Source organism: Neofelis nebulosa, chromosome 2 (genome assembly GCF_028018385.1).
Source record: "Neofelis nebulosa isolate mNeoNeb1 chromosome 2, mNeoNeb1.pri, whole genome shotgun sequence".
Lineage (NCBI taxonomy): Eukaryota > Metazoa > Chordata > Mammalia > Carnivora > Felidae > Neofelis > Neofelis nebulosa.
In genome coordinates, this window is record NC_080783.1 from 18,739,579 (window position 1) to 18,808,363 (window position 68,785).

The 68,785-nt window shown below is 52.8% G+C and overlaps 3 protein-coding genes and 1 long non-coding RNA gene across 12 annotated transcripts; all 4 read left to right on the forward strand.

The window, feature by feature from the left end:
- The first annotated feature begins 6,594 nt into the window (after positions 1–6,594).
- CFAP65 (cilia and flagella associated protein 65) lies at positions 6,595–42,386 on the forward strand. 9 transcript variants are annotated; one of them, XM_058704495.1, is made up of 36 exons: positions 6,611–6,711; positions 7,281–7,379; positions 7,633–7,679; positions 8,613–8,663; positions 9,021–9,192; positions 11,044–11,228; positions 14,788–14,890; positions 15,471–15,637; positions 15,814–16,013; positions 16,289–16,434; positions 17,130–17,352; positions 17,731–17,996; positions 18,467–18,667; positions 18,904–19,263; positions 20,711–20,848; positions 23,029–23,274; positions 23,853–24,077; positions 25,330–25,488; positions 25,695–25,845; positions 26,518–26,646; positions 28,177–28,390; positions 28,712–28,840; positions 32,821–32,997; positions 33,293–33,359; positions 33,509–33,619; positions 35,714–35,905; positions 36,006–36,164; positions 37,267–37,410; positions 37,719–37,832; positions 38,011–38,118; positions 39,407–39,451; positions 39,657–39,859; positions 40,146–40,274; positions 40,780–41,268; positions 41,961–42,098; positions 42,204–42,386. In XM_058704495.1, exons 5-36 carry the CDS (start codon positions 9,028–9,030, stop codon positions 42,334–42,336), a joined length of 5,616 nt encoding a protein of 1,871 aa, XP_058560478.1. In that variant the 5' UTR covers positions 6,611–6,711; positions 7,281–7,379; positions 7,633–7,679; positions 8,613–8,663; positions 9,021–9,027; the 3' UTR covers positions 42,337–42,386. The 9 variants fall into 9 exon arrangements, 8 of the variants coding, with proteins under 8 accessions (XP_058560483.1, XP_058560518.1, XP_058560478.1 ...); XM_058704509.1 differs by having other exon boundaries at positions 7,281–7,319; XM_058704500.1 differs by lacking the exon at positions 7,281–7,379 and having other exon boundaries at positions 6,595–6,711.
- A 1,251-nt stretch (positions 42,387–43,637) lies between these two features.
- On the forward strand, positions 43,638–47,514 carry LOC131497884 (uncharacterized). The gene is made up of 3 exons (XR_009255202.1): positions 43,638–44,760; positions 46,357–46,458; positions 47,251–47,514. It is a non-coding gene; the product is annotated as an uncharacterized LOC131497884 (long non-coding RNA).
- A 4,624-nt stretch (positions 47,515–52,138) lies between these two features.
- CRYBA2 (crystallin beta A2) lies at positions 52,139–55,409 on the forward strand. Its single transcript, XM_058696586.1, has 5 exons — positions 52,139–52,243; positions 52,423–52,587; positions 53,367–53,508; positions 54,659–54,801; positions 55,207–55,409. The coding sequence occupies exons 2-5, from the start codon at positions 52,427–52,429 to the stop codon at positions 55,352–55,354; spliced, it is 594 nt and encodes a 197-aa protein (XP_058552569.1). The 5' UTR covers positions 52,139–52,243; positions 52,423–52,426; the 3' UTR covers positions 55,355–55,409.
- A 5,610-nt stretch (positions 55,410–61,019) lies between these two features.
- FEV (FEV transcription factor, ETS family member) lies at positions 61,020–64,332 on the forward strand (the record flags this gene model as incomplete). The annotated part of the gene is made up of 2 exons (XM_058692472.1): positions 61,020–61,116; positions 63,151–64,332. Coding segments are annotated over 2 exons (684 nt in total), but the record flags the coding sequence as incomplete, so codon positions are not given.
- Positions 64,333–68,785: the final 4,453 nt, after the last annotated feature.

A 68,785-nucleotide genomic window follows, 5' to 3' on the forward strand; every position in this document is an offset into this window, starting at 1 on the left:
TGATTTCTTACACAACAATAGTAACCAGAACAAAGGGCAAAGAGGAACTTACGAAGGCATCTTCTGAGGCCTTAAACACACTTTTACACAAAAGTTTTTAAAAATGGAGTCACCATTGGGCTGGAAGAGGTGTGATGCCTCTTAATTATTATCTCCTCCTCCTCCTCCTCCCTCTTCTCCTCCTCCTTCTTCTTCTTCTTCTTCTTCTTCTTCTTCTTCTTCTTCTTCTTCTTCGTTCTCATTTAAGTAATCTCTACACCCAACATGGGGCTTGAACTCAAGTGTTGGGTAAATAGATCTTTCCACAGTCAATTGACTAGAAGAATGTCATGTATCTGCTTTAGGGGCAGGATCCCCCATGATAGCAAATTCTTGGAGAAGTGAAGAGCCTTCTGGAAGGAAGGAAGCTCATGGATCTGAGCTGGTGGGTAATAAGGAGTCATCCATCGCCAAATAAAAAGCATGCTATTAGAGATTTTTAAAAACCCAAAATGTTAGGTGTTGAATAAAGTGCTCAAGAGCTGAGGCCAGATCTGAGAGATAGTCTGGACATTTCTATGGGCATTTGCTGGTCACATTTTCTCTGAGTGTCCCTGCCCACAGAAACTTGCAGGGTCTCAACAAGAAGGTCCCTGAAGGGGCACCTGGGTGACTCAGTAGGTTAAGTGTCTGACTCTTGGTTTGGACTCAGATCATGATCTCATGGTTCATGAGTTCAAGTCCTGCACTGGGACCTGCACTGACAGTGCAGCCCACTTTGGATCTTCTGTCTCCCTTTCTCTCTGCCCCTCTCCTGCTCACTCTTTCTCTCAAAAATAAACATTAACAAATCTTTTTGAAAAAAAGTCCCTGAAAATGGACTGGAAGCACCCTGTTATCCTTATAAACTCTAGGTGTGTTTGCATTTGTCTACTGAGCTTGCCTCCAAATGCCCAACTTAAGAAAACGCAGAGGGGACGCCTGGGTGGCTCCGTCAGTTAAGTGTCCGACTTTGGGTCAAGTCATGATCTCACAGTTTGTGAGTTCGAGCCCCACATCAGGCTCTGTGCTGACAGCTCGGAGCCTGGAGCCTGCTTTGGACTCTGTGTCTCCCTCTCTCTCTGCCCCTCCCCTGCTCACACTATATTTCTGTCTCTCAAAAATAAATAAAATTGAAAAAAACATTTAAAAAAAAGAAAACTCAGAGGAAAGTGACCAGGCAGATGATAGGGAATGGGTGTGTTTTGGGGGTGGTTGGGAGTGTAAGGGTAGAAAGTTTACTTGAGGAGAGGCTTCTTGGTTTTTGAACTCTTAATCCTAGCGACGGACATGACCAAAATCTAATAAATAGAGAAAAATAGCAAGTTGACAGTGAACAATCCCGACACTACTTTTGTCAAGTAATCAAAGTTACCATCACCAATAATGTATATTGACACCATGTGCCCTCTGATATGATGCACTGAGAAGGGCATATCACCTCTGTATTAGGCTTCCCTATAATACATACCTTATTTGAATCACAAGAAACAAACCCAAGATTGATAAACATTCTACAAAATAATTGGCAGTACTCTTTAAGAGAGTCAAGGTCATGAAAGACAAGGAAAGACTCAGAAATGCCCCAGGTAAGATCCTGGATTGCATATTAAAATAAGAAAAGGACATTAGTGGACAAACTTATGAAATTAAATAAATAAATTCTCTACTTTCATGAATGCTGTGTGTTGTTCCAAGGCTAATTTCTTAGTTTTGGTAAGTGTTCTACAGTCATGTGAGATGTTAACCTAAGGGGAGGTTGGGTGAAGGGTTTATGAGAACTCTGTACTATTTTTGTGATGCTTCTATACATCTAAAATTAACTCAAAAATTTAAACATACAAAAAAGTCTAACAAAGTCATAACATCATGGATCAGTCAAAGATGGGCTCCCTTACCATCCTTGAAGTCCCAGGGAGGCCAGCTGTACTAAGCCAGTGATCACGTTATGGCACTTGCACTTGAGAGTGAACCCTGGTCAGAAATGGATTGGAAAAGGGTTTGAGGAATTAAATAGAATGGAAGTTACAAAATAATGTGCTTCCCTTATTTAGAACATATAACAAGGCAAGCACTGTGCTAAGTTCTTTAAATCTTCTATCACACTTAAACCTCACAACCTTTCAGGTAGCTGTTGGTTTTCCCTGTTTACAGATGAGCAGACTGGGTTTTGCAGAAGCAAAAGAACAAGATCATACAGCTGAGAGTTGGTGGAGTTGGGATTCAAAGCCAAACTTCTTTACTCCAGAGTTTGTTTTTAATCACTGCACTGTACTGTGTCCTCAGGGATGACCCACTGGGGTGGGGCAGAGAAGCGGGCATAGAAGGCAGGAGGAAGGGGATGGGCTGGTCAGCCAGAGCTGTCCATGGTGCTGGCCAGACAGGCATGTAGCTGGAGAGTAGGAGATGGTCTAGGGGAAGACAGGTGGGAAAGCTAACAGAGAAGGAACACTGCTCAGACTAGAAAGAAAGAGCAGTTAGATGTGGTGACAGATCCTTCACCAATGAGGAGGAACCAGAGGGGGAGACACTTCAAGTTTTGTCTTGAAATAAATAACTGTGTGTACAGTATCCAGTGAGGTAGGATTCTTCCTCAGGTCTCATTTGCAACCAATGCTATCCAGTATAGTTATACCGGCTGTTAAAATCTGGAAATACTTTTGTACCAGTTGGGAAATAGTCACTGACTGAGTCCTCCACTGCTGTGGCTGCTTTCCCTGTCCCCTCGCCATGTTTCCCCATGACCCAACAACTAAAGGGTTAAAGCCTGGCACAATGTGAGCCATCAGGACCTGTTCAGCTCTAAGGCCAGCTGGTATCCATTCTCATATGTCGGCATCCATACCTTTCCAATTGTTAAGAATTTTGAATACTATCCCTGTTTGCCCCCATTTGACAGATGAGGAAAGTGAGCATCTGGAATATTTAATAATTTGCCTGAAATCACTCAGCTATCAAATGGTAGAGCCCAAGCTTGAACTTGAGTCTTCTGGAATTAAGCCTCATGTCCTTTTCCCTCCATCCCCCTAATGCTGACTTTTATGTCTATCTACCATTTGGTAGGGACAACAAATAGAGGGAGGAAGTTATCTAGGGAGTTTGGGTTGGCACAAAAGAATTAGAAAACCCTATGTGGGAAGTGGGGAGGCGTCCTAGGCAAAATGGAACTCTTTCATTTGAATTCTCTTGTGATATGATAGTCTTCTCCCAAGTCCCTGCCAGTTTTGTGCTCTGGCGGCTCTTTCGGGCTGGAGGTGCCATCAACCTCTTGACACATGCTCCCCACCCCTAGCAGCTTCAGAGGACCATGGCACTCTAATACAGAGAGAGCTCCATGCCTGCTCATAGATCCAGCCCCCAAACTACCCCCAATGACCCTCTTAGTTACAGCTTTCTCTCACTCTTCACCCATCAGGCTGGGATTGGAAGACTTACCTCACTAATTTCAGAAGTCAGAAATTTCTGTGTGGGGGGGGGACTAACCTCCTCCTCTCCCTCCATAAGTTAAGTATATCTTGGATTCAGACCTTATTTCAGAACCAACACTGGAAGTGGAATCAGAGTTGCAGGAAAGGAAGGTGGAGAGGACTTTGCATGTGCTGGAGTTGGGCTGACTTGCCAGCTGGACAGGAAATCACCCTGGAACCTCCTTTTGTTTTTCTCCATCCCAGGGCACCAGGGCAGCCTCCTTCTGTAGAAAAAAATGAGGGAGATGTGGAGAGGAGAAAAACTTTCTGCCTCTCCAGTATGTAGCAGAGAGGCTGGGAGGTGGCAGGAGGGGAGGGTACACAGAGAACCAAGTGGCTTAATTATACGGGCCTTCCACTTAGTGTCAGTGATCAACCTTTGTGCATGGATGCACATTTTTTTGTTGATTGCCTACCATCTGTCAAATACTTCTTACATGCCAGATCATTCAATCACTACACCAGCCTTTTGATCATTATCGCCAGGTAACAGTTGAGGAAACAGAGGCTCAGAAAGGTTATGTGACTTGTTCAAAGTCACACAGTCACAGTCAGGATTGATCTCAGCCTGACATTTTTCGGCCCAGAATCTCCTCTATTCTATTCAGCTAGGGAAGGGGGGGTGCTTAGAAAAAATATTTTTCAGTGTGCTAAAGCCAAAATTACTGAGTTTGTACTTTATCTTTATTACCCCCAACCACAGTTTCCAAACAAAAGGATGCAAGTTTGTCTACTATCCATCCTCCTTCCTCCTTTTCACCTTCCTCCTGGTCTTCATCAATTTCCTAAATCATCACTCACCCCCTGTTCAAAGTCTTGAACCAAACAACACCCACCCTGTTGTCTTTCTTGGGTCCCTGGAAGATACAGTAACCAGGACCTAGCACCCATTTTTTCCCATGGGTTCTGAGCTCCTGAAAAGTGGGACTTCCAAAGCAAACCCAGCTTCCTCTTTCCTCCTGAGACTGAATCATTTGTCACACCCCTTTCCATGTCGTTTGCCTCTTGGAGTAAAGTCTGGCTTGGATCCCTCCCTGGGAGTCCACTATGTCAGTCAAGGTCACTCTCCAGCAGAGCTCTCAGGAGGCAGCCACAGCTCCACAGAAGAGGAACCCACAGGAGCCCTACTAAGAATATCCTTTCATTATCCCAAGCCCAGAATCTACCAAGGTTTGGGCACACCAGAGGTCTGGAGGGACACTCCTTCAGTGAAGAAGCATAAGGACACATGGCTCCTAGAGTGAGCTTTCCCACCTTCTTGAGGTTTTATTGCTGGGATTCCTGAGGTCACTACCAAGCCTTGCCCCCAGAGTCACTGCTCCCATTTCTTTTTGGCCTAAGAGTGGAAAAACAGGTCCCTTTCCCTGTCCTTAAGGTCCAGCTGAGTCAGGTTGACCATTTCAAAAAGTGTTTAGAGGAAAACAAAAAGGAAATCATTACAGAAACTACAAATAGCATAGAAGTGGTCGTGTCCAAAGTGCAGGTTTCAGATTCTGAGAATAATGTTAAAACTGTTGAAAAACTCACTGAGTTCCACATTCCTTGATCCCAAGAAAATTCCAAATCTAATGGTGCTGACATAAGTTAATGAGCCCTGTGGCCTGCCCCTTCCCTCCAGTTCAGCCAGCTTCTGGCCATGTGATCTCCCAGGCCAACTGGGGCCACATTGTCATCTTAGTCCATTGTTTACTTTCACAAGCAAATGCGAACGTTCCCAAATGAGAATTTATTTTCTGGGTTCCCCCCCCCCGCTAGACTCACTAAAGTCTCTCCCTCTAACACCGCACCCCCCATCACTGTCCTGGATAGTGAAACATCTTTAATTGTCCATGAATGAACTTTGAGGCTTTCAGCTCACACACCTAAGAAGTCTTCAGCAAATGAGTTCTGTGAAAAAGAAAACCGCAGGACCAAAATGGGTGTCACTTAGGCCAAGTTTCAACCTCCCCCTGAAATGTAGTTCTAACATGTAAGACAGGAACTTTCTGGTCAGCACCAATGAGGTAATATGTCATGCCACATGTGCCTTCCTCAACCCCCAAAGGAAGATGAAGTAATTTGCAATAAGACCCCTTGTCCTTCCCCATAAGGGAAGGTGATCTTGCCTGAAACAGTCCTTTTTTTTTTTTTTTTTTTTTTTTTGCTAATAACATCTTGTCCCACCCTCCTGTCTTTAAAAACTTTCCATTTTGCACAACTCCTCAGAGCTCCTCTCTATTTGGTCTATGGGATGCCGCCCACTTCTTGAATAGATTAAAAAAGCCAAGTGGATCTTTAAAGTTTACTCCCGGGGCACCTGGGTGGCTCAGTTGGTTACGCGGCCGACTTCGGCTCAGGTCATGATCTCACAGTTCGTGAGTTCGAGCCCCACGTCGGGCTCTATGCTGACAGCTCAGAGCCTGGAGCCTGCTTTAATTCTGTGTCTCCTTCTCTCTCTGCCCCTCTGCCTCTGGAGCTCTGTCTCTGTCTCTCTCAAAAATAAATAAACATTTTAAAAATTAAAAAAAAATAATAAAGTTTACTCCCTTGGCTTTTTGTTATTTAACAGACACTTTCCCCAAAGCAAATGCAGACAAACCAACAAATGGGCTTCCAAAAATCACTTTAGTACAACAATGCTTTCTTCATACATTAACTTCCAGACCCCTAGAAAAGAGTTAGCTTGGTGCTTGGGAGGAGGAAAAACCGGCAGGAAATGGATAGGACACATTCTCTCCCACTGGCAAGAAGAATCCAGTTGTAAAGCAATAGACAAATGAGAAATAACTACGGGGTGTTTTAAGTTAATAATCGCAATCACAGACTGAAGTTCCGGTTGAGATTCTGACCCTATGTCACCATCGCGCGTCCGGAAAGAACTGGAATTGCTCCTACTCCAGGGAGGAGCCAATGGAGTTACCTCCTATGAATTTGGTCGTCGACTAAATCAGGATTGCAGGGATGTCACGACAATTGGAGACTATACATTACATGCTGCGATTGGTAGAAGAGCGGTGACTACTATGCAGGGAAAGTCAGAGAATAAAAAATAAGGTAAACATTAAAATTGGACTGCGCTTTCGCCTTCTTTGAGCCTTGACTCATTCGGCTTGCCGTCGTTGTCCTGGGATACCAAGAAACGCTGTGCCTTGAGCGTCCTGTATCTAGGGAGACGACAACATGGAGGCGGAGTGAGTTCTGAGAGTTGGTCCCGGGACTAGGGGAACAGCGCGAGCGGCCAAAGAAGGTATCTGTCCTGGAAGGCCGCCTCCTTTGGGAAGTTGTGGCCAGGGGTCCCCTCCATGTCCCTTAGAGACCCCCTGTGGGACCGAGACTGAGGCGAGATCAGCCTGGGATCTCTTAGAGAAAGGAGGAACAGCTTTAAGTATTTTGATCACTTCATTTTACCAATTTCTTTCCCACTCCACACTACACGACGACCCACCACTTTTCCCACTGATCATATTAAGATTGTTTAGGTTGGAAATGAAGCAGATAAAGGAAGCTGAGATTATATATATATATATATATATATATATATACACATACATACATATACATATATATATACATATATATATATGTATATGTATGTATGTAGTTTATGTATATATAGTTTTTAAGTCCTCAAGTTTCAAAAATTGGATTTAAAAACAACCCCTACCTTGGCCCGTGTCTTCACAATGATTGCAGATGTGTGTCTTTTGAAAGAGTAGCTCAAGCTAGTATGGAAGTTATGATTGTTAATTACGACTGTAATTATGATTGTAACATCGGTTTGTCTAGGGCTTTTTCAAATTCCCTATTTCATTCCAGGTTCACATCAACTTTATGAAATAAGATAATCCCCATTAGGTGAGACGACTGAGACTCAAGGAGATTGAGAAACTTGCCCATCTCAACAAACCTGAGCAGGTGCTGGAACCCAGCTCTCCTTGCTTCAAGATCAGCGTTCACTTCCCTAAGCCCTAAGACCTGATCTGGACCAGATTTCTACCCCATTGTCTCTAATTTCTTCTATATGTGATGATTAGAGACTTTTTTCAGAGCCCCAAGGCAGTGACTATCTATAGAATCCCCTGAGGTCACAGACATTAATGAGTCTGTCAGGACTACAAAGCCATCCAGTAGCATAAAAGTAATGGGACTCTCCTCCCTGTCTCCCCAGCTTGCATTTCTTTGATTCCACCTGAACCGTCCTCCTTACAATTGAAGGTAAGGGTCTTGCCTGTCCATTGCCTAGCACTGGTACATAACAGGCACTCAGTAAATGTTTTGTGAGTGAATGAATGAATGAGTGAGTGAGTGAGAGAATGAGATATTCTCCTGCAGAGGTTTGGAGGTGTTGCTGGTTAGGAAAAACTGAGTCAACAGAATCTTTTGCTTTGGATGGTGGTGGGGAGAGTATGGAGAGTGTCTGATGAAATTGTATAAATGTCTAAAGGGTGACCATAACATTGTTTACTAAAGTGTAATATGTTATAATAAGGAGTTGAACCCCCACCTTGAAAAGAAGTAATTTTAGGCCAAATAAAAGACAGTTTACATTTACTCATAAATGACGTAAAGATTAAAATTCATGAGAAGGCCTTACAACACTGCTTGGCACATAAGTTCTCAGTGAATGTCAGTAGAAGTTGTTACCATTTTTGAGATTGTTATTCAAAGAAGTGGGGAAGGACACTGTGGAGTCTGAAAAAAAATATATATATGCTCAAAAAGATATTAAATTGATGCTGTCCAATATGGGAGCCACACCTGGGTGTGTATGCTGAAGGAGGTCTGCTAAAGGAAGAGGGGATTTGGAGTTTAGGCTCCATATGTGTCTCCTAGAGCAGGGTCAAACACCCTCTGAGTATTCCGTGAAAGCTGTGGATTCTCTCCCTGGAAAAGAGCACTTCTCCAGATACATGACATTTTGCATATGATTTGCATATAACACTCACATATATTTGCATATAATTTCCAGCTGCAGTCTATCCAGGGATCCCTCTGCTCTAGAGGTTGATTCACTTATCCTTGGATTGAGTGATTATTTCAGTGAATGCTTACTTTAAACTTGGACTACAGGTTGCATACTGATGGAGGAAACCCCAAAGACCAAGAACCATCCAGTCTCATTTACCTCTTCTTTGCCCCTCCTCACAGGAGGCAAGTCACGTTCAGAAGCAACAAGCAGAGAGCAAAATCCAGATAAAGGTAATGCGAATGCTTTAGTCACACTCACTGGGGACTGACTGAGAAATGCCAAGTGTGGCCATGGCAGGCAGAGCTGCACGGGCCTCATCCCCAAGTCCCTTTCCTGCATGATGAATTTCTAGGCTCCTGGGCAAAGCGCTGGATCTTGTGTTCAGGCTCATTCCTCATGGTGTCACTCATACCTTGGTTCCAAAGCCGGCAAGCCGGCCCTTCTTCATGATAATGATGGCCACGGCAAGTCTACTCCATCAGCCTCTTTTTGATGTCCCTCCTGTCTCCCCTGTGGTCTTTTCCTAACTCCAAATTGGCAAGAACTCCTGGTTTAGCCAGAGTGCTCCCCTTGGACTTGTGTTCCAGGTGTGTGATGCTCATCCAGGCAGCCCCAAGCCCCCTGACGAGGACCAGGGACAGTGGTGACTACACCCTGAACTCCGGGTCCTGCCTGAGTACCAGCACCATGGCCATCCCCACCATCACTGGCAGCAGCGCAGCCCTGAGTGCCTGCAGTAGCAGCAACACCAGTGCCCACGTGAGGACATGTTCTGGGTGGGCGGGGCAGGGGCAGCAGGGCCGGGAAGAGGTGGCAGGGCAGGGGGGTAGGAATCTGCAAGGACCTGACTCTCCTGCATAGATTGGGCACCAAGCCGACTGGAGTGGCGGCTGTGGGGAATGGGAGTGTGTGTGTGAAGAACTCTAGGGAGGTACCCATCAGAGCTGAGAGAGTAGCCAGCGGTTTTCTCTTCCCTCAGACAGTTCTTCTGGTCCTGATCCCTAGGACCAAGTGTTTGGCCAATATGTGGATGTGGCTGACTTTTTGCAGCTCTCAGGACTGTCTCTGTGTGACATGGCAGGGGTAGGGGGCAGTTGTCCCACAGGGTGCCTATGGGGTAGGAGTGTGTTTGGTGCAGCGTGTGTCTGTGTTATGTGTGGATTCTCATGCCTCCTTTGGTGAGATGGTGCTTGCATTTGCCTTCCCGAGGACTGGGAGTCACCTCACCCCTCCACCTGTGCCATTCTGGGCCTATTTGCCCCAAATTCACTCACTGCCCTTCCCCACTCTGCTCTGTGTGGGCAGGAGATTGGAAATGGGGAGGAAGGGAGAAGCCAGGGTATTTCTTTCCCTCCATCTCTACTTTTCCGACAGTATTTCCATCAGAAGCTGCACTTCCCCATGACTCCAGCCCCCACCAGACAAGCCTCAGGGCTCTGAGAAGCCCACCACCTCCCCTAACCTAGTGTGGCAGCGACTTCCTGATGCTGCCAGCTTTTGAGTGACTTCACTATGCCTTGGCTGTGCATTAAATTCCTTGTTTCAAACACCCAAAGTGGCTTCTGTTTTCCTGACCCTGACTCATGCACCAACCAATATTTATAATAAATTGCCCTTGCCCACCCATGTCACCTTTCCCCTGTGGGCGAACCAGGAAAGGAAATACTATATTGGCCATGTGACACTCTCCGTACCTACTTAAACCGAGAGTGTAAGCTCCAACAGAGAAGAGATGTATCCGTCTTGTTCGCTCTTGTCTTGGCACCTAGCATAGTGTCTGGCACATAATATGTCGTCAATAAATATTTGTCAAATGGATGAATATATCTCTACCTTAAGTAACAACATAGAAGCAATGCTTGGCCAAACATAAAATAAAATGGCCATGAGTGGAGTGTTCATAGCCATGGCTGGGGTAGGAAGAGATACTGGTTCATCTTCCCTTCTCCTTGCCTTTCCCCCTGCATCCTCCTCCACCCTCCTAGGGATCAGGTCATGAAGGATTTTCCATTATAGATGGGAAGTGTTGGCACACTGCACCTCTAGCATCATCAGGAGCTGTGCTTGAGAGTGGCCCCCACATCAGGGTGGGGGGTGAGGGCTTGTTTCAGGCAAATTTACTCATTCCCCTGCTCCATCAGCCAGTTGAGGGACAGGAAGAGGGAGTGGTGGCGTATCCTTGTGGTCTCAAAAAGTGCCTGGGATAGACCACCCCAGCTAGGAGAGGCTTCCATAGTGAAAGGGCAGGATGGGAAGGAAGGAAAGGAAAAGGCAGTACCCGAAGGGCGTGGTATCTTTGGGTGCATGGAGGAACAGAACAGACCAGCCAAGATCGCTCAGTGCTGGATGGAACGGTCCAGGGAAGGCTTCAGGGGCAGGGTCACAGAGAATCTAGTTGAAAAAGCATTGTAGTGATTTCAGAAATGGTAATACCTCACTCCAAGGCCTGCCTGCCCCTCACCTTCTGTCTCCAGACCATCCCCCAAGAGCCAGCAGTGGTGTAAGTCCTCACTTTCCAGAGATGGGAAATCTTTATCTGTTCTCTGGGTATTTGAATCTTACCTGGTTAACGCATCCTTTTTCTCCCCCTTTTCCCTGCCAACTGCACAGCCTGCCAGCTTCACGGGCACCCAAATATGCTTCCCAAAGAAGCAAGACAAAGTGAAGAAGAGGGTCATCTGGGGCATCGAGGTGGCTGAGGAGCTGCAATGGAAAGGCTGGGCACTGGGGAAGGAGGTCACCAAGAACCTGACTCTGAAAAATCTATCCTTGAAAATCCAGAAGATGAAGTACAGGTATCAGAATGAGGGATCAGAGACCCAGCCCCTGAGTCCTCAAGCCCCTCAAACAGTCGCTCTTTTGAAAAAAAAAAAAAAAAACCTTTAAAACTATCATATAAAATTAGAAAAGGGTATATAAAACATGCACAGTTTGAATAATTATTGAAAGGGGAACCCATGGGACCAAATCAATAAGAGTAATGTGTCTGAAGCTCACCTCCCATGTCGTGTCACATCCGTACTGGAACACCTTCCCTACCCATAAAGGTGACCATGCTTGGACTTAGTGATAATGATTTTCTTGCTTTTCTCAAATGGATTTACCACCTACATTTCCATCCCTAAATTATATCATTTAATTTTGCCTTCTTATGAACTTGACATAAGTGGAATAATAGGGTATATATCTGTCTTTTATATATGTCTTTTATTTTTGTTTTGTTATGTTTTTAAGACTCATGTGCATGCAACTATAGTTCATCTTTTTCACTGCAGGATAATATCCCTATATTGTAGTATATTCATCCATTCTTCTGTTTTTTTAAAAAAATTTTTTTCAAACCTTCATTTATTTTTGAGAGAGAGAGAGAGACAGAGCATGAGCAGGGGAGGGGGAGAGAGAGAGAGGGAGACAGAATCTGAAGCAGCCTCCAGGCTCTGAGCTGTTTGTTAGCATAGAGCCTGACGTGGGGGTCGAACTCATGAACCGCGAGACCATAACCTGAGCTGAAGTTGGATGCTCAACCAACTGAGCCACCCAGGTGCCCCTGGGTTGTATTTTTTTTTTAATGTTTATTTATTTATTTTTGAGAGAGAGAGCGTGTGACCAGGAAAGGGACAGAGAGAGACACACGTAGAATCTGAAGCAGGCTCCAGGCTCTGAGCTGTCAGCACAGAGCCCGATTTGGGGCTGGAACCCACAAACTGTGAGATCATGACCTGAGCCGAAGTTGGATGCTCAACTGACTGAGCCGCCCAGATGCCCTCATCCGTTCTTCTGTTGAGGGATGTTTGGGTTGTTTTTGGTTTGAGACTGTTGTCAACATTCATGTATAGATCTTCACTTGCAAGAGTTTTTTCTAGGGTAGATACACAGAAGTAGAATTGCTGTGATCTAGGACATGTACATGTTTGCTTTTATAGATAAGCCAAACTATTCTCCAAAATATATTTCTATTTATATCCATGCCAACCATGCATGAATTCCCATTCCTCCACTTTTCTTACCAACAATTGTTATTGCCAGAGTTTAAAAGTTTTGCTAAAAACAGTAATTTTTTGTCGTTCTAATTTGCATGTTCCAGCTTACTGATACAGCTGAGTGTCTTTCATATGCTATCAACCATTTCATTTTTGGAATTCCTGTCAAAGTCTGCGCCTATTTTTCTATCAGATTGCCTTTTTTTTTTTTTAGGTAAACTCCACCCCCAGTGTGGAGCTCGAACTTGCAACCCTGAGATCAAGAGTCACATGCTCTATGGACTGAGCCAGCCAGGCACCTCTTTTTGTTTTTTTTTAATGTTTTTTAAAATGTTTTTTTATTTATTTTTGAGACAGAGAGAGACAGAGCATGAGCAGGAGAGGGGCAGAGAGAGAGGGAGACATAGAATCTGAAGCAGGCTCCAGGCTCTGAGCTGTCAGCACAGAGCCTGACGCGGGGCTCGAACTCTTGGACTATGAGATCATGAACTGAGCCAAAGTCGAACGCTTAACCAACTGAGCCACCCAGGCGACCCCCCCCCTTTTTTTTTTAAGTTCTTATGGTGGCTACCAATCCTTTGTCAGGTGTTATAGATATCTTTTCCCACCTTGTGACTTGTCTTTTCCTCTTTACCATGTCATTCAAAGAATAGAATTACTTCATTTCAAAGGAATCAAAAGAATCAATCTTTTTCTTTTATGGTTTGTGCTTTTTTTGTATCTTGCTTAAGAAGTCCTTCTCTCCACCTACGTAGGTCATGAAGACAGTCTTCTATAGTATCTTCTAAAGACTATAGCTTTGCCTTTCACATTTGCCTTTTAGCTATACAGAATTAATTTTTGTGAATGGTTGTACGATAACACTTTCCCTCAAACAAATGGCCAAGTATCTCCAAGCCATTTAGTGAAAAGTTCACACTTTCCCTGATGATCTCTTCCACCACTGATGTTCATCCTTGTTTCGTTTGTGATCTCAAAGTGAAAAATTCCAGTGTGTCACTATTTGTTTGGATGTTTCCTGTAGTTTTTTGTTTTGTTTTGGTTTTTGTTTTTTATTTTTTAAGATTTCATCAGGTTAAGGGCGTTCCCTTCTATTCCTAAGTTGCTAAGAGTTTCTCTCATAACACCTTGAAGGCTGTCTATTATTTTCCTTTATTGAAATTATCTTTTTATTTTTTCTCTCTTAATTTGTTAACCTGGTGGGTTACATTAATTGATTTTCTCTGTTAAACCAACTGTGTGTTCCTGGTGTAAGCTCACCTTTGTCATACTTGAGTATTCTTTCTAAACGTTGCTAAATTTGGTTCTCTCCTTTTGTTTTTGGATAGGCCTGTAATTTTCCATTCTTCTCTTGCCTTTGCCAGGTTTGGGTAATAAAGTTACCAACATACCAAAGTTACATCAAGTCAGATTCATAGACTATGTAGGGGAGTGTGTTGCCACATTTCATATTACTGGGAAGATAAGGCTGGGATTATTTTTTTAAATTTAAAAAAATTTTTTTTTTAACATTTATTTATTTTTGAGCAGAGAGAGACAGAGCATGAACGGGGGAAGGGCAGAGAGAGAGGGAGACACAGAATCGGAAGCAGGCTCCAGGCTCTGAGCCATCAGCCCAGAGCCTGACGCGGGGCTCGAACTCACGGACCGCGAGATCGTGACCTGAGCCGAAGTCGGACACTCAACCGACTGAGCCACCCAGGCGCCCCATTTTTTTAAATTTTTTGATGTTTATTTATTTTCAAGAGAGGGACAGACAGAGCATGAGCAGGAGAGGGGCAGAGAGAGAGGGAGGCACAGAATTCAAAGCAGGCTCAAGGCTCTGAGCTGTCAGCACAGAGCCCAACACGGAGCTCGAACCCATGAACCGTGAGATATGACCTGAGCCAAAGTCGGACATTCAACCTACTGAGTCACCCAAGCGTCCCAAAGGCTGGGATTTTTTTTAATCAGATGTTTGGTAGGACTTGCTGTGAAGCCATCCAGCCTAGTGTTTTCTCTGTGGGAAGATTTTTTGCTACTTATTCACTGGTTTTGATGATTTTAGGTAGGGTGGCCATAAAATTTATTGTCTAATTCTTGAGTCAGTTTTGGTAATTTATACTTCCCTAGAAATGGGCTTATTGGCTCTAAACTTTAACATTTATTGGTATAGAGTTATTGGCAGTATCATCTTCCTATGAATAGTTTTGAAGTTTGCAATGTCTGTGGTTTTGCCCCACACTGGAACTCTCCGGCCTTGCCTAGGTCTGTTTGAAAGGCATCCTGATAGGTCTGTTCTCAGCCTTGGTTTCCCCCAGCTCGGTGCTCATGGATTTTTCTTGTTTTCTGGGCCCTGATCCCGAAGTGCTTAAGCCCTGGCTCTCTCCTGCAGGTCCCCCAAGACCAAGTTCTTCTTCACAGTCATCCCCCAGCCCATCTTGCTGAGCCCGGGCATAACCTTCACGCTCCCCATTATTTTTCGGCCTCTGGAGGAGGTAAGGTTTGCCACTTGGAGGGCACAGGCAGGGAGGGACACAGGCACGATGACCTTGGAAGAGGGAGCAGGGCAGAGCAGCAAGGAGCACCCCGCCCCCCTTGCACCTGTGCGTGTGTGCGTGCATGTGCGCATACACACACACACACACACACACACACACACACACACACACATCCTGCCAGCTATAGCAAAAACTCCAGCTAGTGAAGCCCTGGAGAGGCTCAGACTATAAACTCGCTAAACTGAGGGGGGTTCCCAGTTGGATGTTGGGGGCTAAAATTTGTGCTACTGTATTAGCCACAAGAAAGCCCTAGATTCCTTAGCCCAAAACACTCCCCCAAATACTTTGTTCCTCACCAAAGAGGCCCCATATCTCTGAGACTAGGGCAGTGTTGAAGGACAGGCAACCGGCTTTCCTTCAAGACAAAAAGCGAGGGTCATGGCCCAGCTCACCCCTCAGTGACCGTGTTGGGGGCATGGCCAAGAGCTGGGGCGGGATGTGTGGTCCCTGAATACCATGTAGGTACCACCGATCAGTGACTGCCTGCTCCCCCCACCTCCTCCCGCCCCACCTGCAGAAGGAGTATGTGGACCAGCTATGGTTTGAGAAAGCAGAGGGGATGTTCTGTGTGGACCTGAGGGCCACCCTGCCTTGCCACAGTCTGACCTGCCCACGATCCCTGCAGTTGCCCACGTGTGCCGTGGGGGACATGACTGAGGCCTGGTTGTGCCTGGAAAATGTGGGGTAAGGGGAGCGGCTGAGGCTCCGAGACAGGGAGAGTGAGTGCTGTGAGGAGGGTCCCAGGGAGCTGATGGGGGAAGGGGGAGGGGGAGAGACGGTGGGGCCCAGCATCACCACCTTTCTGAAGTAGGGGCAGCAGACAGAATGAGCTCAGTGACCCTGATCTACACCCCCTCCAGGGACTTGCCCACCTTCTTCACCTGGGAGTTCCCCAGCCCGTTCCAGATACTGCCCACCACGGGGCTGCTGGAGCCAGGCCAGGCCTCTTGCATCAAGGTGACCTTTCATCCCCTTATGGCCACCATCTATGAAGTTCAGGCCACATGCTGGTATGGAGAAGGCAGCAAGCAGAAAAGAAGCATCCAGCTGCAGGGCGTGGGTGAGGTCCGACTTCCCACCTGTCTCCAGAGCCCACCTGCTGCCCGTCACGGGTCTCAAAGCCTCAGTGTGCCCCCTCCGCCTCCCCTGCCGGCCTGTCCTCCACCAGTTTCCCACTCTCCCCCAGCCCTGCAGGCTCTGTCTTTGCTTTGCCTTCCTTGGTGTGGCAGACCAATGTTTCCCTGGGCACACCTACCTTCTTCGAGGGGCTGTTCAGGTGGGGCCACAGAGGCCCCAGGTGGATTTCTTCCCAAGACTGTCTCATCTCCGTCCCAGCCAAATGTGCCCAGCTGCTGGTGAGCATAAAGCAGAAGCGACCAGAGGACCGGGATGCTGAAGGTTTCCAGAAAGTGTTGCACTTCGGCTCTGTTGCTGTGGGCTGCACTGCTGAGAGACAGATCAAGCTCTATAACCCTTCCATGGTACGCGTGGTAGGCGTCCTGTGTATAAGGGGGAGGAGGGGGCATCCCGTGTATAAGGGACTGGAGGGGGTGTCCCGTGTATAAGGGGCTGGAGAGGGTGTCCTTGTATAAGGGGGAGAGGGAACATCCTTTGTATAAGGGGGGAGGGGCATCCCATGTATAAGGGGATGGAGGGGGTGTCCTGTGTATAAGGGGGGGAGGGAATGTCCTGTGTATAAGGAGGGGGCAGACCACAGGGCTGGCTGCTCCTAAAACCCACCCCCTTTACAAAATGCCCTCTTCCTGTCCATACCTTTGGCCCCAAGCCTCGCGTGAACCACGTCTGTTGATACACACATGTGTCAACAGGTGTCAGCTGGTGTCCTCCTCCCTTCTCAGCTGGGGGTTGGGCTGGAGTATCCCTTGACCACCCCCAGAGCAACTCTAAGAGCAGCCCTAAGATTGTCCTAACCCCAGGACCACAGCCAGCCTTTATGATACCTTTGGGAAAGAAAAGAGTGTCCCCAGGCAGTCCCGGTGCAGGGCACACAGCTTGGTCTCCTCCTTCCTCCTGATGGAGGTGGCTTCATGCTCAAACTGACAAGAGGGGCATAGGCTGGACTTCAACTGCCCTCACCCCCTCAGCTGGGCACCTCGGCAAGGACAACTGCCTCACTCTGTGACCTCACCCTTCCTGCCCCCGCCTGGCCCCACAGGTGAGCGCCCCCTTCAGGATCGAAGTGGCCCCAGACATGCTGGCCAAAGATCACACCTTCTCCTGCCCCACTACCAATGGCATTGTGCCTCCGGGAGAGAAGAAATTCGTGTCGGTGTTCTTTCACCCCGAGACCTTGGACATCAGAACTATTGACTACTTGTCCATCATGCCCTCTGGCTGTGCCTCCCACACATTGCTCAAAGTCGTCGGTTTCTGTAGAGGTACTGGCAACCCTAGAATGCTGCCCGGCCTCTGGGGACCGGAGCAGCCAGCCTTTAGGGCAGAGCAGGGCTCTTTGCCAGCTTTTAAGGGTGTGACGCCTTCTTGCCCTTCAGCCTGGGTGTCTGCTGCCCCCTGGTGGGCTCCATGCGGAATCAGTTTTGGACACCTGGAGATCAGGTTCCCCCTGTCATCCCTGGTGACTTGGAGGTCAGCTCAGGTTGCTGGGGTTCTGGGCCTTTCCAGCCCAGCCTTCTGTCTCCAGGCAGCACTGCCTTCCACCAGAGGGACCCTTTCTGAGACATCCTCCAGGAGGCTGATGCCCCAGCCCCACACAGGTGGCAGGGCCTGCTCACAAGAGCCCCATCTCCTATGCCCAGGCCCTGAGGTGTCCCTGCAGCACTGCTGTGTCAACTTCGGCTGGGTCAACCTCAGGGAGACCTTGGAGCAGACCCTGTGGATTGAGAACAAGTCAGACTGCACAGCCTACTTCCAGTTTGCCATTGACTGCCAAGAGAGTGTCTTCGACATCAGACCTGCCTTTGGGACCCTGGTGGGCAAGGCCCGCATGACCTTGCACTGTACCTTCCAGCCCACTCACCCCACCATCTACTCTCGGCGAGTGGCCTGTCTCATCCACCACCAGGTGAGCGGTGGCGGAGGGAGGGAGGAGGGGCTCTGCTGGGAGCTGGAGGAGGCAACCTGAGGCCCAGTGATGAAGACAATGCTTGGTGATCACGGCCCTGTATTCCGGAACTTCTGCTTGGATCATCTCTCCAGGGCCTCAGCCTGGCTTTTGGAGCCAGAGCTTGGCCAGGGTCACACGAAGGCTCACTCGGAGCCAGGCAGGTATGCCAGTCTCGCCCTGACGACTGCCAGGCCGAAGGCTTTGCTGCTGCTGCTGCTGCTGCTGCTGCTGCTGCTGCTAATAGGCTGGGAAGAGAGAGGGGAGACTGGATTCACCCCTCACAGCATGTGCGGGGCAGAGAGCCTTGAAGTGAGGACCCAACTCAGGGCCCTGGGGAAAGTCATACAAATTGTGCCCTGACCAGCTGACTCCTGGCCAAGGTGGTGAGTGGGGGCTGAAATCCAGCCTCACCCAGACACATGTCACAGGACCCACTGTTCCTGGACCTGATTGGGACCTGCCACTCGGACAGCACCAAGCCAGCCATCCTGAGACCTCAGCACCTTGCTTGGTACCGCACACACCTGGCGCGGGGCCTGACGCTCTACCCTCCAGACATCCTGGGCACCATGCTGAGGGAGAAGAAGCTGGAGCAGGATAAGAATGGGGCCCTCCTGATTCCTACTGAGGTTTGATGGACCCTTTGGGGCTCCCCACAGACAGGCTACCCTCCCCAGGTTCATGCCCCCTTCTCTAGAAACTCTTGGGAAACCCTGTGCCCCCAGAGCCCTGTGGGTGCCATCAGTAGTTGGGGATTGTTTGTGTGGAGCCCTTGTAGCCTTTTCCAGGAAGGGGCGTGTGGATGAGGAGCAGTGGCGAAAGGAGTGGCAGTTGGGCCCCTGCTCACCTGTCTCTCCACACACAGGCCCCGGAGAACGTGTCAGCCCCACAGTATCCTCTGATCTCCCCCATGAATGAGTACTTCTTCGATGGTACCAGCGACATAGCCATCTTCCCTCCACCTGTCAGCATAGAGCCCACTGATGTGGATTTCGGTGCCTGCCCTGGGCCCGGGGACCCCAACCCTGTCCCCCTGTGCCTGATGAACCACACCAAAGGCAAGATCACAGTGGTCTGGACACGGAGGTCTGACTGCCCCTTCTGGGTGACCCCAGACACCTGTGATGTGCCCCCACTCAAGTCCATGGCCATGCGCCTGCACTTCCATCCGCCTTACCCTAACTGCCTGTACGCTGTGGAGCTGGAGGCCTTCGCTGTCTATAAGGTGTGTGCAGGGAGACGAGATGGGGGTGGGGAGGGCTGCCTCTCTTCCCTGGAACCTGAACAGCAGGGTGGGGTTGGAGGGGGAGGTGCTGCTGTGAGATCCATCCTCTCTGTGCCAAGCTCCTCCTTGGCTGGATAGTGGTCCTTACTGGTTTGCCTTCTCCCAGGCTCATGGGCTTGCCTTGGCCAAGGGGCTTCTTAGCCCATCTGATTATGTCTCACTTATATGTGGTCTCCCACTCACTCCAGAGGGAGCACCCAGCTGGGGTCAAGCCTCTTGGGAAAATTTGGCATACAAGGAGCATCTCCCTAGGGCTCGTTAGGAGGTGGTCCATCCAAAGACCCATGGGCAGGAGGAACCAGGGTCTGGGGCACTGAGTCAGGGGTGCTGGGTAATTAGGTGTGTGTCAGGGGGAGGAGCTTCTAGCACAACTTCCTTTGGCTGGGGAACTCAGACCACAGGCTGTGCCCAGCCCAGCCTCTTGGTCCCAGATGCTGGTCGCACCCTCTTCAACTCTGGTCCTGCTTTTTCCTTTCCTTGTTGGCTCTGCCCACCCTGCTGTTCTTTCCCAGAGGCCAGGTGCTGGGGCCGAGAGAAAAGTAGAGTCCCTTACCAGCTATGTGACCCTGGGCAAGTCCTTTAATGTCCCCGAGCCCTGGTCTTTTCATCTAAAAATTTGGGGCCATATCCGAACTTTTGAGAAGGACTTCCAAAGCTTAGTCTTTAATTGCCTCCATTCTAATATCTTGGCAGTGGGAAAATGCAGAGTTTTGTAGGCATAAGGCTGTGGACACCTGGCTTTGCCAAGGCTGAGCCCTCCAGATTTTTAGGCTGCTGGCTTTATAGCCTGCACTGTCTGATAGGGCAACCACCAGCCACATGTGGCTACCGAACACCTGAAGTGTGACTAGTCCAAACTGACATATGTCGTAAGACAGGCCTTCAAAGACTTAGCACGAAAAGAGTGTGAAGTAGCTCACGCGTCACTTAGATATTGACTATATGTTGAAATGATAAGATTTTGGATCTATTAGGGTAAATAAAACATATCCCTGAAATTAATTTCCCGTGTTTCACTTTGTTAACGTGGCTGCTAGAACATGTAACATTACGTTTGCGGCTTGCATTTGTGGCTCGTGTTCTATTTTGATTGGCCAGCACTTCTCCAGGCACATTCCTGCAGGATGAATGCTGTTCTCACATCCCAGCCCCAGCCTTGTCCTTGTGCTGTTGTGGTTATTAAAGAGCATATTTGCTGAGTGCTCAGCGTGGGCCTGGCACACTGCAGTTGGAACTGTCAGGATGGTTGTTCTCTGCACTGCCTTCCCAGGGAACCCCTCTCTCTGTGCCCAATGTGGGACTCCTGCAGTGCAGAGGAGGAGCTAGGGGGCCCCACAGGGTCAGACACAGGAATTCTGAGCTTGTCCTTGGGTCCGCCCCCCTGCAGGTCCTCCAGAACTACCATAACATCGAGGAGGACTGTACCGTGTGCCCCTCCTGGTGCCTGACCCTCCGCACACGAGGCCATAGCTATTTTGCTGCCTTGGAGCCCCACATCCCTCAATATTCTCTGGACGCCCCCAAGGTGAGCGTGGCCCCAGTAGCAGTGGGAGGTGGGACAGGGGAGCTCGGCTTCTGCTTTGGCCATCTCTGCACTCTGATGCCCTGAGAAACATCCCAGCACCCTCTGGGGCCATCTCAACCTCCCCCACCACTAGCCCCTGGGGCTCTGGGCATGGAGGACTGGGGCTTGGACCACTGGTTCCCTCCCTGATCCATCTGAGATACTCCCTGGGCCTCTCATGCTAAGGTTTAAAATTCTCTAGCTCTTTCATTTGTCTGTGCTTGTTTACTGAGCACCTGCTAGGGGTATGGCCACTCACACCATGAGCCCCTGCCCTTGGACATTGGGCAGGCCAGTGAGGGTCACAGAGTTGGTCCCTCAGCTTCCTGAGTCATAATTCCCAGGCCTCTCTGAAGGGCTCTTGGAGGCCCTGTATGACCTGGGCAGCCAGATGACAGATGGTTTAAAAGCACAGACCTTGGAGCCAGACGGCCAAGTTCCTTCGACACCTCTTCCCAGCTTCCCTTACCTTTGTTGCCCTTTTCATCTGTCTCCCCTACCCTCTCACACCTCATATTGTTGGAAAGGTGCTGCTTTGGGGCACTGTGCTAGGGGGTGATCCTGCCCCCCCTCCCCAGCTGCACATTTGCTCTCCAGTCCCCCGACTGACTTCACCTCCGAGGTTCAGCTCAAATCCCTCCCTGACTGCATGAGGTTCCCCTCCCTGACCCCTGTCCCTTTCCCTTGGCCAGTTCATCCCAGCAGTTTGTGGCCTTTACTGCCATCCACCAGATTTTGGGCCTGTGTCACCCCTGCACTGCCTCACATACGTGCACTTTTGCCCCAGCTGGATGGGCCACCCTGGCCAGCAATTTCAGGCCTTGTGTTTTATGTAGCCTGAAGCTGGCCACACCCTATGTGCTTAAGAGATGTTTGGGAGCCAGGATTTCTGGGGCCTTCCCTTTCTCAAAGTGGGGTTCCCCTCAGCCACCTAGATGAGAATCATCTATAAAAGCTTATTTAAGTGTGGAGGTTCCTCAAAAAATTAAAAATAGACCTACCCTATGACCCAGCAATAGCACTGCTAGGAATTTACCCAAGGGATACAGGAGTACTGACGCATAGGGGCACTTGTACCCCAATGTTTATAGCAGCACTCTCAACAATAGCCAAATTATGGAAAGAGCCTAAATGTCCATCAACTGATGAATGGATAAAGAAATTGTGGTTTATATACACAATGGAGTACTACGTGCCAATGAGAAAGAATGAAATATGGCCCTTTGTAGCAACGTGGATGGAACTGGAGAGTGTGATGCTAAGTGAAATAAGCCATACAGAGAAAGACAGATACCATATGGTTTCACTCTTATGTGGATCCTGAGAAACTTAACAGAATCTCATGGGGGAGGGGAAGGAAAAAAAAAAAAGAGGTTAGAGTGGAAGAGAGCCAAAGCATAAAAGACTCTTAAAAACTGAGAACAAACTGAGGGTTGATGGGGGGTGGGAGGGAGGGGAGGGTGGGTGATGGGTATTGAGGAAGGCACCTTTTGGGATGAGCACTGGGTATTGTATAGAAACCAATTTGACAATAAACTTCATATATTGAAAAAAAAAAAGAAAGAAAGAAAGAAAGAAAGAAAGAAAGAAAGAAAGAAAGAAAGAAAGAAAGAAAGAAAAGGCTGTTTATCCCAGTTTCTGGACCAGGATCTCTGAAAGTGAGTTCTCCAAAGGATGATTTGAGGGCATCTGGGTGGCTCAGTCACTTGAGTGTCCAATTCTTGATTTTGGCTCAGGTCATGATCTCACAGTTCATGGGATCGAGCCCCACATCAGGCTTGGGATTCTCTCTCTTTCAAAAATAAGTAAATAAACATGAAGGAAAAAAAGGTGATTTGAGGGCACCCTAAAATGAAAGACCTACTTAACTTTGAGGAGATCTCAAGCCTGTGTTTCCTGGGCCCACTTCCTATGGCCATTCTATCTCACTGTCCAGAGGTTTCTGGAGGACAGAAGCATTTTTTGGTGCCAAGCTGTGTCCCTCCATTCCCTGCTCCCAGGGTAGTGATTGGGATGTGTGGAGGTGCCTTGGATCTCCTTGGAGACAGGCCCACATAGACTTCCCTGAGTGTGTATATTGGTGGGGTAAGGGAGGCGGGTGTGTAGATCTGAGCGTGGGTCCCTCTTGTCTCGCACCCCAGCTCTTTCCTGCAGTGTCCCCCAGCGAACCCTCCTACCGCAGCCTGCTCTTGATCAACAAAGGCTCCATGCTGTTGACCTTCAACCTGGCGCCCCAAAGCAGCTCAGACATCTCCTTGCGGCCCAGTTCAGGCCTTGTGGCCCCGGGAGCCCACCAGATCTTCCTCATCTGTACTTACCCGAAGGGCAACGCTTGGAAGCAACACATTTTCTACTTGCAGTTCAATTTTTGTCCCCAGTATCTCAAGGTAAAAGGCAAAGCTAGGGGACTGGGTCCTGAGGAGCGAGCCACAGTCTGGGGCTTCCCTTTTCAAAGCCAAATTCTTGGGTTGACCTCTAAAGCTCCCCTAAAGTAGTCAGGGGGCTGCTCCTCTCCCAGGAAGTGCCATAGCAGGGAGAGGGCACCTTGGCCACATCTGTGAACAGCTCTCTTAACCCCAGGGCCCAGCATATCCACCTCAAGGTGTCTGGAACAAGAAAAGGGGTGCAGATGTCCCAAAGGAATAAGTGGGGGGCAATACAAGACTCATATCTGCAGATAGTAGAAGGGTGTTTGGGGCGGGGCCAGGGAAAGGGGTCAGGGTGGTGGCCCCATCTGGCCCATGGAATGGTCTGCACATCCTCTCTTGGTCTCCGAATTCTTTTTAAGAGCCATCTCCTGGGTCAGACACTGCCTACTCGGCTTTGACAGAAGCTGTCTATGCCCAGACTGGAGGAGGGCCTTTTGCTGCCCTCTCCAAGGGGGAAAAGCTCCCCACCCTGGCTTCTTGAACATTTGGGGGAGCCAGGTGAGGTCAGAGCTCTTCTCTCCCTCCTCCGGCCCCAGGAGGTAAGCATGCAGAGCCGGGAGGAGCCCCTACATCTGAAGCTGGACACCTGTAAGAGCGTGTTCTTCAAGCCCACCTGGGTGGGCTCCTCCTCCAGCAGCCTCTTCACCTTCCGCAACCCCTCGCGTCTGCCGCTGGAGTTTGAATGGAGGGTTTCCGAGCAACACCGGAAGATGCTGGCCGTCCACCCCGCTAGGGGACTTATCCAGCCCAGTGAGAGCCTTGTGAGTGCCCTGCCCCACTGCTGGGGGCCCGAGGGAAGGAAATAGCTGGGATTCAAGGGAAGAGGGACCCATGCTCCTATCTACATGCTCCTCCCACCCCCAGCTAATAAACACACTGGGGGAAGTCTATGTGGACTATGGTGGGCCATCTCCAAGGACATCCAAGGTCATCCTTGCTTTCACCACCATCTGTTACTCTTGCCTGTGAGGGGCCAGGCTTACCGTGTGCACCCTCCCACTCAATCTGTAATCACCTCCCTTGCCTTCTAAGTAGGTGTGACAGTTACCCCTGTCATAACTCCCATTTTACAAAGAAGAATTGAGACTTAGAGCAGAAAAAGTCATTTACTAAGATCGTAAATTAGGAGGTGCAGAGCTGGAACTTGAACCAGAGTTTCAAGGGGCAAGTCCACTCTCCCTCCACGGTCCCCAAAGCTGTGAGATGGCTGGGAGGTGGTTTGGAGCAGCTGTATTTGGGGCCAAATGGGTGGGGTGTCATTAAGGCATGAGGAAGGGTACTCCTTGAGATCTGAGCAGCAGTCTGGAGGGGGACACAGGCTGGGGCCCAAACTAGCAGAGCCTCATTCCCTGGTCTAGGGCCTTATAGACCATTTGGGGGACCAGATTTGGGCCAAGGCCACCAACACACAGTGTCTGGAAGAACCCAGGTAGTAGTGAGGTGAGAGACCACACAGGCCCTGGAGTCAGCTTTGAGAGTTCACACCCCAGCTCCCACCAAGCACTCTCACCAGCTGTGTGACCTTGAGCAAGTTCCCTGCGCCTGGGTGGCTCAGTCAGTTGAGCGTCTGACTCTTGATTTAAGCTCAGATCATGATCTCAGGATCATGAGAAATGAGCTCTGAGTCAGGCTCCGAGCTGGGCATGGTTGAGATTTTCTCTCCCTGCCTCCCTCTCCCTTTTCTTTTGCCCCTCCCCCCCTGATGTGCCAGAGTGCTTTCTGTCTCTCTCTCTCAAAAAGAAAAAAGAAAGAAAGGAAAGGAAAGGACAGGAAAAGACAGGAAGGAAGGAAGGAAAGAAGGAAGAAAATGAGGTACTAAAATAATACCACTTAGCTGGTGGGGATAAAGGATTGAGGGACTGAGGGAGATAACATAACATATGATGTGTGACAAGTGCCTGACATGGGGTAAACACTCAGAAAGGGGTACCGTAGCTTGATATTCTCAGATGCCAGGGGCCTGGGCAGGGGGTTCTGGAGAGCCCCATGCAGGGATGATCTCTCTGACCCCAGACGGTGACGTGGACCTTCAGCCCGCTGAAGGAGACCAAGTACCTGTTCCGAGTGGGGATGTGGGTCTGGGAAGCCGGTCTGCCCCCAGACACCAAGCCCCCCGCTACCACCCACTACATGCTCCGGCTGGTGGGCATGGGCATCACCAGCAGGCTCTCTGTGAGTAGGGGAACTCTGGCAGGTGGGGCTGGGAGCTGGGGCTCTGGGGGCCAGGGCATAGGTGGCGGGGGCGGGGGGAAGGCCCCGGGGTGCCCGACTCCAAGAGGGCAGGGGATGGGAGCCCTCTGGCCCTGCCCTGCCTTGGAGATTCCCTGAAGCCAGGGGTGGGAAAGCCAGGGCTGTGGCTGGCTGACTCGGACCCTCAGGCAAAGGAAAAGGAGCTGGATTTCGGGAACCTGCTGGTGAACAGCAAGCAGTCCAGGTTGCTGGTGCTTCTGAACGACGGCAACTGCACCCTATATTATCGCCTGTTCCTGGAACAGTGTAGCCCTGAGGTCATGGACGACAGCCCACTTGGTACTCAGGCCTGGGCTTGGACTGGGGCAAGGGAGGCAGGCAGTGAGACTGGTTAAGACTGGTTAGGGGCGCCTGGGGGGCTCAGTCGGTTGAGCATCTGACTCCTGATTTTGGCTCAGGTCATGATCCCAGGGTTGTGCATCGAGCACCCCCCACCACACACATCAGGCTCCACAATGAGCAGGGAACCTGCTTAAGATTCTGTCTCTCTCCTTCTGCCCCTCCCCTGTTCGCTCTCATGCATGCACTTGCTCTCTCAAATTAAAAAAAAAAAAAAAAAAAAGGTTAACCAGATCATGGTTTGGGGGCAGGCAGAGCAGGGCTTAAAACTTGGTGTTTCTACCTTTCGATGTGTGGTATTGGGCAGTTCACTCTCTGAGCCTCAGCTTCCTCATCTGTAAAATGGGACTATTGTTGGCACCTACCTCACAGGGCTGCTGAGTGGAGCAAAGTGCTTAGCAGGTGCCCATGACATGAACACTGGTTGCCTCTGTCTGGTCTGGGAGGAGGGACTCTGCTCCCCGCTTCCCAGCTCTGGGCCTGCTCTCTAGCCGGTTCTCTGCTGGTCCCGGAGAGGGTATCTGGGAAGGAGCAAGAGGAGAGACCGGGACTCTCTGGCCTGCACTGAGGGCCTCTTCTACCCTTGACCCCACCTGGGTCATCCCTGAGCAGCTTTGCAAATGGACCGTACAGAGGGCAGAATGCCACCCCGGTCCCAGGACACCATCTGCTTGTCGGCATGTCCCAACCGCCGGTCCCAGTACTCCTGGATTATCAGCTACTCCCTCCTCTCACACAGAGGTACCTGGGCCATCTGGCAGAATCAGGGTCAGGGAGGAAAGGGGGAGGGCTGTGTGAGCAGGACTTGGGGCGGAAGGGTGCTGAGGTTCCGGACAGGGAAAGCAGAGTGAGTGTTAGCGTGCAAGGGTGTGCCTTTGGGTGAATGGCATGTATGTCTCGTGCCAACCACATGCGTCTGTGTGTATGTGTGCCTGTGTGTGCCTGAGCCGTGGAGGGCTCAGTGTGAAGGGTTTGGAGCTGTGCCTATTTACTGTGGGATCTTAAGACAAATCCCCAACCACGTGGGGGCCTCAGCTTCCTCCTCTACAAAATGGAGCTGTTACCAGCTTGCTCCGGGGCCCACTGGGAGGAGTCTGGGGCAGCACAGAAGAGTGGCTAAGAGCCTAGATCCGAGCCAGACTGCCTGGGATTGGATCCTGGTCCGAGCATTCACTAGCTGTGTAATTTTAGCAAATTGTTTAACCACCCTCTGCCTCAGTTTCCGCATAGTAAAATGGGAATAATAATGGTGCACAGGCCAAAAAAAAAAAAAAAGAAAAAAAGTACTGATACATGTTACCACATCGATGAACCTTGAAAACATTAGGCCAAGCAAAAGAAGCCAGTCACAAAAAAAGCCACATATTGTATGATTCCATTGATATGAAATGTCCAGAATAGGCAAATCTGTAGAGACAGAATGCAGATCAGTGGTTGCCAGGGACGGGGGGAGGGGAGAATGGGGACTGACAGCTACTTGGTACCAGGTTTCTTTCTGGGGTGATGAACATGCTCTAATATGGACAGTGGTAATGGTTGCACGACTCTAATATACGAAAAATCTGAATTGTGTGTGTTTAAAGGGTTAATTTTATGGCATATAAATTACATCTCTTTTTTTTATAAATTATTTTAAGTTTATTTATTTTGAGACAGAGAGAGTATGAGCAAGGGAGGGGCAGAGAGAGAGTCCCAAGCAGGCTCTACAGGGTCAGCGCAGAAAGCCAAAATCAAGAGTCAGATGTTTAACCGACTCAGCCACCCAGGGGCCCCTAAATTATATCTCAATAAAGCTGTTAGTGAAAGTTAGTTTGAAAACAGTAATGAACGGTGCACATTAGATACAGTGATGCATGAAGAGCACTTAAGACAATGCCTGACATGGAGTGCCTGGGTGGCTCAGTGGGTGAAGCCTCCGACTTTGGCTCAGGTCATGATCTCACGGCTCGTGGGTTCGAGCCCCACGTCAGAGCCTGGAACCTGCTTCGAATTCTGTGTCTCCCTCTCTCTCTGCCCCTCCCCTGCTTGAGCTCTGTCTCTCTCAAAGATAAATAAACATTTAAAAAAAAAAAAAGACAATGTTTGACACATAGAAAGTATCTGACAAGGCTTCACTGTTGGCTGGAAACGTCCCAGAGCCTGGGAGACACCTGCTGTTCCTGACAAGGGTCCCAGGCAGGTTGTCCTACACCCTCAGCCTGTGTGCTCTGCTCTGCCCCAGGGCAGCTGGGAGGTGAGGCCACTCCTCTCTCCCACATGTCTTCCGCCTAGATAACAAGGCTGGGGAGAAGCAGGAGCTGTGTCACGTCTTCTTGACGGCTGTGTACCCCTTACTCTCCATCCTGGACGTCTGCTCCATGGGCAGCGCTGAGGGCATCACCCGGAAGCACCTGTGGCACCTCTTCTCCCTGGACAGGCTCAACAGTTACTTGGAGCGCGACCCTACCCCCGAGGAGCTCACCTATAAGGTGCCTACCCGGCACAGGTGAGGTGGGCGGACAGAAGGGGCAGGGCCCATCTAGGGATGTTCTTGGAGCTTTCTGACCACACTCCCAGCACCAGGCCCTGCCCATGAATACTCTCATCTCCCCCTGAATTCTTGCCCATCCCAGGAGGGGCCAGGAGAAGTCAGGGCTTGGCTCAAGGTCCGAAGCACTAGCCCACCCCTGCCCCTGAGTCCCAGATTCTCCAATTCCCACCTGCAGAAAGAGGAGTGCTGAGCTAGCCACCGGCCCACCCCCCACCCCCCGGGAAGGCCCTATACTGTTCCCACCTGTCTCTGAGTCTGTTTCTCTGTTCCACACAGCACAAGCCAGATCCCCACCGTCTTCACCCCTCTGAAGCTCGACTTCAATTTTGGAGCAGCACCGATAGAGGCCCGGCCCTCTGTGGTGCTCCTGGCCCTGAAGAACATTGGAGCAGTACCCCTGGACTGGTATGGTGGGCTTGGAGGGGGCTTCTGAAGGGCTTTGGAGACAGGTGTTGGAGGCCTTCTCTTGTTGGTGGTAGTCCTGGCTGCCTGATCTCTGTGAACAGTGGATCCCCTCATTGATGGGATGGGGAGGCCAGGGTGGGACAGAGCCTCAGTCCAGGGAGGCCAGGCCTGCATGGGGGCAAGTGAAGATCTCTGGTAGGGAAGGACAGGGACAGGCTGTTGCCGAGCCAGTGTCTGGGAGGATGACGTGGCTGAGCCAAAACACCTGGGCTGCAGGAAGGCTTGAGGCTGGCCGCGGGGCAGGCTGAACTTCTCCAGGTCACATGGGCACCGGCCTGGGGCCCTGAGCCTGCCAAGCTTGGCCCTTGCTGTGCTCGACTTTCTTCCCACTGGGGGCCCGAACTTGGGTCCAGTAAACATCCTGTGTCCATGCCAAGGCTGTTTCTTGTTCTTCCCCCCTGTCTCTGCCACGCGTCTTGATTTCCTAGTAAACTTCCTTTTGATGACTTCTAACTTTTCTTGGCTAAGCAGAGGTGAGAAAGAAGTGTACCCATCTGGGTCAGGCTTGGGAGAGACAGTCAGGGGCCCAGCCTAGGAAAATATGTTGGGGGGGGGGTCCTCTGTGATCTCGGGAAACTTCCTGCCTGAGCAGAGTCTTGGGGTGTGTGGGGGCAAAGTTGGGGTGGGGTCTGCATCATCAGGGGTGCACTGGCCGTCCTTACTCTCTGGATCATGCTGCCCCTCCCTGTGGTGGGAGCAGCTGGGGAAGATGGCTCCCTAGGTGGCTCCTGTCTGAGAAGGGCCAGGACTATGAGTAGCTGAGGGTTTCTGGCCCTGGTGACTTGAGGAAGCTTGGCAGGCAAGACTGCTGGCCTGGTGGGGAAGGCCCGGGGCCCGCCTGAGCTCCAGATCTGCCATTCACTGGGCTCTTCGAGTGGCCAGAAGCCAGGCCCTACAGGAAAAGTGGCGTTAGTCTGTCCTGGCACGGCACAGGGTATTTTGGTGGGGATTATGCATGCAAGTGTGTTTGTGCAGGAGCAAGCCAGCTCATACTCTCTGTGGAGAGAGTCCAGGTTGCTGGAAACTGAGGTGGGAGGAAATCCAGGCAAGGTGCCCGCTGAGCTGGGCCCATCCGTCAGGAGATCATTTGAGGTCCAGGAAGGCAGTCCGTGCTTCTTCCAGGATTCCAAGCACAGCGGACTTTCCTTGGAAGGCTTGACTCTCCTAGGCTTTTTGTGTTGTTGTGTTTCCTTTCAGTTTCTTAGAAGGCTATTTTTGAAAATTCTAGCTGGTCCTGCTGAGCTCATAAAGAACAGACTGAAGGTTTTATTCTTGCCAGGACCAGTGAGAAATGGGGAGTGTGGAGTTGGCCTAGAGGTGGCAGCAGGCAGGACAGGGTGAGAACCCCAAGTGGGAGGGGGAGCACCAGAAGAAATAGAAACCCCATAGCAGCCATTCTCCCTCCGGGTCATCTCCTCTGGTGCCTTTGCTCCTGGCCAGGGAGACGGAAGGCCTTAGGGACAGCAGATATGCTGGTTAACATCTTCTGTTCTCTTGTGCACTCATTAAGTCCTGGCTAAATGTTTACGGGGGGCTTCCTAGGTCCAGGCTCCAGACCTGGCCCTCAGAATCCAGGTGCCAACAATTCCAAGCCTGGCCCTCTGGGTGCCATAGGGGTCTGGGGCAGGCCAACTTTTTGATGCAGGGTGATGTGTGCTAAAGAAAGCTATAACTAAGCTAGACCTGCAGCCTAGGGAGATGAGGCAGAGAGACTGCAAAGAACCTTCCAGACAGAGGGCCTGGAACGTACGTGGCTAAAAGGTCTCAGAGTGGCTGGAGGATTCATAGGGAGGAAGGGGCCCAGGATGTGGCTTGGGAGGCAGGCAAGGGCCAAGGCATCGGGACCTTGGCATCTTTTTAAGAGTTTGAACTTCTTCCTGAGGGCATTGATGGTGATGTAAGCAGGGATGGGGGACAAAGACATGATCTACGTCCATGACCTATCACTCCGGTCTGGGGTGCAGGGTGCAGGGTGCAGGGTGCAGGGAGAAAAACGGACTAGCAGCTTGAGGTGGGGGAACAGGAAGGGAGACCCACACTAGAAGACTGGCAGGGAAAGGGGGGTGGGATTATTGGGATGGGAACTGGGTGCAGGCAACGAGGGAAACGGAAGTGTCAGAACTATCGAGATAACCCTAAAGTAGCAAGATCTCCAGTTTTGCAGCTGATCAGTATCCCCCCCACTAATGAAATGACAAAAACAGTTTATTCACCTGTCAAAAATCACAAAGGTGTTGGAAGAAAAGTGAGAAACTCCCCAGGTCCCATTCCACGTCCACTGTGCTGGGGTGATGAGGGGTGTAGAGTGGGCTTTCACACTCAGCACTTGGACAACGTACACACAAACACAGTCCAGGAGTTATTATATTTCTCTTGCCTTTTTTTCACAGTAATGGCACAATACTATACATAATGATTTCTGCTCAGCATTACACCAATAACATTTTCACTCAACATGATGCCAGTAACATTCTGTTCAGCTCAATACAGATCGATGCATACAATTCTAACTCATTCTTTTTAATATATTGCATAATACTCCCCAATATGAATGGCCCTTAAGTTATTAAGCTAATCTCACACTGGATGACATTAGTTGTTCCCAGTGCCTTTTTTTTTTTTTTGCCACTACAAAGAAAGTTGTAATAAACATCTGTGTATGCGTGCACACGCGTGCACAAGCATGCATTTATTCCTACAGGTTAGTTTCCCAGGAGGGAATTTCTGAGTCAAAGGGCATGAGCTGCTACAATTCTAGTTGGCCCTGTCAAAATCCCTACAACAAAAGTGGTAGCGGTTCCTTCCCTCCCAATGTTTGAAGGTGTCTGTTCTTTCTAAACTTACACAGCATTGAGTGGAACTGGTTTTTTTGTTTGTTTGTTTGTTTGTTTGTTTGTTTTTGTGTGTATGTGTTTGGTTTTTTAGTTTTATTCATTTATTTTGAGAGAGACAGAACGAGCAGGGAAGGGGCAGAGAGAGAGAGGGGTGGAGAGAGAGCATCCCAAGAAGGCTTCGTGCTGAACAACCTCAGCCTGGAGCCCAAGGGTGAGCTCAAATTCACCAAACCATGAGATCATGACCTGAGCTGAAGCCAAGAGTTGGATGCTTAACCGACTGAGCCACCCAGATGCCCCGAGTGGAACTGTTTATCATGTTTCTGATGTGAAAATATTTCAGGTTGATTCAAGGGAGTCTTGATTTGCATTTCCTCCACTCTTTGTTGAGCATTTCCCCATCTGGCTGCTCCCTGTCCGTGCCCTCCCTGTCATGGCCCAGGTTGAGCCCAGTTCTGTGCTGTGCCTTTGTGAGTGAAGGGGTCCGTCTTTTCAGATTGTAACCTGGGGACCCATTTGCCACTTGTTTTGTCAGCTAGTGAGAGTGCAATATCTACTTTCCCACAATGTGAGGCATTTGGGGAGGCATCAATTCTATGCCCAGAACTTCTCCAGATTCAAGAGAGCCAGCCCTGCTGGGCCATCGGTTCTCTGCCCCTGTGCCCATGCCATCCTGGACACCCTACCTCTTAGGGGCCTCTGGTTGGTCCTGCCAGCATTTTTAGGTGCTTCAAATGGCCCTTCCTAAGAGCTGTGTCACACCAACCCCTCCAGGGTTAATGGTTAACTAACTCAAAGTTACCTACACAAAGTTACCTACACAGGCACTCCACCTGGACCCCTGTCACCCACAATGGAAGCCCTGACCTGACACTTTGTGTCACCAGGGACCTGCTGCTGTTCCCAAGTTTGGGGGCTATTATGAAATGAGAATCAACCGTAGCCACGTTTGCTCAGCTGTGCATGGGATGGCTTACCAAATTGGGGGAGCGAGTGGGGGAGACCTCCATCCATCCCATCTGGAGCTCAGAGGTCCCACCTCTCTGTTCTAAGAGGCTTCAGTCCTGCTCTGTACCCCTCTCTCAGGGCGTTCCTCTTCCCAAGTGACCAGCAGATTGACCTGGAGCTGTGGGCAGAGCAAGCAGAGTTTGACTGCACTGAGCTGCACCAAATGCGTGTACAGGACAACTGCATATTCTCCATCAGCCCCAAGGCTGGGAGCCTAGGTCCTGGGCAAGAGCAGATGGTGGAGTTCAAATACAGGTGCTCCTCCCATGCCAGTCCTTACACTTCTTGTCCTGGAGATCCCCCTTTCCCTTGGTTCCTGGAAGAGCTTGGCCTTGCACTCTGTGATTCCAGGGTACCCTAAGTGGCTGCTACCCTGGGAGGACCCTGCCCACCCACCGGGTGGGGAGGTTTGATTTTCCTCTTGCCCCATCACAACTCAGGGGTTTCCACATGTTCCCAGGGGCTGGCTGCCTCAAAGTCACAGGTACTTTGCTCTTCCACTTGTACCAGGGCTCAATAACTCATCCCAGATTTGTCTCCTCCCTTCCAGCCACCTGTTCATCGGCACTGATCGCCTCCCAGTGCTCTTCAAGGTGTCCTATGGCCGTGAGATCCTGGTAAGACCCTAGAGCTCCTCTTACCCTGGACACCGGAGAGAGGAGCAGGAAACCGTGCTCCCCCCTGGGGAGCTAGGGTCCAGATCTCTCTGTTGGGTGCTTCACTTCCTCCCAGGGAAGGATGCTACTCATGGGCTTTCTATTTCCAGCTAAATTTCATAGGTGTGACAGTGAAGCTGGAGCAAAAGTACGTGCACTTCACCTCCACTAGCCATCAGTTCATCCCTGTCCCCATCGACGACACACTGCCCCCACGGCAGGTCAGTAGTCTACATTGTCCTGGTTACCAAGAAGCCTAAGCATTGATCTCTATACATCAGCATGTATAAAGGTGACAAAGACCCTACCTTCAAGAACTCCTCACTCTACCAGGTGGGGCTACAAGTTTGAACCCTGAGATTGGGTAATTGGGAGAGAGCCAAATCGAGACGTTTCTGCTTCCTGGTGCCTAGTGCTAAGCCCTTTGCCAGACCTCGTTCCCCTGCAAAAGCAGAGGGTTCTCTCCTCTAGCAGAGGATTTTTCAAACTTCTTTGACCATGAATCACATTAACGTGTTTTGGATAATAACCCAGTAAGTACATACATCACATACCAATTGAAACATAGTATCACAAATCCATATGCACCCTACTACATGCAAAGTGTTCTGATGTCTTCCGTTTTTATTTTATTGCATTCCATTTCTTACACACTGGACATGACCTGCTAAATTAGTTTCCTGACCTGCTCACTAATAGGTCTCAGCCCCAGTTTGAAAATCACTGCTGCCAAGAAGGACCTCTTTCTGTTAATCCTCAAATAAGTTTTCTAGGTGTGCAGGATGGTTTAGTGTTGGTCTGACTGTATTTCATGGACGCGAGACACACAAAAAACTTCCATGCTGTTCCGCCATCTTGGCTCCCTCTCCTTGAAGGACCTCTTTCTGGAGTGTGAAAAACAAATGTGAATCCTTGCAAAGCTATAGAATTTTCTGTATTAATTGGAAGGAATTGAGTTCCTTTGCTCTGAAAATGTACATTGGAAATCTCCCAGAGCAGGACATAGTGTTTTCTCAAACATGCCACAGCTGAGAAATTTCTAACCTTTTAGAAGTGCTTGTATTTCTGAGCAGAGGCCTCTGGTCATCCATCCTAGAGTCAGAGGAATGGGCTTTCTGGACCTAAAGGGGGGGGACCCCGAGCCCCAAGCTCTGTTTGATTTCCTATACCACCCTCTACTCTACTGGCTTCCTGGGAGGCAAAGACTCTTGTGCCCCCTGGAGAGCTTTCCAGAGAGACTAGACCACTCCCCCATGGCCTTCAACATAGATGATGGAGAATGCCCCCAGATCTGGAGCCAGGAGACCCAGTTGTGCCTTCAGCCAATCTCCACAACCATGGCCAAACTTCCTCTGTCATTCATGAGATGATGACAGATGGTGGTCTGGACCTGCAAGAGGGCAGCGGAGATAGAAATGAACAGATTTAATTTACATTATGGAGGCAGAATCTTTGGGACTTGCTGGGGCCAGACTTGGAAAGTAGGAGAAAGGGAGGGATTGGGATGTATTGAATTCCTAGTTTGAGCATTTACTGAAAGGAGACACACTGCATATAGAAATAGGCTTTGTAGTGAAGACTTTGGTTTTTTACCAAATTGTAGATGCCTATGAGACAATGGGGGGGGGAGGGGGCTTGTCTGGAAGAGGTTGGATACCAGGTCTGGAGCTCAGAGGGTGACCCAAGCAAGAAAAATAAAATCAGCATATTCAGGAGCAGTTGCTGATAAAGATGAGGGGGCAAGACCTAGATCCAAATGAACTGTTTATTCTCTCTGGCTTCCATTTTCTTAAAATGAAGGATTGGACCAGAAGATGTCTGGTTTCTTCCAGGACATTCTGTGATTCCCACACTTCGGAGTTAGCCTTGAGGAACGTTATACATTCCTTACACTCCCTTATCTGCCTTTAAGCAGGACTGCCTCTAATGGTGGACATGAAAAGTGTTAGGTGGTTAGAAAGAGAGCCTAGAAAATTCTAAAGAGTGAAGGGTGCATGCGTGGCCAATTCTATAAATTTTAACGCTAGAGACACAAGCATTAGTGTCCCCTTATGCCTTGACAAAGGTAAATTTAGAGGGGAAAAAAGGATTACAGAGTATCTTAAAGTGTCACAGTCTGAAAATACAGTTACATACTTCTTGGGTGATCAAGCCACAAGGGAAACCCAAGGTAGTTAGGGGGCTCTGGGGCTGTAAGGGTGACATCATGGAGATCAACCTGCCCTCCTATAGCGGACACAGAATCCCAGGCTGTCTGCATTGCAGCCCTGAGCTGATGTGTGGAGACTTCACTCTTCCTGCCCCTCCCCTTACAGATTTATGAGCTGTATAACGGTGGCTCAGTGCCTGTGACATATGAGATCCAGACCAACATCCTGTCACAGGTTCAGGAAAAGAATTTTGATCACCCTATCTTCAGCTGCCTCAACCCCCAAGGGGAGATCCAGCCAGGCTCAACGGCCCAGGTCTTGTGGATCTTCTCACCGATTGAGGCCAAGACCTACACAGTGAGCAGCAGCCTGGGCTAATTGAGGGTGGATGTTGGAGTTGGCCTCTTCAGCAAGCCTTGCTCTGACCAGTCCCTTCCCCACCCTCCTAACTTCCCAGGTGGATGTGCCCATACATATCCTAGGATGGAACTCAGCCATCATCCGCTTCCAGGGAGTGGGCTATGACCCCTATGTCATGGGGGACACAGCCCCCTTCCACAACATCTCCTCTTGGGACAACAACTCCATACATTCTAGGCTGATGGTTCCTGGACAGGTAGGGGGAAGGGAGGTAGGAAGGCCTGAGGCCTAGGAGGAGCCTGAAGGCCCTGGGGTGGCCAGTGGAGGGATAGGGAAGCTAGGAAGGAAATGTGATGGAGGTGAGAGGGAGGGTTGCAGAGGTAAAGCCTGGAACCAGCCCTCCTCCAGATTTAGGAGGCAGCACTGGTTCAAAGAGCGGCTTACCCTGCCATCTAGTGCCCATAGGAGTTCCTGCTCAAGCCACTCCACCTGCTGCAGGGCCCTGCATCCTGCCCTCTTCTCTGGACATGGGGATGGGGATTCTGGAAGGGGTTGAAGGAAGCTCTCCCATTTTAGGGCTGTGAGGTGTTATCTTCATACAGAACAGTTCCTCCCCTCGACCTAGATGGATTTTGCTATAAGACATCTAGGGTCAGTAACACCATCTTTAGTTCAAACACATCTCACTGTTGGGAGGTCTGACCCATTCATTCATCCACCCATCCATCCATCTCCTTCCATTGACCCACATGCCCATTTACCCATCCATGTAACCATCCATACTTCCATGCAGCCACCCAGTCATTATCCACCCATACATCTGCCTGTTCACCCTTCCACTTTTTGGACTCTAACTGCATGAGAAGCACTATGAAGGCCCTGAGGACACAAAGAAGAACCAGGTAAAGTCCTAGCCCTGGAGGCACTCAGGCTCCAGGCAGAGAAAGTGCCCCTTCCATGTGGCCTCAGTTTTTCCAGATACTCTGTTTTGTTCCCAGTGAAGAAGCCAACAGATTGAAGGATTGAAGATCCCCCAATTAATTTACAGCCATCCTTTCTCAGCCCTTCCAAGCCTATTTTAATGGTCAAAATCATAGGCTTTAGAGTGAGATTGGGTTTCTCCCAGCCTGTAAGAGATCTTTGGAAAAATTATTTATGTTTTCTAAACCTTAGCAGGACATCAGTAAAATGGGTACAATAATAATACCTATATCACAGGACCATGGTAAGGATCAGATGCATGTGAACTGCCTACCATGGTACCTGGCCTGTTGAAAGCACTCACTAACTGGTAGTGGTTGCTATGGTTATTATTCCTTCACCTTCCAAGGTGGCTGTTGTGTTGTCTCCACCAACAGAATGTCTTCCTGTCCCGGTCTCATATCTCTCTGGGAAACATTCCTGTGCAGAGCAAGTGCCGCCGCCTTCTGTTCCTCAACAACATCTCTAAGAATGAGACCATTGTCTTTGAGTGGCAGCTGAAGCCTCTGGACTTTGGGGAGGTGAGAGTCCCCTGTTTCCACAGAATCAGAGCCTCTAGCAGGGCTCCAGACCCACCCTATTCTACCTCATCCTATCCCATCTTGTTTCATCTTACCCCATCCCACCCAACTTCCCCTCACCATCCCACCCCAGGCCACCACACCATCCCATCCCATCCCGTCCCATCTTATTCCATCCCACCCCATCCCATCCCATCTTATCCTGTCCCACCATCTCACTCCGTCCAACCTGCTCCACCCCACCTCATCCTACCCACCCCATCCCATCCCTGAAAATCTCCAGAGACCTCCCTTCCCCAAACAAACAGGTGTTTGTGAGTCCCATGAGAGGGAAGGTGGCTCCTGAAGAGACAATCCCATTTGTGGTGACCCTGCAGACCTCAGTGCATGCCAGCTTCTACAGCATAGACCTAGTGTGCAAGGTAGGACCGGCACCAGAGAGAAGCTGGGATGGCAGAGCTCCCAGTCCTCGGGTGTGGGGTGAGCTATGAGATCCCCAGACTTCCAGAGAGAGGCAGGGGCCAGCCCCTGGATGAGGGGGGCCCAAAGCACATAGACCCTCCAGACCTTGGCCTTCACTGTCCTCATCCTGGGCTACAGGTGCACCAGCAGGAGCTCCTGAATCAGTACCATAAGGAACTACAAGAGTGGAAGAGTGAGGAGGTGCGGCAGAAAGTGGAATTCACCATCACAGATAAGAAAGTAAAGGTGAGGAGGCCAGAGTGGGCCTTGAACACCACAGATCTTCTGACCGCCTTACCAGAGGGGTCAGAGGTAGTGATCTGAGGTAGTCTTACATGCAAAACTGGCCAGCCTGCCCTAGATTAGCTTTCTTTCATTAGACGAAACATAGCATCTCCCCAGGAGACTCTCTTCTGGGTACAAAAACCTGGCTGACCATTCCCTGCCTCATGTAGCCCCAGTATTTAATGGGTGCCTGCTAAATGCTGGGACCCAGGGGAAACAAGACAGAGCTCACCCTCTGCTGGAAGACAGTGTGGTATAGTGGGTTCAGGTGCAGACTCTGGAGACAATTTGCTGAGTTTTGATGCTTGGCTTTGATGATTTCTAGCTCTGGCATCTTGGTCAAGCTATTTAATTATCTTAATTCTCTCAACTGTAAAATGGGGATAATATGACATCTGGGATTGGCTTCAAGATAGCCCAGAGTTGGGGCCCAGACGAGACAAGATTGGCCATGAGCTACTGATTTTTGAAGCTGGGTGGTGGATAATGGAAGACTCTTTGTACATTCTCTCCACTTTCCTGTACATTCGAAAATTTCCATATTAAGAAGGTTAAAAATAAAAGTTTAAAAAATATTTTTGGATGCAAGAAAAATAGTACCTGCTTTGCAGCATTGTTGTAAGGATTAAATGAGGTCATACAAGAAAAGTGCCTCCAACAGTGCCGGGCACCAGGTAAGCATGTGCTAAACATGGCTATTAGTATTTGTAGGAAGAGACTGATAATAAGCATGAGACTAAACATCCATCTTAGTTCTTCCTCTGGTTTCACAGCCCCCCTGTGCTAGTATTTGTGCACCTTGATCACCTCTGTCCTTACCACACTGAACCCCCAGGGAAGCACTGCTCCCCTCTGAAACTGTGGCCCAACTGTGAACGCAAATCATGTCTTGAGGGTATGGGAGAAGGGATTTCTGAATTACATCTTAATGAGGGAGGGTATTTTCTTACCACACCAAACCACAAAGCTCCAAGGCACAAGGACACGCTCCCTTGGGACAGCCTGCACATGTTTGGTGGCATGTTCTTTCTCTTTCCTTCAGTTGGGTTATCTGGTTTTCCTTGTCTGCAGGCAGACCTTCCTTAGGGAAGGTCCTGGAAAAGGGTGTGACTGGGAGTTGGGTGGGATCAAGAGGGCGGCAGATCCTGGCATTGGCTTTAGGCCCTCCGTGGGTCAGCAGGAAGGGTAGGAAGAGGGGAGTCCCTCTAGGCGTCTTATATCCTAAGCACAGGTCTCTTTGCTTCCACAGAGAAGGGCATATTGTACAGCCTGTGAACCTGTGAGGAAGTACAAGGTGAGGTCCTAAACCCATCTCCTTGGGATAAATTGAAAGATCCTTCTTTGCTTCCAGAGATACCTCCAACTGCTGGCCCAGCTTCCTGAAAGGAAGGGGTCACAGCCCTATTTGGCTCTAAAGGCCTGGTTGGGAGCTAGGGACCCATCGGTGATGGGAATGGAGTCCCAAAACCCCTGTCATCCACATCTCCCCCTTTTCGAAGACGCTGCCCCCCATCAAGAATCAGCAGCCTCTCAACCGGCCTGCCAGCTGGAACCTTAAGATCTCAAAGGAGGAGCCATCCTGGCTGTGTCCCCAGCTGCCCTCGCCAGGCATACTGTGCTTGGGCCTCACTGCCCGTGCACACGCCACCGACTACTTCCTGGCCAACTTCTTCTCCGACTTTCCCCGCCACTTCTTACACCGGTGAACTCTCAGGGAGGGAGGGGTCTCTGCCCCCTGGGGAACCTCACTAGGCTTCCTGCCCCACCACCTTCTTTCCTTTGCCAACTTGGAGCCTCTTCAGATCCTGTGCCGACTGAGGTTTGGGCTTGGTTCCCCAAATGCAGTAGCACTATATTCGGGCCAAAGCCAGGGCCTGCCCCAAGTTCATCTATGTTCTCATGACTGCATCACCACCACCATTGCTCATGACCCCACCCCCAGCATGGTGGCTTGCCCAGACCACTCAGAATGTCACGGCCTGTTCCAGGGAGCTGCCAAAGAGAAAATGCCCCAGGAAGGAGTTGGCGGCTTCTGAGGAAGAATCCCCTGACAAGTGGGCCCCTGTCTCCAAGCAGGAGAAGCAACTCCTGGTTGACTGTCTCACCGCCATCATCAGGTGACAACCCCCGCCCCCAGACCCTCATCACCACCCTCATCTCTCTGCACTCATTCAGCCAACTCTGGGTTCCCCCCATGGGCCCTGAAGTCCCTTCCTTTCTTGAAAACTAGAACTTCCTTACAAGGTCCTTCCACTGGTGGCCCCAGGATAGGGCAGCTCTAATGGAGCTGGCTAGAGGAATCCTCAGGGCTGGATCTTAAGTTTTGTCCTGTCCATGGCTGGTAGATAAGGTCCAAGTCAGTTCACTGTTTACCCAGGATTCCTGTCCCTTGTTTGTGTGACTCTGACCTCCTGGCTCTGTCTCTAAGAACCCACGGGGCCCAGAGGTGCCTTCCTCCAAAGAAGGGATAGAGGGGGCAACTAAGAGGTCTCCTTCCCTGCTTAGCACCCATTTGTAGACATAGTAGGCAGGCACTGCCCCTTGGGGAACACGGAAGTCAGAGACCCACAGGGGGCTGCAAGGCCTCTCAGCAAGGACCTTCTCTTCCTCCCTGCTATGCAGGGGTCTGCTAGAAGACAAGATCTTCCATGAGGCCGTGGACCAAAACCTGGTGGAGAAGATACCTTACTTCTGCCAGTTCTGGAGTGAGCAGTCAGCCAAGTTCATGGCCCAGAACAACAGCCTACACTTAGCGCCAGTCCTGTCTCCATCCTCCAGCAGCTGGGAGGAAGACAAAGGCAAGGAGCAGGAGGAGGACGAACTGAGCCTGGGGAAGAAAGAAATGGAAGAAGAGGGGGAGAAGAGCGAAGAGGAGGAGGAAGAGCTGGAGGAGGAAGAAGAGGAACAAGAGGAGCTGGAAGAGGTGAAGGAGACAGGCAAGAAGGAGCTGGAGGCAGAGGAGCTAGAGAAGGAAGAGAAGTTGCCCTGGATGGCGATTGAGCCCACACGGCAGCACATGTCCCAGGAATCCCTGAAATGGCGGTGGCAGCAGCAGCTGAAGGTCATAGTGAAGGAGGAGCAAGAGCAGGATGAGAAGGAGGCGATCAGCCGGTGAGGAACCAGAGCCAGGCGAGGGTTTGGAGGGCAGCTGTGCACAAAAGGATTCTGGGAGGCAGTGGTGTGCTGGGGCCAGCCTCTATCTGCATGCAAGGCTCTTCCCAGCTCAGTGTGCACTCCCATCTCTCTGAGCTGAAGGCCTTCAGGGGGTATTTACAGAATGGCGATCTGAGATTTACTTTTTCCCTCCAAGACCTGGCTATTAACATTCACTAGCACATCATCTCCAGGGGGTAGTTCTAGTCTCTGAAGTCTCTTAAATGGGTTTCTAGAGGCCAGAGAAAAGCACCACCTCTTCTGGTAGGTCTTTCCCCTGGGGCTGCTCTGGGGGCAGCTTTCTGTCTTTGTTGGGATTCCTTAGGCCCCACCTGGTCCCTTCGGGACCCTCCCACCGCTGGGTGCCTTTTCCCAAGCCTGGCCCTGAGATGAGATGGGGCCTACAGTTGCCTGGGTTCGGATTTCACCACTGGCACCAGCCAGTGTAACGTTTGGCAACTTGGTCCCTTTTAAGCCCCAATTTGGGGGTCTGTAAAATTGGGACAAGGATGCCTTATAGTGTTGGAAGGGCAGGAAGTTAAATGAGAATCCACGTAGAGCACAGGGCACACAGTATATAGCACAGAGGAAGCGGAGAACGCGAGCGCTGTAGAAGGCGGTGTTGACACCCGTGTCCCCGCCACTCGCAGTCTCCCGGCGTTCGCCAACCTGCAGGAGGCGCTGCTGGAGAACATGATCCAGAACATCCTGGTGGAAGCGAGCCGCGGGGAGGTGGTGCTCACCTCCCGGCCGCGCGTCATCGCCCTGCCCCCGTTCAGCGTTTCCAGGTGGGGGCGCCGACTGCGCCCGAAGGGCGCGAGGGACGGCAGGGGCGGGCAGGCTCGGGCCCGAAGCCTCTCTCCAACGCCTTACTGGGGCTCTCTGCCTTCCAGGATTGTGACTCCAGACTTGCTGGCAGAGCCGCCCCTCGGGCTGCATCAAGCAGAGGTGCCCCGCCCGGTGGCGCCGCCCCCTACCAACACTCTGCAGATGTCAGCGCCCCGCCCCACGGACTTGCTGCTTTAAGGACCCCCATCTCCACCGCCCGCCAGTAAAGCATATAGCCTTTTTTTTTTTTCCCCCGTATCTGCCTTGACTTTATTTCCCCGACCTAGGAGGAATTCTTGCGCGCGTTCTGGGAGGGACAGATGGTTGGAGTGGCTGAGGTGGACTGCAGCGACTCATTGCAGATTTGGATGCTGGAAAGTTGCGCCTCTCCGCTCCACATCGCAGCTGGGCGAGAGTTCCCGCCGCTCTCTGCCGGGCGCTGGACCTGGTTTGGCCAGTGGAGGGCGCTTCGGGCGGGGCCTAGCTGGCCTTTGCCTGGTGGACAGGAACTGAGCGCCCGGCCTAGTCCGAGCAGCAGGTGGCCGCGCGGCGAGGTGACCACCCCTCCCCTTTCCCTGTTGCGCCTGCTCCGAGGCTGGGTCCTTCCATCGCCAGCCCTTTATCAGCATCTGCCGGGCTCCTGGGGCTCTGCTAAGAGCTGAGAAAGAAAGGAAACCAAGGCACGTCGCGGAGGGCTGAGCTAGACGCTGGGACGCGGGTGGAGGTCACAGCTAGCGGGCCACAGACCCTACTAAGCGATTCCCATCGTGAATCTGAATCACCAGCCTAGGGAGTGTCTTCGTCCCCCAGGATACCCACCTCCCCTCCCACTCCCCCTAACCTCCTCCCGGCAGCCTCTATCCTCTGCTCCTCCCACCCCCCCACCCCCCAGAGGCAGGTGGGTGGAAAAGTGACATCTGGTGTTGTTCCAGAGGCGCCCAGGTCCCCGACACCCCCCCTCCACCCCCGCGGCCAAGGCCTCCAAAGAGCTCAGGCCCCAGAGCCCTGGCAGGGGTGGGGAGGGGGTGGGGGCGCTCCGCCTCCTCTGAGTCAATATTTGCTTGGAGCAAACGGGCGCCCCGGACAGGTGTGTGTGCGTGTGTGTGTGTGTGTGTGTGTGTGACTAGGGGCGGGGACTGAGCAGGCCGTATAAGGGCGCGCTGAGCCCAGAATCCCGCACAAGCTCGGGGGAGTGGGCTGGGGACCAAGCCAAGCACGGCCCGGCCAGGTGAAGGGTGGCCAGGAAGGGAGGGGCGGACCAGGTGCACACCTGCGGTGGCCGCCCCGGCGGGCGACGTGTCAGCCGCAGATGCGCGCAGGTGAGGGCGGCGGCTAGCGGAGCGCTGTGTGGCACTGTGCTCTCGGAAGACCAGGACAGGAGATCACCAAGGGCCACAGCCAGGCCCCGGGCCTTCCGCTCCCGCCCCGCGACGAGCCCCTCGCACAAACCGGACCTGAGCGTTTTGTTCGTTCGGCTCGCGTGAGGCAGGGGTGGCCTCTCAGCACCTGCCCCGGGGCCGGGCCCGACCGCCACGCAGGCACCTGCCGTCGCCGCCGCCGCTGCCGCCATACGGGTCGGAGAGGCTGCGAGCCGCTCCCGGGGAAGATCCGGCTCCCATCCGGCCCCGCCCGCCCTGCCTTATCCTGCCCGCAACTCCGGGGCTGCCCGGCTCGATTCCGGGTAATATGGGCCGGCTGAGCAGGCTCCACCGGGTGGCATAGGGGGCTGTGGCCGAAACAGGAGCCCTTCTGGAGGTGGAAGCCCAGCTTCTAGTCCCTCTCTGTCCCAGCGACCTCTCTGGCCTTGGGCAAGTCATTTCCCAGCCTTTCCTCGGTTTTCCTGTATGTTCAGAGGGGTTGGTCTGGCCTTCGGCAAGGGCCTCACCAGTCCCCAGATCCTGGTTTCAGGGCTTCTAGCAATAATGCTGAGCCACTTACCTGGGAAGTTGGAGGCCTTAGAGGGATTGGATCATTAGCTGTGAGGAGGTGTGGAAAATCAGGGTGGGGGAGCTAGAACCAGATGAAGATCAAGTCTGCCCCTTCACATCTGTTTGGTGCTGACATCCTGAGGGTTCGCCCCCTGCCATCTCCCTGGCCCTTCTTTCAGTCTTCCCATGTCTGAGACAGACAGACAGACAGATGGAAAAGGACAAATGGGGCCTGGTAGCCCTTGCCAGGGGGGGTCCCCAGGCACCACAGCCAACCACCTTTCTTAAACTTCATAATCCCAAGTCTTCCTGTTATATGCAGCTGGGGGTGAGGGTGGGTCTCAGTGGCCCTCATCTTAAGTGGGAGTCCACGGGTCATTAGCCACAACCAAACCTGAGACAGCCGGCCCCTCTTCTGCAGGGAGTCAAAGTGTTAAGATCTGACATGAGGGAGGGGGGTGGAGATTGCCTTAGACCCCTGGTGTCCTGCCCCGGAGAGTCTAGAACTGAGGGTTCCACACACAGCCTGAGGTCAGTGTGAGCCCTTAGCTGAGTCTCTGTCCTTTCACTCCAGGTGTCTGTCATTCCTCCTCTCTCAAAATTGATGGTGATGCTGGTCTAGCCCCAGAGAGAGGGTCGTAGGTGGAGGGAAGCCTCCTTGGATAGCAGTAAGGAGCTACAGTTTCCCCTTAGGGTGAGGAAGCATCATGGGGTAGGAATTGTACTCCCAGACAGAGGTAGCCCCCAGTGAAAGAGGAGAGTGAGGAGTCACTGGTCCCTTCCAGCTCCATTTTGGATGCTTCTGGAGGTGCTGGCTTGTCCCCTCCACTTGTTCCCCCCCCCCCCGTCACCCCCACCCAACTACCCGCAGGGCCTTGGGATCTGCTGAGTCCTCTGCACAGAGAAAGGGAGGGGGAGGGGGAGGGGATGAGATGGCTCTGACAGATTCCAGGCAGTTCTGGGAGGGGGTGGACTGCAGCAGCCCCAGGGAGGGGGCATCCATGGGTCCCCATGCTGGGATATGTGCAGTCCCCATCCTGGCCCCCCGACCAGGCTTCTGTCCTGGGCCCAGCCCTCTGCTCCTTGCCTGGCACTGAATGATTTGCCTGTTAGGGGCCTGACCCGGCACTGGCACATCTTCCCTGTGTCGTTGAGGGCTTCCTCTTCCCCTCCCTAATCATGGAAGGGGGTGAAAACTCCCCACCTTTGGCTGGGATTCCAAATCTTGGGGCTGCACAATGAAGAGCTCTCCCCCTGAAATGACTGCCCCACAGTTAAGGGGGGGTGGGGTGGGAAGAATTAGGCCAGCAGCGGGCAGGCCACCAGAAGCCGTTGTGACTGAGAGCCACTGCCTTCCCCCCCCCCCCCAGGGCCTAATTTCCCCCAGAACTCCACTCCCAGTCCCCAAGACCCGCATTTCCAGACCGGGGCCAGGGAACGGGCCTCTCGTCCAGGTCCCTCCTCCCTGCCTGGCCAGGGGCGGAGACTCCAGGCGCCAGGCTGGCCTGCAGGTGCGGGGCTTGGGAGGGGGGGTGCTCAGCAGCTGGCGTTTGAGGGGCCCCCTTACCCCTCCCCCTTCCTGTTCCTAGCCAGAGCCTGCTTCCTGTCATCCCTGTCAGCACCCCAGGCGGGGGAGGGGACAGGTAGTGGAGGAAGGGGAAAGAGGGACTGAGCAGTGGGAGTGTGGGTGGCGGTGGGATGGGAAAAGCGTGGAGGAGAAATGTGGAAGGGAGGAGGAGAGCAGAAAACACAAGCAGGACAGAAGGATAGACAGAGGGTGCAGCCCAAAGGGATGGGAGACACAGGGAAGATTTCAGGACGGGGAGGGGGGGAACTGCAGCCCTCCCATCATCCCCCTGTGAAAGCCAGAGCTAGAGAGAGGGCAGAGACAACCGGAGAGAAACCAGAGAAAATGGACGGAGGCACAGACACAGAGGCAACGTGACGTAACAAGAGATGCACAATTCAGAGAGATGGAGAGATTCCAAGGTGCCAGGTCAAAGGTCAGGGTATCGAGAGGTGGAAGGCACAGTGTCTATGGAGGTAGGGGTCCACCATGTGAAAACAGCTTCCAACCCCACATTGCGGGAAATTACCCCCAAGAGAGGAGAGACAAGTGGCTTCTATAGCCAGGGCTGGGGGTGGGGCTGATACCCCTCTCTTGAGAAACCCATCTTTCCCCATTAAAGGGCAAAAGATGAAGAGGGGCAAGGCTCTGGCCCTACTGGGCACTGAGCAGCAAGGGTCTTGGGTCTGACTCCGTCTCTGCCCTTTTCTGTCTTGGCCACAGCTGGAGAAACAGACAGCTGTGGCAGCTGACCAGCCCCCTGCCCACCTGCTGGTTGTGACTCAGCCTTGGAACCTCTGGATGCAGAGGGTACCCAGGGTCTATGTGAGAGTCAGGGGACCTGGGAGTGGAGGCACCAGTGGGGGGGGGGGGCTCATACCCAGGTGCTAATCCCCATCCGGCCAAGGCAGAACCAGAGCCTCACTGACCTTCTTAGAGATTAGTCCCCATGGCGACCTTGGCAACTCGCCCCCTCACTCTGGCTAAGTGTGGGGGGTGGTGTGCAGAGGCTGGGTGGGGCGGGGAGAGAGCCTTCCTGAGGCATCACAGGATCACAGCAGTCAGGGTTGTGGAAGGAGGGCCCTTCCAGGGTCAGCAGTTAGTACAAAACTGGGGCCTCAAGAGAGGGAATGACCTGCCCAAGGGCACCTATAGAGCCAGAAAAGCCTCAGACCCGAAGTCAGGTCCCCAGTTCCACTCTCAAGTGTTCTTTCCAGAAGAGCAGAGGCCTGAACAAGAACAAAGGACATTAAGATACACCCCCTTGGACCCTCCCCACTCATGATCTCCTAAACTGAGATCAAGGGCAGAGCAACTTGAATGAGGTGAGGCAGGAAGGCTCTCCCTCCTGAGTACTAGGCTGGCTTCCACAAGGCCAATGTGGAAAAGGGGATGCAGATCCCAGAGCTCTGCCTGCTGCCCTGACTCCTCCCTCCAGCCCAGCCCAGCCTGCGGGTGTGGGGGGCGGGGGAAACCATGCCGCAAAGCCAGTTATAACCACAACCACAATGACAGAGAAGCTAACATTTATTGGGTGCATATGGCACGCCAGTTCTGTGCTTTACATGCACCTAAATCTTCACCACATTTTTTAAGACTATTGTCCCCATTTTACAGAGGGAAAAACTGAGAAGTAGAGTGCAGCTTATACGCAGGGGAGCTTGGGTTTGAACCCAGGCTTTAGCGCAAGACTCCAGAGCACTCTTAACCCTTCAGTGTCTGTACGATCAGGGGCGGGTGACACCTTCTCTCCTCCTCTCCGTGGCCGTGGAATGGGATACGTGCATGTGTAAGCGAAGGGCGTACTTGTACTCCAACACCCAGCACAGAGTGGCACACAGCACATTGTATTAAACGTTTGAGGAATAAGTGAGCGAACAAGTGTGTGCCCATAAATGAGTGTGATTTGGAGGGGTCTACTGAATCCTAGGAGAGTGTTCACATGTGATGCCTGCCGGATCTGTCTGCGTGCCTGCAACTGTGTGAATGCATGTATGCACGTGCCCTCTCCCTGCCGCCCTGTGTGAGCCCCATCGCTTTGCGTCTGGTGAGTGGGTGGTAGTGGGCGGGGCCTCCCAATTCCCCGGATGGTAGCCAGCTCTTCACCCTACTGAGGGGCAGAGAAGAGGGGCTCTGTTTCTAGCAGGGTAAGACAATGAGTATGTGGGTGGGGCTCCCGCCCCGACAGGACCCCCCCCCCCACTCTTTTGGGGCCAGCTGTTGGACCCTGCCTGAGTTGAACTGATCTTTCACTCAGTTATCTCTGTCTCCCAGGAGACCAGATCTCATAGCCCCAGGGAAAGTGCCCTTCTGCCAGTTCCAGGCTCTAGAAGGGGGAGTGGGAAGGGGGGGGGGGGAGGCGAGGCAGAGGGTGGGGGAGTGGGGCCGCAAAGAAGAGGCTGGTGGTGGGACCAGGGGAGGGAGGGCCCCAGTCACAGAATTTGCATCTTCAGTCACCAAAGCCCTGACTGATTTCCCAGTGAAATGAGGTGGGAGCAGGCCAACTTGAGGAGAGGACATTGGCCACTGGGTGCTTGCTCTAAGCTGCCCGGCCATACGGAGAAGTCAGGCTGTTCAGGGATGGGTGAGGGAGATGTCCCTGGGGATTCTCAGGGCCTTTACATGGAGGGAATAGAGACCTGGGTGGGACCCCAGGATCAGGTTGTTTCTTTGTCAGATCTGCATGCACGTCCCCTATGGTATGGGTATCTGACTGGGGTCTGAGGGCCTCACAGGTCCTTAGAACACAGGACTGAGTCTGCTGGTTTCTCTTTGGGATCTTCAGGTGCCTTGTGAGATTTTGAAGAATCGTGAGGAAGGTGACTGAAGATTTCTCTATGGGACTGAAAGTCCTCATAAGAGAGGCAGGGCTGGATAGGGTGCGGGTAGGAGTTCTTTGAGGCTGATGAGATCCCTATGAGATCTTGAGGTCTCCTGGCAGTGTAGATCTGGGGACACCATTTTATTTTTGTCTAACTTCCCCCTCCATGCCCAAAGGCTGAGGCTGTGGATGCAGAGGAGGTAGGGGTGAGGGTGCTGAGCTGGCAAACAAAGCCACCTGTGCATCCATCCTTCAGGAAGCTCTGAGCGCAACTGAGCTGGGAAAACAAACAGGACCAGCTGCTGGGGGGTGAGAGGGGGCTAGGAGGGGATTGGGACGGGGTGGGGGGACGCTGGGGGGCTGGAGCTGGACCAGAGAAAGGAGAAAGGAGGCTGGGACAGGGGTCCATAGCACAGAAAAGGGACAGGGATCCCAGAGTCCCATTCCAGCACATGAGGCAGGGCCACCTGACAGCCCCTTCCCCTCAGTAGGTCATTCTTCCCTTTCTCCATGACTTCGAGGCCCAGAGCCAGGGAGGGGTCTGGGGGATGTGGGGACCCTGAGAGAGGACTAGGCAACTGCCTATCGGTGGTCTTGGTGGGTGTGCCTATTTCTGAGAGAGCCGGGCACAGACATCTACAACTAGGGGGAGCAATGAATGGGCCCTACACACCATTTTCCTGATGAGGAAACTGAGGTATGCAGGAGGGAAGAGGCTGGCTAGTGCCTCACAGCTTCTTAGAGCAGAGCCAAAAGCCGAATTTAGGACTAGAAAAGGGGCGGTGTCCTTTTTCACCCAAAGGGTCTCCACCCCCAAATCCCATCTTGATTCCTAATTCTAATTTGGATCTCAGCTGTTATTCCTCCCCACTACTTCCCTGGCCTGTGAACACTCCCCCCCCCCCCCGCGCGCGCCCCTCCTGTAGAATGTGGTTGACCAGCTGAGAAACTGGAAACTGCCCACCTAGGTGGAGCCCCAATCTCAGGGCCGCGCCCAGGACCCCCGCCCCAGCTCCCGCAAACACACTGTCCATCTCAGAGACACCGGCGCACCTTCGAAGCTGACTCCCAGCGCCAGCGTCACGGAACAGCGCAGACGCACAGCCTGACGCACTCGCCACCCGCGCGCACCGCCCCTCCGACCTCAGCCCCCGACCAACTCCCTCATCCACCTCACCCCTCTTCGCCCGCTTCCTCCGGCGCGTCCCGCCCGCGCCTCCTGGTGGCCGAATCCAGAATTTCTGATAGCGATGGAGGAAGAGGGAGGGAAAGGGAGGGAAGGAGAGATTCAGGTTCTCACCTCCCACCATGTCCAGGCAAAGTCCAAGGGCCAGGACACGAAGAATCCAGGACTGGCTCTTGCCTCCCTCGATAGTTTGTACTTCTTTATGGATTTGGGGAAAGTATACCCTATTTGTGTTTCTCCAACCACTGCCCACCAAGGGTAGGGAATCAGGGAATTGGCATGGTTCTGACCCCGTCTCCAGTCAACCCCATATGGTCGTCCTTGCTGTGACTCAAATATTACTAACTGTGCTTTACTTCTCAGTTTTAGGGCACTTTATTCTTCGCATTCACCTTCACACACCTTATGATCCTCAATAGCTATTCCTTACCAATGAAAAGAGAGACCCAAGGGAGGCTCCAGTGGCTCCCAGCGCTTGTTCTCAGCACTCCAGAATTTGTGTATGTGTGCGTGGGGGGGGGGGGGAGTTGGTAGAGTGCGCAAACCATTACCCTAGCTCTCTCACTGGGTAATTTCCTCTACTCCTCTTCCCCTCCCCCCAGACATATGGCCCAGCCTGACCACTTTGTTGCCTCACTCACTCATGTTTTATTGAGCACCTACTATGTGTCCAGCACCATGCTGGGTTTGAGGATAACAACAGGACTGACACAGCCCCTGCCTCCTTAAATAGAGCTTACACTCTAGCAAGGGAGATACTCGGTACAGCCATAAACACACATAAACAAAAGAGGAAGACAACTTTAGAGTGACAAACGCTGTAAAGAAAATAGGGTGAGGGGTGCTTGGGTTACTCTGTCGGTTAAGCCTAGGGCTTCAGACGTCAGCTCAGGTCATGATCTCACGGGTTTGTGGGTTTGAGCCCCGCATCAGGCTCTGTGCTGACAGCTCAGAGCCTGAAGCCTGCTTCAGATTCTGTATCTCCCTTTCTCTCTGCCCCTCTCCCATTCCTGCTCTGTCTCTCTCTGAAAATTAAATAAAACATTTTAAAAAAACAGAAGAAAAGAAAACAGGGTGGTATGATGAATAGTAAATGCCAGGAACAGCATCACTCAGGAGGTAATAAGGAAGCCAGCATGCCAAAGTCTTTGACTAAGACACTCCAGGCAACAGGAACAGCAAATGGAAAGGCCCTGAGGTGGAAGTGAGCTTTTGGCAGTTGGGGGAAAAGATGGACGGTCAGCATGGCTAGCCTGCCAGGAGCTGGAGGTGGCTGCGTCTGGCCTATGAGTCCTTTTAGTCACAGGAGGCTGAGTGGCAAGAGGACTGGCTTTGGAGTCAAAAGGTTTAAATTCTAATCTTGCTTCGACACCGGTTTTGTGAATCTGGCCAAAGGTTGGCACACCCCTGACCCTCAGTTCCCACATCTGTATATCCAAGCCTACCGCTCTCCACTGTTGTTGAGTCTATAAAGAAAGCACTTGGCTCATAGGAGCAACAAAATATTATTAGTTCCCTTCTCACTCACCCCTCCACTTCTGCTGGAATAGCCCCTCCATTAAGGAAAACTCACAATTCTGCCAGAAGTCTTTGTGCCTCATTGAGAGCTACGATGGTTGGGACATTCCGCGGTCAATTGTGAGGAAATGTCCTCCCTGGAGCCTCCCTTGGGTCGTCAAGCCTTTCCTCCTCCTTCTCTCCCTCCCACACTTCTCCCCCACACACAGGGCGCTGGGAATGAGGGTAAGAGCCTTGGCCCTTCACTCCCAACCAGAGCTCTCAGACCCGGGAGCTCGGTGTGGCGATTGGGAGAGTCGCGCTGAGGTTGAAATATTCTTTCTACCTACCACAGCGAGCCACTTCCCTAGCTACTATTATTTCTAAGCGCTTCGTAAATCCGCGCCCTCCCTTGGGCGGTTCGCTCTCCCTGAGTTCAGCGCCGCCTCGCGGCGAGTCCTGCGGGTGAAAACTCCGGGACCGCAGGGCCGGTTCTGGGAACTCAAGCTTGGGTGGAAAGGAGCCACAACGGGCCGATCCTCTGGGGAAAAGAGGACTGAGGGGCGTGAGGAAAGTCTCTTGCGGAAAGTCGTGTCTACCCTCCCTGCCCAGCGTGGCCCCAAAGAGAGGCCTTGACCTAGGCCTGAGGAAGAGGCGGAGTTTAGACGTTGGGAAGAACTCCCCGCGCCCTCCAGTCAAGAATTGGCGGTCTTAGCCGGGCGGCCCCAGGGTGACCTGGTATCTCCATCCCTAAGTGTCCGGGCCAGGGAGGGCGCGTTCTGCCCAGAGCTCGGGTGCGCCTTGCCTGGCTCAGGCCCCCAATAAAGAAAAAGCGGAGTCAGCCTCAGCTGTGGCGGGCGCGGGACGTGTGCCTCAGCACTTTCTATTGTAATCCCGGAGGGCTGGGGCCAGATTGGTGGCTTTGGGAAAGGCCTCGGCTCCCCAGAGGACACCAGAACTGACCGCAGCCTGCCCGCTGACTCAGCTCCCCCCACCCCAGCGGGAGGGAATGCGGGGAGGGGAGGCGAGGCCGGGTATAAAGCCCCGCACGCCCGGCCCGCGCGCAGCCTCTCCATTTTTCCGTCAGTACCGCGCTCACCCACCCGGTGAATACTCGGTGCTGGGGCAGGGTTTCTCCGGGGCGGGGGAGGGCGAGGTGAGGGAGAGCCTCTAGCGGCCCTGGTCCAGCCCCGCGTTCCTCACCCCCAACCCGGGTTGGGCGAGCCTGGGCCCCGGATGGGGGCTGAGGGACGCTGAGCCTTTGGTCCCACCCTTCTCTCCCCAGCGGCATGAGCAGCGCCCCCGCGCCGGGCCCGCCGCCCGCCAGCCTCACGCTCTGGGACGAGGAGGATTTCCAGGGTCGCCGCTGCAGGCTGCTGAGCGACTGCGCAAACATCGCCGAGCGCGGAGGCCTGCGCAGGGTGCGCTCCGTCAAGGTGGAAAATGGCGCGTGAGTGATGGTACAGGCGCGGCCAGGCTGGGTTGGGGGCCGCCGGGCTCCCCTGGCCTAAGCTCCGAGCCTGGGACCTCAGCTCTCAGCCCTCCGTTCCCCAGACTGTTAGCCTTGCCTGTGACTGACCAACATGGGAAACCCCTTGGCCTCCCAGAACTCCCCCATGTGCCACAAGACAAATCATGTGAACTAAAAGGATAAAGGCGAGAGGCAACCCTTTGTGGGAGCCCCGTGAGATGGGCCTGAACCCTGAAGGGGTTCCCAGTGTAGTTATTTCCTCCCCAGAGTTTTTCTCTGCGCAGCTAGATAGTTCTGCACTTGGTGTAACAAAAGACGCTAAATCTCTTCCTCTCGCTCCATCCTGGTCTCTGAGAGCCTGGGGCGCTTGGAGAGCTGAGACCTCTGATTATTGCAGGTTGTTGTTATCACAGATTGCCACCGCAGGTTGGGGGGTTCCTACACCTACCTTTGCAGGCACCTAAATCCTCGAGGTAGGAACCGTTGGTAGGTGATCTTCAGACCTGGAAAATTCCTTTCATCCTGGGGAGGCTAAGCTGGAAGCCTGGATCCCTGAAACCCCAGATAGCAGCTATATACGGTCTTTAGTTTTTCTAGAGGGGCCATATTGCCATGTGCTGTGTACGTCAGGGTAAGGACTTGGGGTTGGAGAAAAAAGATGGGGTTCTCAGTCTTTTCGATCACAGTAATCAAGGTGGGGACAGAGGAAGGAGTGAGCCTGGGGCAGATGCCTCCCAGCTTTCTTTGTCTTTCCCCAGTTGGGTGGCCTTTGAGTACCCTGACTTCCAGGGACAGCAGTTCATTCTGGAGAAGGGTGACTATCCTCGCTGGAGTGCCTGGAGTGGCAGTGGCGGCCACCACAGCGACCAGCTGCTCTCCTTCCGGCCAGTGCTCTGCGCAGTAAGCACAGCCTTCCCCTTCCCCTTCTGCTTCCTACCTCCTCACTCCAGACCCTGACCCCACGATGACACCTCATAAAGGCTGTCCATACAGTGTATGGGAATGTGTAAACACAGTTCCTAGATGAGTGGTAGTGGCATTACTTCCAGAGCCAGAAGAGTCCCTGAAAGTTGGGACAGTGGACCTCAGTCAGGTGCCAAAAAAATCAGCACCACGGACAGCACCAAGCCCATGCATGTCTTGAGCACCCATGTTCCTCACATCATGTCGTCCACACCTGTTAAAGAGTGCTTCTGCCATCACACAGTCCTGTAAGGTTGGGACGGCTGCTGTTAGCCTCATATACAGGTATGGAAATGGGGCTCAGAAGGGCAAAGTGACTTGCCCTCGGACACAAGGGTTAACGTGATGAGACTAGAACTCAATTCAGGGATCATTGTTGAGAAGAGATCAATCTCTGTGTGTGTGTATGTATGTGGGGGAAGTGTTGGCAATGAATCAAATGAATCACTGGACAGGAGGATCTCACTTCTCACTTGTGCTGACTTAGGTACCCTACTGTTGAGGCCTGGGGCTGAGAGGTAGAGGGCAAAGAGCAAATGCTGACTCAGCCTAGCTTCTATATTCCAGGAGGGGAAGGCCCTAGGACTATGGAAGCCCAGACTCAGCCAACACTGATGCATGGCCTGTATGTTATGATTCTGCCATCTGGCACCCCTCAGTTGGGCCTTACCCTATGAGAGGCTGTTCCCAAGGTGCTGCACAGGGGATTGAGTAGTCAATGAGGCCCTTAGGAAAACTGCCTTGGTTCATGGGCCAAATTTCTCTCAGGTTCCCTGATTTTCCTTCTGCAAAGAGGTCCAGATTACAAGATGCTCTCTAGTCCTGACATGGAAGGGTTTCTGGGAAACCCTCAGTCTCACCATCTCAACCCAAAGCCATAGAAGGGACTAGGCGAGGGACTTCTGAGCCTCCCAGCTTCCTAGCCTGCTATGGACCTGATGGAGTGATCTTTGGGAATGCTTGTGGAGCCAAAGTGTCTGCAGAGCTTGTGTTGGGTGGCAAGGTGGGGAGAGTAGGGCTGAGAATGTACCCATTAATACCTCTTTGGAGGGCCTAACCTGACCACTCCCACCTTCCTGTGCTTCAGAATCACAGTGACAGCCGTGTGACCTTGTTTGAGGGAGATAACTTCCAGGGCTGCAAGTTTGAACTCAGTGATGACTACCCATCCCTGCCCTCCATGGGCTGGGCCAGCAAGGATGTGGGTTCTCTCAAAGTCAGCTCTGGAGCGTGAGTCCCAGGACTGGAACAGGGAAGATGGGAAGAGAAGGGAGGCAATGGAGACCAGGGAGGGGGGTTGGGAAAGGTGATGGGGTGCTAAGAGACATAGTAAAGAGATGCTGAGTACTGGGGGACCAGGAGAAGTGAGATGATGGAGACAGACTGGGGGGGGGGGGCAGAGAATAGGAGAATAAGAGTCAGAGAGCCAATGTGGGGCTAGAGCAAGGGATTTTTAAAAAGATGGATGAAGAGGCAATGGAGAGTGGGAATAGGGGAGAGAGATCATTGCAGGGAAAATTGAAGCAATGGCATTGGAGCTAGGGGCTGGGGCTGCGAAAGGGGGGCTGCTAATGGGAGACATTGGTGGGGGTGGGGGCAGAGCCTGCTCACCACCCTGTGATCTCACTGGCCTAGGTGGGTGGCCTACCAGTACCCAGGCTATCGAGGCTACCAGTATGTATTGGAGCGGGACCGGCACAGTGGGGAGTTCCGAAACTACAGTGAATTTGGCACACAGGCCCACACTGGGCTGCTGCAGTCCATTCGAAGAGTCCAGCACTAAGCTCCACAGCCCTGACACCTCCCATGAGGACCCTCAATAAAGGTTCCTGAACCTGCCTGCCCCTCTTGCCTCTTTCTTGGTGTCTTGCGTTGTGATCTTCATCCTAATCCTTCTGAAGGTCCTTCCCTGTCAACCTGACTCTTCCCTCAGGCTTTGGGATTGTTGACTATGAAGCATAAACTGGCTTAGGATGTATGTGGCTAGATCCCGACAGGGCTGAGAAAATGGCTGTTAAGAACCTTGGGCATCCTGTTAAAGACAACCAGTCCCACACCTCTCCCTGATAAAGGCCAATCAGCTTGGTCCAGGTGTACCATAGCACACACATGGTGCCTTTGCCATCCTCTGGTTTGGGTGCACACAGTCCTATCACAGCGCTCATAGCTGAATTCCACCCACCTGGGCCAGGCACCAGCATGCACGGCAGGACCTACTTAACCCTATGTGGAGCTCAGTTGGATTCTTCTCTAACCCCCCGGAGTTTGTCTTCTAGCCTGGCTCCCTATCCAACTGAGTAAAGCCTGCACCCTTTTCCTAGCTTTATAGAATCTCTGTCTGATAGAGAAGCAACACTGTAAAAGGATAAATGAGTGGGAAATTCCACTGCTTCCCAGGGCCTTTGAAAGGGGAGACTTTCTCTCAGTGGAACCCCAGACCCTTTGTCTGAATAACAATCCCTTCGAGACATTGAGCTCCAACATTTACAAAGCATTTTTATGGACCTCCTCTCAGCTGTTCCCAAGAACCCTCTTCATTCTTCCTCTCTCTCCCCTCTCTTCAGAGGGTTGGTCAACTGCAAAGTCTACCCCACAGCCACTGACCACAATAAGCCTGGTTTCTGGAGTGGTGGCAGAAGACCATAGCCATGTAGGGGCTGAGTGTGGTAGCAGAGCCCTTGGCACCAAAGCAGTTTCTACCCAGTTCCCTCACTGGCCCAGTTAATGATACCCTTAGTCTCATAAGCAGGGCCTTCAAGGCCCTGGGGACTCCCCTCACTCTGTCCTTCAGGGATGCTTGTGTTTTCAAGCCCCTAATTGACCTGTCAATGGGGAGAAGTGGCCCAGATCATCGCCCAAGCCCAGGGAAGATAGGGAGAACAGTCAGACTTGGACATGAGCCATTCCGAAGGGCCCAGCTGTGCAGTCAGTCATCTGCTCCCTTAGAAAGAGCCCTGGACCAGGGGCGCCTGGGTGGCGCAGTCGGTTAAGCGTCCGACTTCAGCCAGGTCACGATCTCGCGGTCCGTGAGTTCGAGCCCCGCGTCAGGCTCTGGGCTGATGGCTCGGAGCCTGGAGCCTGTTTCCGATTCTGTGTCTCCCTCTCTCTCTGCCCCTCCCCCATTCATGCTCTGTCTCTCTCTGTCCCAGAAATAAAAAAAAAAAACAAAAACAAAAACGTTGAAAGAGCCCTGGACCAGAAGTCAGAACACCTGGGACGCAATAATGTAGCACCCGTGAACTTCTACTCCCTCACCTGTAAACTGGGGCTACTGATCCCTGCCTTGTCTATCTCACAGTGTTGTGAGGATTCAAGGAGAACCCACTGAAAATGCTTGTGGTGTTATGGAAAAGCACTGGGGCAGTCAACATAGGGCTCTCATTCCCTTGCACTACCCCCCATCCCACCATCCATGGATCCTAGGGTTAAGTCGGGAGAGCATGGGACAAAATTCTAAGTAGGGTATGAATGCTGCTTTATACCCGGATGAGTTCTAGAGTCCATGGCCCCTGTTGCATTTGATTCTCCTAACACCTTCCATACTTCATCCATTTCACCAACGAAGCTGGGCTGTCTGAGAGGGAGAAGGTTTGATGAAGCCATCCACTTAAATGGTGACAAAGTCAGGACTTGAACACAGGGCTCCTGACCCCAAATCCAGACTGTTAAGGGGAGGCTGACCTGAGCTGTGGCTAAAAGCCTCAGCAGAGCCCCAAACCTCTTTGGGTTCCAGAAGAGCCTGGGGTTCCTTCCTGGTCCTAAATGTCCCCTTGGGGGATGGTAATAGTAACAATAGCTAAATGTATATAGAGCCTGTCTGAGTGTTCAGCACGGGTTATGTAAGCCTTGTAATTCTGTATGGTAGGTACTGTAATCCCCATTTTACAGCGGAAGGGACTAACTTCCCCAAAGTCATACAAGTAAGAAATGGGGGAATTGGAGTTGAACCCAGAACTCAGACCAACTGGCTTCAGAGCCCAGCAGTCTACCTCTCCACTTCCTGCTTTGCAAGGGTAGGCAGTGGACAAAGGGAGATCTAGCATCCACCATCAGCTAAGCTGCCCTCCTTCTAGGAGGGTCTGTGGCTTCTGGGAGGAGTCAGCAAGATGGCTGTAGGGACTGCCAGCGTGAACTTGAATAGGACACTCCCGATTTCTAGGTCTTAGTGTCCCCACCTGGGAGTTGAGAGAGCTAATATTTGCTTCAGGCTTTGTCAACATGAACCTTCTAGGTTTTCCTGGACCTAGGGGTCCAACTCTGCTTCCCACACTGGAAACTAAGGAGTATGGGATGCAGAGGCCAGGCTAGAACTGAGTGTTTCCACCTTTCCAACCTCCTCCCACTCTAGGCAGGTTGATGGTCAGCAGAACCCTGTGGGACTGGCACCCAGCCAGCTCGGAGGAGGATGCAGGAGAAGGCTGCCTGGGACTCATCCATTGGCTGCACTCGGCCAAGGCCAAAGGGGATGAAGGAGGTCTTCTCCTTTCAGGCGCAGCCAAGACCCAAGGGCAGGGTCAGGGATGGGGTGGGGGGACACCTCGCAAACTCTTTCCAGAGCTCACCTACTCCTCTAGTACCTAAGTCTTCAGTGAGGTGGAGGCACAGAGCCTGAGCTGTTGATCCCTCACCAGTCTGGAGCTGGGATGTCTGGATAGACCCCCAACTCTGAGCATCTCTCCCTTCTGTCTCAGCCTTCTGCTGAGAGCATTATGTGGGTGAACCTCACTGCCTCCCCACTCTCTCAGCTCTGACCTCCTGCCCCTCATTTTCTATCTAGGAAAGAAATATGAAGGCATGAAGGAAAGAGATTGGGACCTCAACCCAACCCCTAGGCCCTCCCCTCTTGTGAAGCCCTGGGTTTGGTCCCCAGGGAGGATCCTAACCTCTTATGTTTGCTCCCCCCAGATTCTTCATCCACATCCTGAAGCCCCATCTCTCTTCCTTTAGGATCCTCTGGCATCCTGAGATCTCCCATTTCCCCCTGGGCTCTGCCTCCCTCACTCCTCCTTTGCTCCTTCTGACTTTTGCACCCTCCATCAGCAAAGATGAACACTCCAGCAGTTACAGCAAGTGAGGAATGAGCAGGGGCCCTCCCTGCTGAGCCCCCAAAGTTGGACTTCTCAGCCATCCTCAATCAGGCACCCCTGGATCATGGATTCTGCAGGAGACTTGCCCACTCCAATCAGTGTAACCTGAAGCCCCAGGTCTCCTCATCTCTTGGGCACAAGCAGTGTCCGTTTGGACAGTAGCCACCAGGTGCTGCATGGCTGCAGCGGGGCTCTTAGTCCAGAGCCTCATCTTCAGCCAGCATCCCTCCTTAGCTAGGCTCTCTTGAGCCAGGAAGCCCCACAGAGACTCCAGGCCACTTGGGAACCACATCTGCTTTGCTAATACACAACCAGCATCTTTGGAATCGATTTCAGCTTCCACAACTCCTCCCGCCCTGGGTTGGGGGCCTTAGACAGTACACAACACTGTTTCCACCCCTTTCCTCCTGCTAGAACAAGTTACCAGTTGTTCAGAGAGAACCAGGATGAGAGTAGTTGTGAGGGTGGATAGTGGGCTGGGGTGAGGGGAAGGGGATGGATGGAAGAGCTATAGTTTGGGGAGGAAGAGGAGCCCACCACATGCCACAAATTAGGAGCAAATGAATGAGAAAAAGAGAGACATAGGAAAGAGAGAGAGAGAGAGAGAGAGAGGAAACAGGAAGGGGGATGGCATAGAAGAGACGAGATGAGGAACGAGAGACCTAGAAAGGGGGAGAAGGGGCAACCCACTTGAAGTTGTGGGGGGAGACGGCCCCGCGCTGGCCTAAAGGCCCGGGAGATCTGGAAAGGCAGGGAACAGGCCAAAGCAAGAGGGAAACAGGGAAGGAGATCGGGTCTCCAGGGAAGAGTAGAGAGCAGGCGAGGAGGAGTAGGGAAGAAGGCGCTGGGAGGAGGAGGGGGCGGAGATAAAGGGAGCAACTGCTGCCCGGCCGGGAGCGGAGCGACAGGCGAGAGGGAGGGAAGCGGAAATTTAAAAGTGAAGATGGAGATAACGCAGCCTGGAGACGGGAACCCGGGCGGGGGTGGGGGGAGGAAGGGGGAGGAGAGCGGAGCCGAGATGGGGGCGGGAATGGGCGGAAGGAGGGGCTGTGGCCCCGGGGGTCCGAGGTGGGCCGGGTACTCTGCCCCTTCGCTGTTTGCTGAGAGTCACGGAGGCGGAAAAGAAATGCGCTCCCGACCCCTATCGGAGCGGGAGGCCCAGGCCCATCCCCCGCGCGTCTCCCGGGTTGCGGGGCGCTGGGGGCTGCTGGGTGCGCTTGGCTGCGGCGCGGCGCGTCGGAGACTTTATTGCGATGGGGCGATAAGAGGGGCGGGGGCGGGGTCCGGGGGGCCGAGGCAGCAGCGCTTTAATTAAAACGGAAATTGCGGCCCCTGCCCGCGCGGGGGGCCGGAGGGTTCCAAGCAGCCTGGTAGCTGGGAGCATCGCTCCAGGACCCCCTCCATCCCCCGCCACACCCGGGCAGCCCCCTCCCGCCAGGCCCTGTCGGACCTGTTCCGTCTTCTTCTCCTTGTCACCCGCGGTTGCCTCCGGCGGGGATCCGTGCCCCGGAGCGCAAAGCCTGACGCTTCCCCCCTTTCTCATCCCCCCCCCCCACCTCCCACCACCCAGTCCCTGGCGGCGATGAGACAGAGCGGCGCCTCCCAGCCCCTGCTGATCAACATGTACCTGCCAGGTACCAGGGACCAGCCGGGGGCTGGAGGCACCGGGACCTGGGGCCGGAAGTTTGGGCTAGGGCAAGGGAAGGGGTTGCTGGGGTCCAAGGGAACGGGATGCGGTCCAGACACTAGGATTGCTGGGAAGACTGAGCAATCTAGGGCACTGGGGGACCTTAAAGGTAGATGGAGAGGTTTGGGGTTTTAGTGCGAGGTCTAAGGACTCCAAGTGAGCAGATTGGGAACCTGGGAGGCCGAGGGCGGGAGCTCAGGGGCTGAGAAAGCCTGGTACGGGGAGCAGAGGTCTTCGGTGTGGCCGGGGACTGACTCCGTGTGCGTTCGGCGTTGGGAGGCTGTGGTCCGCTGAGCGTCGCCCCTGCGCCCTCGTGGCTCCTCACCTCCGTGCTCCGAGCGTTCCCACCAGCCCAGCCTTCCAGGCGCCCTCCTCTCCTCTCCGATGGGCTCCGGGCGCTCCCGCTCGCCAGGCGCACTGCCTGCTCGGCTTTATAAGGCTCCCGCCGGCCCGTTCGGAAAGCGGATTTCCTTTTTCCTGGACGCGTTTCCTGACTTGGGCGTTATGGAGGGGCTCCGCGCGGCGCGCGCCCAGGCCAGGCTCCGGGAGGAGGAGCTGGCGGCTTGAGCCCCCAGCCTTGCACCCAGGAACCAACCCCCAACACCCCCACCTTCCCGAGCCTTGGCCCGGAGCCCTTTCGGTCAAGTCCACAACCTCCGCCCCGGTCCTCCTGACTGTTTTTTCCCGCTGCTACAGATCCCGTCGGAGACGGTCTCTTCAAGGATGGGAAGAGCCCGGGGTGGGGGCCCCTGAGCCCGGCGGTACAGAAAGGTAAGCTGGCCCGCGGACTGGGGGCGGGGGCGAGGACAGTGGATGGAGGCCGGGGCATCCTAAAAGGACGGGCGCCACCGGCCACCCGATCGGAGGGTGGAAGCGATGTGTACTGCAGAGCTCTGGAAAGGGAGGGTGCAGGCATACTGTGGAGGCCGAGGAGAGGGGGCATGCACTTGGCTTTTGGCTCCAGCATATTCCAGGTCCCAGGGCTGGAGCTGCAGACCAGGGCAGAGGGAGAGGATCCTAGCCCTTGGCCTTTTCTGCTGCAGGGCCAGGACCCAGGTGCTTGGTGTCCTTTCCCTATTGGCAGCAGGAGCACAAGGCTCAGGACCTCTGGGCACGGGGACCCCGATAATTACTCCCTGGCCACTCCAAGCCTCCTCACCACAGCACCGGGCCAGCACCTACCTGCCTCACTGGCCCAGGCTGGCGAGGCTGTGGGAGCCAAGTCTGCTAGGCTTCGTTTCCCCACCCAGTTCCGCACGTCTCTAAATTACTCTAGGTTTTGCCTTGTTGGTCTCAGAGCCTGGCTGGCCCTCCCGCAAAGCCTCCCCAAAGCCCCCCACCTCCCCCCTCCTCTCTCCTCCCCCACCTTCTTCTCCTCTCCCCTTCCCCACCTCAGTACCCTGGATCTCACCAAGTCACGGTAACCACAAAGACAAGGTTGGCAACTGCTTTACCCAAAAGGAAACGTGATTTCCAACAAGAATGGGTTTCCAAGCTTCTGATGTCGGTCTGCATCAGTGCCAGCTGCACGTTTTCCCCCAAACCTTTCCTTGTTTCTGACCCTAAAGCTCCTGACCTGAAGTCAGGCAGCTACTGGCTGCGCTGGTGTGGAGGGATTGGGGTTGAAGTGAGGGTGAGTAGCAGGTCTGCGTTTAGAGCGAGGGGTTGAGAAAAGAAGAGAGGTCCCACCAGACTTGATTGGAATCAATCATCAGACTACTCGAAGGAACACTCCCCCCCCCCCTTTTTCCCCTAAAAGAGAGTGCGAGGAAGTAATTGTATCAAGATTTTTCTCCCCCTTGTCCGACGGAGCCTCCAAAACAAGGGAGTGGAAATTCTCAGGCAGCCCTCTGTCTCCTCGCCGTCGTATCTGGGAAACACCTACTGGCCGCTTCCAGCAAATCCTGAAATCAGGACTGGGCCGAAGAGCCCGGGAGATGGCCAAAGATAGGGAGGAGGCAGGGAGCCAAGCACGGGCGGCTTCCCAGTCTCATCTCCTCTCCTCAGAGCTGTGCGTCAAGCCCCAGAGAAGTATAACACCTCCACCTGCCAGAATCCCGCCTGTTCCGAAAATGGGGACTCAACCCGAGTAGCTGTGCTGTGCGCACTGGGCAGTTGAGAAGGGTGGGGAGCCTTCAGAGTCTGACCGTCCTCGCGCGCACTGGGGGGCCACTGCCCCCATTCCTGTCTGACTGGTACCGCAAGAAAGCCAGCCTCCACCTCTTCTCCACTTTAGGCAGGGCCAGTCCGACTAACTGTACGCCTTTGGGGGCTAGGCCTTGTCTAGGGGCGGGGGTGATCCTGCCGCACTCCTGCCTCTTCCCTCTGGACTTTCGGACAAGGTCCAGCCGGGACGGGGCAGTCTAACGACCTGCAAAGACTACCCTGTGCGGTTGTGTGGGCTCCTCTCTGCTGAATAGGGGCGCAGGGCCAAGGCGGCAGTAGGGGCTGCTATTCGGCCCCTGCTGGCCTGCGAGAGAGCCGCTGCTGCTCCCACGCAAAGGAGGCTGTGCTTCGCCCTGCCCTCCTCCCCAATTCTCACACACCCAGGCTCCCGCGGAGCTGTGTCCTCCTCGGTGGGAGCCGTATTTCCATTGTGCAAAAGCGCGGTATGCGCTAAGGACCGCTCGGCGGATCAGCCCCTCCCTGGCCAGCCGCTGCAGCTGCCCCCAGCTACCCCGCTGGCCGCGCCCGTTCCCTCCCCGACGCCGGGTCCCACCCGGCCGGGCCGGTCTCCCGCCTCACCTCTTCCCCTACCTCCTGCTTCCCCCATCCCGCCTGCGGCTGACAGCCCCGTCCCTACAGGCAGCGGGCAGATCCAGCTGTGGCAGTTTCTGCTGGAGCTACTGGCGGACCGCGCCAACGCCGGCTGCATCGCGTGGGAGGGTGGCCACGGCGAGTTCAAGCTCACGGACCCAGACGAAGTGGCTCGGCGCTGGGGCGAGCGCAAAAGCAAGCCCAACATGAACTACGACAAGCTGAGCCGCGCGCTGCGCTACTACTACGACAAGAACATCATGAGCAAGGTGCACGGCAAGCGCTACGCCTACCGCTTCGACTTCCAGGGCCTGGCCCAGGCCTGCCAGCCGCCGCCCGCGCACGCCCACGCCGCCGCCGCGGCCGCAGCCGCCGCCGCCGCCGCCCAGGACGGCGCGCTCTACAAGCTGCCAGCCGGCCTCGCCCCGCTGCCCTTCCCCGGCCTCTCCAAACTCAACCTCATGGCCGCCTCGGCCGGAGTCGCGCCCGCCGGCTTCTCCTACTGGCCCGGCCCGGGCCCCGCCGCCACCGCCGCCGCCACCGCCGCACTCTACCCCAGCCCCGGCTTGCAGCCCCCGCCCGGGCCCTTCGGCGCGGTGGCCGCCGCCTCGCACTTGGGGGGCCACTACCACTAGACGGGGCGGCCGGGTGCCGCGCGCGCCCTCTCCCAGGCGCCCCGCGGCCTCGCTGGATCCCGTCCACACCCCGGGGCAGGGGCCCGGAGCCTCCCCCCCACACCGTTCCTTTGATCTCAGATTTTACTTCATCGCCGCCCCCAGCCCCGACGGAAGGGACCTGAAGCCTCCTCAGTCTTCTTTTAACACTGGATTTGCCACCACCCCCAGCTGTGACAGTGGCCTGCCCCCACTTCCTTTAACCTCCTTCTTCTAGACCCCAGACCACGAAGGGGGTTCTCGGACCTCCCCGTCTTTTTCTGCCCTCCACCTGTCCTTTGGCCTGGCTCCTGAAAGCCCCCTCCATTATGACCCCTCTCTTTCGAATTCCAAACCTTTTCTCATTTTTTCTCTCCCCCACCAAGCTGCCCCACCCCAGCATGATGGAGGCCTCACACCGTCCACCTGCTCCTCCACCGCCAGGGCTTCACCGGACTTGGTGAGGGCCACTGCCCCTGTGACACATCTAGGTAGCTTCTGGGCCCCTTTCCTCCGCCCCCGCCCCCCACGCGCAGGATGGCCTGGTGTGTTTCTATTCCCTTCCCTTCTATTAAAGCTCCCGAGCTCCCTACTGTCTCCTCTCTGTGTTCTTTGCTGCACCAAAAGGTTTTTTCAGAGGGAAAGGAAATGCCCGGCTCAGGCCTGGCAGAGAAGCGTCAGGAGGAAGAGTTGGAGAGAATGAAGGCAAAGCAGGCTTGGGTGCTACCAGAGGAGAGAGAGGAGCCCCTGGAGGGTGGGCTCAGCCTAAGAGGGAGACTGACCTGCGGCAGCCCCACCCTCCACCGAGCAGAGGACCCCAACGTGCCTCACCCTCCCTTCCACCTGCCTCACCCTCCCTTCCACCTGCCTCACCCTCCCTTCCATCTCCACCTGCTCAGTCACCCCACCCCATCTGTCTTTTTTTTTAATGTTTATTCTTGAGAGAGAGAGGGAGAGCACGAGTGGGGAAGGGGCAGAGAGAGAGGGAGACACAGAATCCTAAGCAGGCTCCAGACTCCAAGCTGTCAGCACAGAGACCTAGGCACTGCTCCAACTAAGCAACGGGGAGATCACGACCTGAGCCCAAGTCGGAGGCTTAGCCGACTGCATCCCCCCAGGAGCCCCCCGACCTATCTTTTAAAAAAAATGTTTATTTCTGAGAGAGAGAGAGAGAGAGAGAGAGAGAGAGAGAGAGAGACGAGCAGGGGAGGGGCAGAGAGACAGGGAGACAGAGGATTGGAACCAGGCTCCAAGCAGACAGCAGAGAGCTGGATGCCGGGCTGGAACTCAAAAACGGGGAGATCATGACCTGAACCAAGTCAGACGCTTAACGGACTGAGCCACTCACTCAAGCGCCCCCCACCCTGTGTAATATTTACACCATCTCAACTTTTCCTCAGTCTCTCCAGCTCATCTTCCCCACCTCCCCTCGCCTCCCCAGCCTACACTCACTTTGATTTTCACACTCACTCACAACCCCCCCCCCGCGCCCCTGTATCTCCAACGCCATCTTTCCTCTGGATCAGCCTCCTTATTTTCAGAAAGAGGGACACCCCTTCGAGCCCGCGGTCCGCTCCCGCCCCTCCCAGCGGTGGCTTGCGGCGGCTCCCTCCTTCTCGCGGGTGGCGCGCGCCCTCTGCTGGTGAGATCCGGGTAAGCCAGGGCCAGGTTTTGCAGCTAAACCCAAGCTTAGCTTGGTGGAACCTCAGGTGTCTCACCCTAACCGAGGACTGGAGGACTCCGAAGCTTCCAGCCTTCCTTTGACCTTCAGAGAGGAGGGCAAAGGGGGAGCCCTAGCCCTACATCCCTAGGAAGTTCTGGAAGTGACTCAAGTGGGTCATTCTGGATGAGCCCTTTTCCTCACCACCTGAAGGCCCTCCTGAATGCTGCACCCATGGAACCATGACCCTCCTAATATTTCTGCGCCTTTTACAAAAACTGTTGGCAGGAAAACTTCCTTCGCGTTTCCTTAGATGAAAATGACACCTGGGTAGGTGCGTGAAGTGATGACCGCGGCCTTGGGCTGCACACGAAGGCCAACGTTCCCCTTCCACCTAGTCTTGGTGCTTCTATCCCAAGCTTCCGGCAGGTTGTTGGGAGAACACCCTGGGCTCCCGCCAGGAGGCTGAGACTTCCCTGTGCCCTGTGGGCAGGAAGGAGAAATGCAGGTGGAAGGCAGGACAGCTAAGTGCAGGGAGGGCTGGAATGCTTTCCCCCAAAAAGTGCTGATGAAATCCTCAAAGGCCACCCAGGGAAAGTCTTCATTCTTTTTCATTTTATTGTCACTTGATATTTTCCTGGTTTTCCGAATAACACATACTCAGCATAGAAAATTTGAGAAATACACACATTAGGCCTTCATTAAGCATGTGTTGGATGAAGAGTGTGATGAAACATGGGGGAAAAAATCACCTACAGTCCCACTGCACAGAGGCCACTATTTTTTTTTATTTTTTTAACGTTTATTTATTTTCTTGAGACAGAGAGAGAGACAGAGCATGAACAAGGGAGGGTCAGAGAGACAGGGAGACACAGAATCTGAAACAGGCTCCAGGCTCTGAGCTGTCAGCACAGAGCCCAATGCGGGGCTCAAACTCACGGACCGTGAGATCGTGACCTGAGCCGAAGTCGGGCATTTAACTGACTGAGCCACCCAGGTGCCCCATAGAGGCCAGTATTCATAACTCTTTGACATAATCTCCTTCTTTTTGCTATGGCTTTTAGAATTTAATGGTATCCTACTGTAGTCGCCTAATATTCTGGCATAAACATGTTCCATCATCATTATGCTTCTATATACTATAAACTTCATGGGTGGAAGGTCAGGCTCGTGTATTCCATGGAGCAGATGAACCAGGGGATGAGTCCCACCACCAGGGGATGAGGCCCTCAGTGACTTGGAGGGACACGCAAAAGGCCTCTTTGCAGGGGGCAGGAAGCTGGGAGGGAGGAAGAATTCATCTGAGAGCCAGACCAGGATCCAGAAAGATCTGGGCTGCTAAGAATTGTGGGCTAAATGCAACAAGGTGAAATTTTTTGGCAAGGAGTGTGAAGTCTTGCTCTTAGATCTTTATTTTATATATATATTAATGTTTATTTTCTTGAGAGAGACAGAGACAGAATGTGAGTGGGTTAGGGGCAGAGACTGAGGGAAACACAGAATCCAAAGCAGGCTCCAGGTTCTGAGCTGTCAGCACAGGGCCCGCCATGGGGCTCCAACTCGCAGATCGCGAGATCAATACCTGAGCCAAAGTCGGCCGCTCAACCGACTGAGCCACACAGGCGCCCCGTTGCTCTTAGATCTTTAAATGAAAAGACAGGAGGCCAGAGTGTGAGGCATGGCAAGGAAGTGGCTCAGTAGAGCCTGTGTATAAGTTAGTGGCTTCTTAGTCAACACAACATTAAACGGAAGTCTGAAGGATGAAATGCAGAAAGACCATTGTGATCTGAGGATGCATTGATGGAGCTATGGCACCCAGGATGAAGGAAATGACCCACTTGCTCTAATGATTGTGCCCCCAGCATACAGTACACAGTGTTAGAGAACACTTCCAAGAAAACATCAAATGGAGAGTATACAGAATAGTGGGCTCAGTAAGTGAAAAGAAAGAATGTTGGAGAACCAACAACAATGAGAGATGTAGTCTGGAAATCAAACTAGGGAAAGGGACATGAGAGCGTCCTCAATTACTCAAAGAGCTGCCCTGTGGCAGAGAACCTGGATGTGCGCGACAGTATTAGGACAAGTGGTAGGAAGCTACGGGAAGACAAATCCCATCAGTCTGATCTAATGAAGCACCTCTGTCAGTACTCAGCTGCTCCTTCCTTGAGGGGTCGAGGGGGAGGTGAACAAGGTAACTTCTCCAATCTTGAGACTCTTGAAGTCCTGTGAGTGACTTGGTAAAGGCAGGATTTTAGGTGCCATTTGGAAGCTGAAGGGAGGTGTTGTTAGATTGGAGGATCTTCTTACCTATGAAATCACATCCTTAAAGCCCACCCTGCCCCTCTGTGTTTTCCTGCATGCAGAGCCAGTTTGGGAAGCTAAGATACAGGAGTGGGAGCAAGAAAACCTGAGTTCCAGTCCCAGTCTGGCAACTAATTTGCTATGTGACCTTTGGACAGTCACATCTCTTCTCTGGAATTCCATTCTATCTTATTAAATAGAGACTCAGCCAGGGATTTGCAAATTCTACTCTGTGGAACCTCAAAGGTCACCTGGGTTCCTCTCTGTTCCCCCCACCCCCCAAAAGTTGGAAAATGTCTTTCCAAGGTGATTTCTAAGATTGTGTCCAGCCCCAGCAACCCATAGATGGGTATTCTCTTCTCCAGGCCATCTTAGCACTGGCAATATCACTGCCTCCAAGATGTTTCCAAGCTTGAGTTACTATGCTCTTGGGATGACTCTACTCCCACCAGAGCCCCAAAGAAGCCACCCTCTTAACACACTTAGCTTCCTGATGATTCAAGTCTGTCTTCGTTAATGATTAACCCCTTGGTTCTTGGCCTTCCCAAGGTACTGATTCCAACATTTCTTCCCTTTCCCAATCCAGGGTCCAGCCCCTCTTGCATTCCCTGAAGTCTTGAGCCATTTCTCAATCTCCTAATTTGTGTCACTGGTAAAAATATGACTCACTCCCCACCCCGCCCCCTACACCCCATATGATTTTGCTCTCGAGTTTATAAAACACTTCCACATCCATTCTTTTATTGGTCCCCTCAAAGGTCAGGGAGGAAGACAGGGTAGGGATTGCTTCCCCCACTAGAAGGATATATAAACCAAGACCCAAGACATTAAGAGACTTTGCCAAAGTCTTGGGCTTGTTCTAAGACCTCTTGTCTTCTGGTTTCTCTCTCCCAAGCCTTTTCTCAGTGCCGATAGGTTTCTCCATCATCCTGAGTGGCTTTGATCACCTTGTTTTTAGGGTCCCTCCCACTGCCTGCTTTCCCTCCCACCACCTGCCAGGACTACACAGACCTGTGTCTCCTCTAGTAATGTGTGTTCCATGTCACCAAGCTCCACTTGCAGATGG

Excerpts from the sequence above, each read along its gene's own strand:
- CFAP65 (XM_058704500.1), top strand. The coding sequence starts at position 9,028 with ATGCTCATCCAGGCAGCCCCAAGCCCCCTGACGAGGACCAGGGACAGT. Across the intron at positions 37,411-37,718 it reads AGCCTCTGGACTTTGGGGAG|GTGTTTGTGAGTCCCATGAG; the intron begins GTGAGAGTCCCC and ends CCAAACAAACAG. Across the intron at positions 39,860-40,145 it reads CCCCGCCACTTCTTACACCG|GGAGCTGCCAAAGAGAAAAT; the intron begins GTGAACTCTCAG and ends GGCCTGTTCCAG.
- CRYBA2 (XM_058696586.1), top strand. The coding sequence starts at position 52,427 with ATGAGCAGCGCCCCCGCGCCGGGCCCGCCGCCCGCCAGCCTCACGCTC. Across the intron at positions 52,588-53,366 it reads GTCAAGGTGGAAAATGGCGC|TTGGGTGGCCTTTGAGTACC; the intron begins GTGAGTGATGGT and ends GTCTTTCCCCAG. Across the intron at positions 54,802-55,206 it reads CTCAAAGTCAGCTCTGGAGC|GTGGGTGGCCTACCAGTACC; the intron begins GTGAGTCCCAGG and ends TCACTGGCCTAG.